Here is a 68,195-nt window from a genome sequence, read left to right on the forward strand (position 1 = left end):
GGTGCTCAATCGGGTCCTCTTTTCCAGTATAAAGTTGCAAGCCAAGCTTTTGCTTTGTCTTTGCTTGAAGGGGGGTGTTGAGGATCCTCCTTGTAAGAGGGCCAGGCCTGGGTTGGTTCCAGTCAGGTATTTCAGCCTGACGTTCAGCCTTCAACTTGTTTACTTCCTCAAGAAGTTGTAGGACAAAGGGGTCCTGAGCGGAGTTATGTGCCACTGGAGCTTTCTTTCGTAAATCTCCATCTCCTCTTGGAATTAGGAAGGTTTGATCAAGGGCATGTGATTTTTCCCTGGACTCGTTGTACTGGCTTCCAGGGTATGTCTGTCGGAACACCTCTGAGTCCCCTGTACCCTCATGTCTCTCTAGGACTTGTTGCCCCTTCCCCAAATTGGTGGCCGGCTCGGGCCGTGGCAGGGGACCGAGTCTCTCAGAAATCCTTGGGTCATTGATCTTTGAGCTTATATGGATGGAATTCTCTCGACGTTGCTTCAGGAAATCCCGACAATCGCGAAAGACGGCTTTCGATCCTTCTGCCCCTTCAGCAAAGAGGTGTCTCCCTCCACTTCTCATGGTTCGGGTCGAAGCAACTGGGTTAAGAGAAGCCTCATGTTGATTATCAAGTCGAGGGGTAATCTGTTCCCTATCAGGGATATCTATGTCGAATGCATGTGACCCTCCATGTTGGAGGGCACCCAGTTGATGGTTGACTTCCACGGGGGCAACAAGCTCGCGTGTCTGAGTTTGCCTAGCTTCGTGGAGTGTCTCGAAGAGCTTCTCATATTGCTCCTGGAGGACCTCATTCCTCATTGCTATCTTGTTGTTCTGAGCTTCCAACTTATCGACTTTAGCTTGAAGAAGAACTCGTTTTCCTTCCTTCTTTCGTTGTTTCGCACTATGTGCAAGGGGGGTGTCATTCTGTGTGCTGTGGCTTCCTTCGCTTCCCATGTTGGAGAGGGATGCCTGATCAAAAGAAAGTGTACGAATGATAGAAACCAGCTTGACACAGCTGAAGAGAGTAGGAATAAGTGTCGTTTCCCACAGACGGCGCCAAATGTTGATGCACAAAATCAGCGAAGACTTTGGTACAACAGAAAGTGTCAGGTTTTATGACCTTCGCTTGGTTGCTTCAGTCACTAGTGAGGATAAGTACGTAAATGAATAGAGACAGAGAAGCAAACACAGGATGTACGTGGTTCACCCAGATTGGCTACGTCCACGGAGTAGAGGAGTTCTTATTAGTAGTGAAGGGCTTACACAAGTACAAAGGATCAAGCTCTCAATTTAGTGAGTTCTTGTGAATGATTTAACACAAAATGGCATTAGGCAATATTGTGGGGGAATGACCCCTATTTATAGAAAAACTTGTAGCTTTGTCACATTGACATGTGTCATGTTGTGATTGGTTCTTGATGTCGACACGTGCTGCGCTCTGATTGGCTTCTAATCTTGACACGTGTCGAGTAGTGATTGGCCTCCTGGTCGGAGGGGAACTCTTCTGGGTCCTTGACAGTATAGCGTTGGCCGGTGCTCGGTAGTTTCGGGATTGGTCAAGTATGGTACAAACAATTAACAACCACATCATTTGGTTTGCAAATTTGGTTTAAAAGATTTGGTTTCCTAGCATTATCCGGTAAATTTTTGTTGTTTCTCCTAAAAAATAAGGGGTTATATTTATAAAAATGCTGTCGTTTTCACACTGACTTTTCATTTTGCTTTTGGAGGAAGTTGATGTCTGTTTCTTCTTACGACTCAAAGTTTCAGTTTTATTCAAAGGACATCAAGTGAGAGAGAAGAACAAAGAGGGGGTGTTAAACAAATCAAAGTGGCAGCAGCTAATACTGTGGTCCCAACTCGGAGGTCACCGGTGATTTAGTCGGCCAGCCATGGCAGATCGTTATTCATGGATGCGGTCACTCAGCATATTTTCGTTTTGTTTTTAAAAAAAAAATTGTTGGAATGGCAATATATTTTTCAGAGTTTAAAAGAAGGTTAAGCTTGGCATATTGTACAAAATTGTGGGTGTCCAGAGAAAAAGAAAAAATAATTTTGGTTTTCAAGAAAATAAGGGTGTTCATAGACATTTTTGGATGTACATGGAACTACTATCTCATGAGACTGTAAATTTTAAACTTTCAATTTTTCACATTGTTGGGTGTCATGCAAGAATCATGGACCCTTTAATTGTGAGTTGAGCATTTTCTTCTGGGGCCTACTAGCATTATTATCCGGTAAATTTTTGCCATGCAGTACGTAGAATTACATACTATTTTCTGTTTCGTTAATTGTAGGGGTCAAGTCAAGTGATACATAATTAATCTTCGACATAAGAAGAAAACCAAAAAACATGAGCTATGCATAAAAGTGGAAAGAAATAAAAAGAAAAAACTGTTAGTTGGGTTGGCTTATACCAATGACTAGAAAAGACAAAGGGAAGATACTGATTAATTTTTTAATCAGTTCTTATTAGGAAGAAAAAGAGATGAAGGAATGTGGGGACAGTGGGGATGAGCATGTGAAAAGGACAGTCTTGAGCTACAACGCCGCCGAAATTCTTTTCCGTGGTTTCTCGTTAAGAAAAGATACTCGTTTGCACAAAGGGCCTGCAATGCCTCCAATAAGACACCTCCACGTGGAGCAGAGGTTCCAAGAAAGGACAAGATCGAAGCATGGGATCAATGGAGGGAGAGCGATAAAGAAAGAGAGAGAGAGATGGATTAAGCTTGTAAAGAACGATGCGAGGAATCATGATCATGTTGATTGGTTGAGGAAAAACGAATATGTAAAGTTAAAGTACAGAGAGATCTAGAGAGAGGAAATATAACAGGTGGGGGTGGCAGCCTCCCCATCTTTATTTGCTTGCTTTTTCCATCGTTGCCTTTTTGTTCTCTTATTAACAAAACCCCAAGCAACCCCCACATTCCAACCCCTCTCTCCCTCTCCCGCTCAAGTTCTCTCTCTCTCTCTCTCTCTCTCTCTCTCTCTCTCAGCTTTGGATCTTCACATCTTCTTCTTCATCCTAGTTTAGCCAAGGTTGGTTTTCGTGTGTATAATCATACGTATGATAGTATTATATGTAACACGTATATACGCGTGTTGTACTAATCATAATTTCTAATATCCTCTAATAACTAGGGTTTTGTGGCTGATTGATTATTGCAGGGTGCAATTCTTGATTTTGGTTGAGGAGGCTTGTCATCCAAGCTAGCTAGCTACTAACAGTTGTGCCCTTTTATTATAATTAAGAGGAAGAAGAAGAAGGTCCATAGTATACATGGCTCCTGTTTCATTGCCTCCTGGTTTTAGGTTCCATCCCACAGATGAGGAATTAGTTGCTTACTACCTCAAAAGAAAGATTAATGGCCGTAAGATCGAATTAGAGGTCATCCCTGAAGTTGATCTCTACAAGTGTGAGCCATGGGACTTACCAGGTATACTCCCTATGAACAGTCTTTATAATTTGTTTTTCTAGTACTGTCTTTCTTTCCCTTTATTTCTCATTGTTTTATTAATTACTTATCTATTTATATATTTATTCTTTCCTTCGTTATTTTGTTTAAGTGTGAGCTTGTTAATTTGTTTAAGCACATCTCTTTTTATCTCTCACACAACCCCTGTTAATTTTTGGTATTGATCTTTTTTAATTCATTCAATCGGATGTTCTAAAATTGAGAGGTGTGTATGTAACAAGAGTGGTGCTGCACCACCCCCTAATGCAATGCTTCGGATGAAATAACATCTTGTTACTCTTTAAAATCGTTAGTTCTCCTACAATCACTTATTTATAAAAAAAAAAATTTATAGCAGTTTTGTGCCAAATAATTAACACAAACATAATTGAATAATTGATTATGGCCGATGTTTTATGTAAAAAAGGAATTCGATCTTTTGCCTTCTTTGGGCACCCTTATCCTTTATTTGTGTTCAACTAAGCTCGTATCGGAATACTTAACAATGAATTAAGTACATGATTTTTTTGGTAACTAATGATGAAATACTTGCTTTACTTTTATGAGTCAAATATGCTGAACTTTTAACCTTTAATTAAATATCCATAGGGTTTTTAATAAAATAAATTTTGAGTGTAAAGAATACTTAAAACCACCGACACACCGGTCCCTCGATCTTTAGGGTTCCTGTTGTGAACACCAAGTTTTGTAGTAAGACAAAGAAAGAACCAAGTCAAAAAAGCTAGCAGGGAAAAAGAAAAGGATTGCTTTTTGTGTGCGATAGGTATGAGTTCCAAGCAATGCTTTCCATGCACTTCTTCCTTCACAACCCTTTAAATTCTTTTATTACATTATTGGTTCTTAATTAATTAAAATTGTGAGTGACGTGTTCCCAAGATTAGATTCTGGGCTACGGAGGCCTTGAAAAGAACAATCATATACAGTCATAGTGTTATGTTAAAGCTTCCACAAAGAATGTTCTTAATTATTGATAATATTATATGTTGATAATTAAGCCATGCAACTGCTTGTATGTTTATCCGGTTGCCACTCCAAATGAACAGATTTGTTTTTCAAATACGTAACAAACATCTATTAGCCAGGTACCGTCATTGAAACTATGTCTTGATTGCAAGAGAGAATCGATCTGCTCCAAATGACAATGTTTTTCTTTGTACTTTCTTATGTGGTTGTAGGTATAGTTATTAGTTTTGTTGTTATTTTTTAGGGGGTAACGGTGGACGGACCACAATTTCATACTATATTTTCCTGACATTTTCCTACCACATTATGTGATTAGCTGATTATGAAATGTGATCCCCTATAGTCATTCCTTTCTCTGGCTTTAATAACTTATTCACTGTAACCAATTTAAACAAACTGAAATATTGCCGCATATAGGAAAGTCATTATTGCCTAGCAAAGATCTGGAGTGGTATTTCTTCAGTCCGCGAGATCGGAAGTACCCTAACGGATCGAGGACTAATCGTGCAACTAAAGCTGGATACTGGAAGGCGACGGGAAAGGATCGGAAGGTAAACTCACAGACGCGTGCTGTAGGCATGAAGAAAACCCTAGTTTATTACGGAGGAAGGGCACCACATGGGAGTCGAACAGATTGGGTTATGCATGAATATCGCCTCGACGAGAGGGAGTGCGAAACTGCACAAGGCTTGCAGGTTCAGGTTCTTTTCTAATTCTTTCTCAAAATTCACAGTTTGAAATTTCATGGAAATAAAAACCCTCATGCAATTAATTACAGATTTTTGAAACATATATATGCATTCGTACAGGACGCATATGCGCTATGCCGTATTTTTAAGAAGACTGCAACGGGGCCAAAGATAGGAGAGCATTATGGTAGCACAAGTACTACTAATTACCAGCTAACCAGTGACCATTCATCTAGCGTTAATGAACTGTATTCTGATGGAGGAAGATGTGAAGATTTCGAGAGCTCAAGTTATCCTATGCAAATGAACAATGCATGCTCTTCATCACCAAACTTTGTTCATACAAACTCACTTGATGACATGGGTAGAAAAAGAGATGGAAAATGGACGCAGTTCTTATCGAAAGAGGCATTTAATTGCTCGTCCTCATTTTCTCATATTTCTACACATGGAAACATTCCCTACCCTCCATCTAAGGTATTATTAATTTTCATTTTAATATATATGAAAAGTTATATAGAGAAATTATTACACAGTTAGATAAAAGTTATGAATTACTAACCTAAAGCGTAAAAAGATACAAATATAATGATTCTGTTTGAGAGTTCAACAAAAGATACACGCTAGTTTTTTTGGACAAATGCATTTCCTTTATTCGTTTATTTTCCTCACACCATTTTCCTATTTGCAGGTTGATATTGCATTAGAATGTGCAAGGCTGCAGCATCGACTCTCACTTCCTCCATTAGAAGTGGAGGATTTCTCTCAAGTTGGACTCACCGACTTCAAAACGATGCAATACTCAAATCCTGCACCTGACACGACAAGTGCTGAAACTGATGCTTTGCAGGAAATTCTCTCAGTTGCACATGTTTCTCAAGAAATGATCAATCAATCCAGTAATCTTGTGGATCAGACATGGGGTGGAAACTATGCACCTCCAGCCAATGACTTTAGCTTTATGGTTGACCGAGATGCTCAGTATAATCAAATTACTGATCACATGAATTCTATGAGATATGTGGATCACAAAACATGGGGAAATTCGTATACACGGTCAATCGAGATTGGAGACCTGGAGGATGGTTTTAGGATGGAGAATACAGCCGAGAATCTAAGATGGATAGGAATGTCAGACAAAGATCTGGAGAAGGTATATTACAATTTAACTTATCAATTTACCATCCATTATACTTGGCGTGCATAAAAATATAAAACCAGCTTCTTGAAAATGCAGTTTGACTAAAATTCAATGATCTCTTGCTAACCCTAATGCTAGATTTCCATTTAAATGCATTACCTTTATTTGTTATTTCTTGATATTAATGTACATTCTCCTCTTTTTTATATTGGATAGAGTTTCACGGAGGAACACAAGATAGTTCCAATAGAAAACATTTCATCTTTTCGTAGGGAAGAACAAGAGCAACAGTATGAGATTCAAGGTATATGCAAGATTTGTATTTCTTATCTTTCAGGTTTACACTTAGGTTATTGCAATTCTTCTTTATTTTCGGCTAACAAAAGATTCAATTGCAGGAGAAACTGGGCATCATAGTGGCATAATCAAGGAACTCAATGATAATGAGGCAAATGGTGATGATTTCTCACTTAGTTTCATCAATGAAGACCCGAACGAGAACTTCCTCCATGATGGAAACATGGATGATTATTCGCCTTCTCCAAGCTTTGAAGTCATCGAAGAAATTCAAGTTAATCACGGCATGTTTGTTTCAACTCGGCAGGTGGCTGAAACATTCTTTCACCAGTTAATGCCTTCACAAACAGTTAAGGTCCATCTAAACCCAGTTTTAGGCCAGAACTTTTTCATAGAGAGAGTTGTTACGCAAAAAAAGTCTGAGGATAGAGGTTCTTTCTTTAAGAGGTCCAAGGAACTTGTGATGGAACAGTTCGACGGAATTGCCAAATCAAAAATGCCATGGGGGAAAATTGCAAGCACTCTTGTTTGTGCAGTTACACTTATATTGATGCACATGATCATCTATCTTGGGCAACATATGGAAGATGAGAAATTGATGGATGCCTTCACCAGAACTACAACTGCAACTAGTGTGGAAGAAAACGGCAGTTCTGAAATTAGCAATAAGAAGAAAGGACTTGGATTAATTAAGTGGAGCAACAAAAAAGAAAAGGTTTGCTTGGTTAATGTAAGAGGTGGGAATAGTTGTAGTGTGTTTCTGAAGAAGATGGGGATTTTCCTCACAGTTTCTTTGGCTCTTGGTACCATGTGGGCTAACCACAATATAATTTCCCCTTGAACTCAATCATTTTATTTCGGTTCTAACAATAGTTTGTCTGTTTGGCAGAGGGGAAAATTCAGCCTAACCCATAGCTATAAGTTCAAATATGTCCTCACAATTTGTATTTTAAATTGACACAAAATCATGTAAGATTTGATATTCATCTATACTAAAAGAGATTTCCTTGTTTCCATTTACTTTCTTAATCATGCTAGAGGGGAGCATAATATCTGACTGTGTAATTAAAATTCATGGCAAATTTTGAATAGTTTATAGTGTCACTTAACAAAATCCAGTGATAAGCTGAGCCCCTACAAATTTTAAGTTTCCCTCGACCTCCTAGTCCCCATACTATTTAAAATTTTGTTGAACACTTTAAACAGAAAAAGAAAGGCAGTTCCCATTTGGGGCATTGGGAAACTAAATATATATTTCGTTGGATTGCTACTTGCTAGAGCACATGAACATTTTCACTATTGGAGATGGTGGAGAGAGTTGTGTAGTACAAATCTGTGCGGAGCACATGATCATGTGGATGAATATGTTGGAAGATAAAAAGGGCATGCATCAAAAGTGGTGAAAAGAAGATGACAAAATATACATATGCAACCAAACAAGAGATAATGGTTCACGGGTCACTTACTATATATCCTGTCCTGTCCCTCCCAATTAACAATTGGGGTGCTACACATCCTGCCAACTCACACTCACGTTCTCAATTCAAGATAGTCATTTGAAGCCACCGCCAATCCACTAGTTTCATAGTAGGTAATAGGTAAGTCATTGTTCATCCCATGACTTTCCCTCTCACGAATTGTGATGTGAGCATATTCTAAACTAGAAGGATTAATAGAACATGGAAAGGATATGAATCATTCAATTCCAGCTTCCTTTTACTTATATTTATAGTTTGTTGTTTTGTAATATTCTCGTTTTAGTTTTTAGTTTTCATTTTTCAGAGATAGAGAGAAAAGATATGAAGAACATCTAAAAATAAGACCCTCTCTGTAAATCCTCAAAGAGGCTTGTGATATGTGCTGGCTCTGGAATAGGGTAGCCTTCCCTCCCCTAAACAGTTTACAAAAATGATGGTACGAATGATTTGGGAGAGGAAGAATGAATGAAACAAATTTGTTATTAGTTATCGTTTTATATAACATTTGATACCCATTTCTTGTAATTCTCTCCTTTCATCATTCATCCACTATTCTTTGTCCCTCCCATTCTGTCGTATATTTTCTATACTTCTCTAACACAAAAATAAAAAAATAAAAACTAATATAATTATGTGGAGTCCACTAACATGAATGGGCACTTCTTGAGAGCAAGTTTGTTATGCTCTAAATGACTGCTAATTCACAAGCAACCTATAGAGACTAGCTAGAGAGCTAAGCTAGTTCATTTGAAGAGAGGTTTGCTTTGTTGTTTCATTTGGTGGCCGGCAGATACATATGGCTTCATCTTCTTCTTCTTATAGTTTTAAGAGCAGTTGGGTGCAAAGGTTCGTCCCCTTCTTCGTTGCGGTCTGGCTTTTCTTTAGCTATGATTGCCATGGAATAATTGGAGCAAATGCAGCCACAGCGCCTGTGAAAGTGAATGGCAATACTTCAAAGGTGGTAGACGCAATTAATTTCCATGTATACTATGGACAGACTTTCAAAGTCATCAAGAATTCCATTGACGGCAAGAGCTACCTTCTCATCCAGGTACCTTTTTCTTCTTCATATAATCCTCTATACATCCCTACTACTACACTACAGAGGGCTGCAGGTTAATTTGTCATTCTTCAGAATACATAAGAATATAATTAATTAAATAGTTTTACTTCTTGGAAATCATACTTAGAAGCTCCCAAATATATTTTAGCTTCCTTATTTGCTTAGCAAAAGAACCATGCTTTGCTGCTTAAAGAAGAGCAAGTGTTTAAATAATAAAAAATAATCAAAAGTGTTTAAATAATTGAAATTAGAAACCATGATTCAACACTGGTTCATTTGTGATAGAGTTTCAGCAGCACTTAGTGCTCTCGTATCGTATTTCTCTACAATACAAACACTCGCATAGTTAAGAATCTACTAACAATATCCTTAATTTATCAAATGCAGAACAATACGAGGATGGCAGCAAGGACAAAATATTGTACCTCGAGGATCAAATCATTTGTTATCCCATTATCAAATTATTCAATCGATGCCGATTATTTTCCAGGTATTATTGATTTCTACGGACTCCGTATTTTTGTGTGTATGGGAAAATTTAAAACAAATTGTGTGTATGGGCACGCCACTTGTACTAAAGCAAGTAAGGATGATGAAATTACTCCCAAAATTAAACTAGCACCTAACCCTTATGTGGGTCGAATTTTTTTTGTTTTTGAACAACGATATTATCTATATTAACGAAGTGGGAGAGTGGGATGTGGGTTGAAAATTAATGCAAGGAAGAGATATCTCCGCGTAAATCATGTTCATGTCCGGCAGGGATGATTCCTTTACCAGGCTAGTGTATTCTCCACGTTACACGTGATGGACTCACGTAAAACGATACATTGGGCCATACAAAGCCCAAAAGTCATGAACTAGTTGAATTCCCAAAAAAGCTTAGCCATGCAAAGCCCAGAAGAGATGAATAAGGCAAGAGGGGTAGCCATCCCTACAATCATGGCTCAGACATAGGCTACGAGCACCAATGTTGTTAAGAGTCGTCCCTGAATGGGACTCCTAATTGGTGCCCCTCATCACGTCTCTCATAGTCAACCGTTGTTGGCTAAATGGGCGGGATTACGGGGGGTTTGAACTAATTATTTGGGGAGCTTCACGCGTTCCCTAATAAATCATCTTCAAGGTCATGTCTACCCCTATGTAAAAACATGACCATTTCCATGAAACCTATAACATGAGATTCATTCTTCCTAAAGTCAAGTCTAACTTAAGCATTGGAGAGCCTTTGGCTCACACCACACCAGTGTGACAACGTTTCATTTGTTTTTTCTTTATTGGTTATAGAGACACCATAGTAGTTATTCGTTCCCCACGGTACCAAGAAACCAGTTTTTCCTGCAAGTCAACAGTAACCATTTTTCTGTTTTGCACATTTTTATATTTTATGATCTTTTGTCTTTAATTCAAGCTAACTTTTAATCCCCTTCTAAATATCTTCTTGTAAAATTGCAGTTTCCTTTTTCGAGGTGAGGATTGCCAGCTCCAATAAGGCGTAATTCTCATACAATTTCTAAATATCTTGTATCAATTTCATTTTTTGTTCTTTTTGCTTTATTTTCTGTACCAATATTAATTTTGTTATGCAGCTCCTAGGATTACTGGGGAGCTTGAAGGGCATTACATCAAACTCTGTGGCTTCTCAATGTGTTTTGAAATTGTATGAAGCTGGAGAAATTGATTTGATTCCCAAAGGTGAGCCAGAACAAGTAGCAAAATTTGCAGCACATTTCATTACCAACATTGACCAACCACAGGCTTGCAATTTTGTCTCTTTTGTTCCTTATGGAGAGGATAACCCTTTGCAGGTAAGCACGTCATGTATGTATGTAACATTACATGTTCAAGTTTTCCTATGATTCATATATGCTATGGTATTACTCTTCATTTTGTTAAATGAGATCCTAATTAAGTACGATTAATTCTCCCACTCGCTCAAATAGAGATGTTAAGAAAAAAAACTTGCAAGAATAATAGTTGAAAAAATAGGCATTGTTATCAAGTTATATAGGAAAGGGTGAGATAATAAAAAAACCAAAAGAAACACTAATGTTAAATAAAGCAAACATTATCAATTTATCATGGTGATTATATATCTTTTCTCAAGCATATATCGTGGAAATTAGTTTGTCCTCAAAATTTTATGTATTTTTTTTGGTTTTTTAAGAGTAATTAAGCGATTTTTCTTTCAATCCAATCAAATTTGTAGCAAATATGAATGAATGGGCGAGCAGGCCAATAAAACTTCCTGCAGGTAAATCCACTTAAGAAAAACTCCAAGGAAGGAAAAAGAGGGCGGGCAGGCCAACATTCCTAAATCAAGGAAAGAAAAGAAAACAGCTAAATGCTAATATCTGATTTTTCTGTGTTCTTGATAGAGAGCAGAGTGGATCAAGTTCTTGGGAGTGTTTGCGAACGTTGAGAGCAGAGCAAATCAAGTATATGATGCAGTAAGTATGATAAATACCGTTCTCTTTACAGTCAATAAGAAACTACTGTATGTACACTGCAAAAATAGTTCATCTCCTTTCAATTTCTTTATATTTTTCATATTCCTTTTAAAATAACAGGTCATTACTTCTTAACTTCTAGAAACCAAGATACTTTCTGTAAGCTCTAAACGTGCAGGAAAACCCTAAGAAGTAAAACAATGAACTTTACTAACTATATATAAGCTTAAGATATATTAGGATAAAAATTAAATTAAATATTAAAATAGCTATTTTGTGACGACTTCATCCTAGTCAAAGACCCCATCATCGTATGCACCAATAAGACCACCAAAAGTCTTTGTGGCACTACACAGAAGTTGTTGATTTTCAAAGTATGTTTTGTATTTTCATCATAATATCATTACAATTGTACAACAATATATAAGGAGATTGACTTTTTGATTTACACCACAAAGGTGGCTTAGGGAAGACAACCGACCAAATGGTTTAGGGAAGACAAGCTCCTTGAATTAAGGAGTTGACACAAAGTTGATTGACACAAAGTTGTGATTGACACAAAGTTGACACAAGGTTGATTGACACAAAGTTGATTGACACAAAGTTTCTTCCAATACGCCCCCTCAAGCTAGATCCAGGAGGTTTATGGATCCAAGCTTGGACAGAAGTCGCTGAAACTGATGAGAAGCCAAAGGCTTTGTGAAGATGTCGGCCAGTTGGTTGAAGCTTCTTGTATAGTGTGTCTGAATCACCTGCGATTGCACCTGTTCCCTAATGTAATGGTTGTCAACTTCAATGTGTTTCGTTCGCTCGTGAAACACTGGGTTTGATGCTATATGCATGGCTGCCTGATTGTCACAAAATAAGGATATAGGAAGAGTTGTAGGAACACCTAAATCACACAGAAGTCCCTTGAGCCAAATCAACTCACACGCAGTTGAAGCCATGGCACGATACTCAACTTCGACACTTGACCTGGCTATAACAGTTTGCTTCTTACTTTTCCATGTGACCAAGTTTCCACCGACAAAGGTATAGTAGCCAGTTGTGGACTTGCGATCGATGGCATTCCCCACCCAATTAGCATCGCAATATCCCATGATTTGTGTGTTGTCATTCTTCTGCATGAGGATTCCACGACCCACAGATCCTTTTAAGTAGCGTAAGATCCTTTTAACAAGGGTCAAATGCTCAAGAGTCGGGGAGTGCATGAATTGGCTCACAAGACTTACAGAATATGTGATGTCGGGTCTAATGATTGTTAGGTAGATTAACTTACCCACCAATCACTGATAATGGTTGATATCCGTGAGTGGCGTGCCCTTCAAGCTAGGTTTGTGCTTGCTGTCGAGATGAGTAATGGCCGGTTTAGCATCGCTTATGTTGGCTTCCTTGAGCAAATCCAAGACATACTTTCTTTGGTTAAGAAACAGCCTCTTGTGCGAGGTTGCCACTTCTATACCAAGGAAGTACTTCAATATCCCAAGGTCTTTAATTGCAAACCTTTGTCTGAGGGACTATTTGAGGTTGAGGATCTTGTCAGCATTATCACCCGTAATTATCAGATCATCAACATAGATCAGCACAACCAATTTTCCCACAGCTCATGTGCGAACAAATAGTGATGAATCGGCATTGCTGTTTATGAAACCAACACTAGTGAGAACTGAGCTTAGTTTGGCATACCAAGCTCATGGAGACTGTTTCAGGCCATAAATGGATTTGTGCAATTTTCACACCAAATTTTGTTCATTGCTTTGAGGATGCCCTGGTGGCAATTTCATATAGACCTCTTCTTTGAGATCTCCGTGCAAGAATGCATTCTTCACATCCATTTGGTATATGGACCATCCCTTGTTTACTGCCATGGACAATAGCACTCTCAAGGTGTTCATTTGGCAACAAGTGCAAACGTTTCTTTGTAATCCACCTCGTATGTTTGAGTGAATCCCCGAGCTACCAATCTTGCTTTATGCCTCTCAATTGATCCATCTGACTTGAATTTGAGTTTATAAATCCATTTGCAACCCACAGCTTTCTTGCCTATGGCAAGTTTGGTGATACGCCAGGTGTTGTGTTGATCTAGAGCTTTAAGTTCTTCTTGCATTGCTTCCTTCCAAACCTCTTGGTTGTTGGCCTCATGGAAATTCTAAGGCTCATTGTAACTTGATATGGTGCTTAGGAATGTAGCATGGGCTGGTGTCACTCTTGTACGACACACATTGGGAGATGGGATGTGTGGGTTTGTAGATGACAAAGTCTTGAAGTCTTGTGGGAGTTTTCCTAACACGCATTGGATTGTGTCGAGGAGCAGGAAGAGTTGTCTCACACTCGTTCACATTTTGGACCGTATTGTGAGGGTCATCTTGATTATCACCATTTTCATGTCGTGTACCATCAGAGTGAGACACTTCATTGCTACTTTCATTGAGAGATGCATCAATGTTGACATGACTGGGATCTTGTTGTTAAGGAGCCTCAAGTTCGATTCTTGGTAGTGGGAACACATCCAAGATGTCATCCTCTTGACTTGTGATTTCATGTGACTTGCTGAAAAAAAGGATTAGTTTCATGGAATCAAACATCTTTGGACACAATCAATCTTCTTAGTTGAGGCTTATAACACTTATATCTTTTTTTTGTCTATGAATAAACAAGAAAAATACATTTAACAGCTCTACGATCCAATTTATCTCGGTGATGAGATTGAATATGCACAAAACATATGCAGCCAAAAACTCAAAGGTGTGAGAGATCAATTTTACTTCCTTTCATGACCTCTAGGGGAGACTTGAAATCCAAGACTCGGCTGGGTAATCTATTGATGATATAAGCAGCTGCCATAACCCCTTGGGACCAAAATTTCTTTGGTACATTCATTTGTAGCATTAGTGCTCTTGTTTTTTCAAGTAAGTCACAGTTTTTGCGTTCGGCTACACCATTTTGTTGAGGTGTGCCAACACAACTTGTTTGATGCATGATGCCATGAGTGCTTAAATATTGTTTCATGATATGGGACATATATTCGGTGCCATTGTCAGACCTTAAGGTTTGAATTTGAGAGGAGAAATGGTTTTTAACAAGGTTATGAAAGTCCTTAAATACTTCCATAACTTCATTCTTAGACTTTAGAAGATACAACCACGTGACTCAAGAGAAATCATCAACAAAGATCACAAAATACTTATAACCATTAAAAGATTCACTAGTTGGTCCCCATACATCTGAATGAACTAGTTTAAAACACTTACTAGCCCTGGACAAGGAAAAGTTAAAAGATAATCTAGTGGCCTTAGACAAGTGGCATGTTTCACATGAAATAGCATCCTTCCCTAAGTTTGGAAATAAAGTTGACAAAATGGGTGGAGAATGGTGAGCTAAACGTTGATGCCACAATTGATTATCTTGAATGAGATTGAACTTGGCTTGGAATCCTCTGGGATTGCTTTTTGATATGTAATAGAGACCTTCTAAATAAAACCCTTCACCAATCGTCTTCTTGGTGGCACAATCCTAAAAGATGACATTGTGAGGAGAAAATATAGCTAAGCAATTCAAGGTATTTGTGATCTTTCCCACAGATAGAAGTTGAAATGGGAAGGAAGGTACATACAAAGCCATTGATTCAATTTCATCTGACATTATTTTTATTTTTTCCTTTCCTAAAACCTTTACACTTTCACCATTTGCAATTGAAACTTGGGAAGGATTAGTGAATTTTTCAAACTTTTGAGACTTAGACACATGGTTAGTCATATGATCTGTGGCACCCGAATCTACAACCCAAAAATCATGCAACATATTTATTTTAAGAGCAGTTTTAAAGGCTTTCATGATACCTTGCATGTTCTCTTGGGGTACGGGTTTCGTGTCTGCCAAGAAACCCGCAAACTTGCCGAGCAATGTCGTCGTGTTCCCTTTTCCTATGCTGTCTGCACGGTCAATTCCAGCCTCTCCTTTCTTGCCTTGAATGTAAGACATAAACTCATTCATGAGTTCAGTTGGATTCGCTGTGAAGTTCTTGAATTGATCAGACCCATTAGAGTTGGAGGCAGACGCATGATTTGCTCGATGTGTAGTACGATTCACCCTTTGTAAACCCTTGTTGTCCTTCATGAAGTCAGGCTTTAATTCTGGGTGTAAAATCCAGCATGTGTCTTTAACATGACCTATATTGTTGCAGTGTTGACACTTCAAGTTCGAATGTTTTCCTTTGTACTTTCTCTCGTTGGTTAGATAGACCCTAGCCTCAGGTACACTGGCCATTATACCCATGTTCATGACTTTCCTCCTTACTTCTTCACGTTGGATTGTTGCACATACACTGGTGAAGGAAGTTCAGTGTTCATGAGTATGTGACATCGTAAATCTTCATACGTTGAATCGAGACTGGACAAGAGGCGAAATATCTTGTCTTCTTCTGCTTTCTTTCGTAGCAATGCTGCATCGGTTGTATGAGGGCGATAAATTTCCAACTCATTCCACATGTTTTTCATGCTTCCTAGGAGTTGCACAAACGGCTTGCCGTCTTGTTGCAGATCGGAGATGTCCTTCTTTAATTGGAAAACCCTTGCAGCATTGTTCTGGCTGTCATACATTTCGTTGACCGCCTCCCATAGCTGGTATGAAGATTCAGAGTAACTGAATATTTCAGTTAATTTCCGTTCCATGGAATTCAGGAGCCATGACATAACTAGCTGATCCTTGTTAAGCCAGGATTCATAGGTTGGTGAGGAAGCATCAGGTATTTTGATGCTTCCATTTATGAACCCTAACTTGGACCTTCCACATAGAGCCAGAGGCACTGCTCTCGACCAAGGCAAGTAATTAAACTCATTCAACACGACTGAGCTTAATCTTTGATTTGGGTTGACATCCACCTCATGCACATTCATGGAGGAAATCACATGTGCACTTTCAGCTTCTAATCCTAACGAATTGTCTTCGGTCATTTTGAAGATTGAACACGCTCGCTCGGATAGTAGTACAGCAGAGGCAGGTTAGATTTCCTGCTCTAATACCACGTTGATTTTCAAAGTATGTTTTGTATTTTCATCATAATATCATTACAATTGTACAACAATATATAAGGAGATTGACTCCTTGATTTACACCACAAAGGTGGCTTAGGGAAGACAACCGACCAAATGGTTTAGGGAAGACAAGCTCCTTGAATTAAGGAGTTGACACAAAGTTGATTGACACAAAGTTGTGATTGACACAAGATTGATTGACACAAAGTTGTGATTGACACAAAGTTGCTTCCAATAGAAGTCATGAGTGATCATTGGTCTGGTGCTTTGGGTGAAACCAATTCCCAAGGTGTGTACAGGGGATACATATTCACCGCAGCATAACTAGCATTTTCAACTTCATGTTGCCAAGTTGCAAAGAACAATCCAAAATAAGGCAACCTATTTCAGGATTCGCCCCGCCTTACAAACTTGCTTCCCATTGTTATTGTCATTATATATTAAAAGTTAATATGATTTGTGTTGCACTAACAAATCATTTTTTTTAATTATGCAGGTTACACAGAATTATCAATGCTTGACCAAACTTGCGAAAAACAGGACATCTTTCAAACCAACAGTAGCATGGATGGAGTACGATAATGTTAGTCGCAAGCACACAAAATTTCAGAGAGCAATAATAATCTCTTTTTGTTCTCCAACACTATTGAAAACCTTGGTTGTTTGGGAAGAAAGAATTAAAGTCTTGCATGAGAAGATTGTTGCATCAAATTATTAATAGGGAATTTGCATACTTCTACGTATAACATTAATTAATTAGAGTTCATTTATGCAGGGTGCATGGTCTTTTGCAAAGGAAACATACAAATTGAAGGTCAGTAATTTTCAGGTTCTTTAAAATTCAATCTTTTTCAAGGACTAATGTTCAATAATCTCATTAAAATATAACCCAACGTGAATAAAAACAAAAATCATTTTATAGATCAAAGATGAATTAATTATTTAAACTGGCATTCGTGTGTTCAACTTTGGAACATGCAGTATGTGGAAGACGCATTTGGTGAAAATGTGGATGATTCTATCAACAAGAATACCTACAACATCTCTAGTCCTGACGATTTGGATGCACTGCATGCCATCCTATGTGTGAGTTCACAGTGTAAATTTTAATCATGAGCGCTCAAGCCCTAACTAGTTACACGTGTCACAATTACTTACCTCAGTTTATTTCTTCATGTAGACCGTGGATGTGGTTATTGATGAAACATACACTTGGGATCCAGTTATGTACAATTCATCAACGTTTCTGCAAAATATAAACGTGGAAGATCATTCTTGTTTTGCTTTCCTCTCTAACCAAAGCATTTGGAGATACGATAAAAGAGTTCAGAACTCAACTGCCCTTGGTGAGTGTTTTTATACATATATTGCATTCTTTTTTATATTTAACGTTGAATTTTTTATTTTTTTAAAGGCAATTAAAATAGGATAACGATTTGGTCTTAAGCAATTGAAATAATAATTTCACTGTGTGCTTTATATTTTAATGAATAATTATTTTCTATACCTTGTTATCGTTGAAATATTATTTTTTTATACTTGAAAAATAGTGCATAATTGGCATCTGTATTTGCATGTAAAGACTGGTACAATGGAGCAATCTCCCAGCCTCAACTGGTCTTAGCAGATCTCATTGAAGTACTGTTCCCTACCGGAAATTATACAACAACATACTTCAGGAATATTGCAAAGGTACGTAGATCATCGTCTGATAAAATCGCATAAAATCGATTTTTTTTTTTTTTGTAAAACTCGTAGATTTAAGCATCTGAACATGCAGGATGACGGGCTTGTGAACATAACTTCTGAAATGTGTGACAGAGATATCTCCTCTGCAATGGAGCCTACATTACCAGCTTGTGCATAACTTGCTGGTTGCATTTTTCTATTTCAATTTGTGGCCGTTGAATTTTCCCTCTACAAGTTTTATGACATTCTTCTGCTCTATTGCTTTAGTCAGTTACTTTTTTAGAAGTTCAAAGGTATAGAAGGGTTAAATTTCTTGAAATATCATTGTTAAATTTCTTATTGTAACATGGCCAAAGGCCCACATAATAATACTAGTATTAGTTTTTCTGCAAGTGCCTTCGCATATGTAAAACGATTCTTTTTTATTTTTTATCACAACGTGCTACGAGCAAGTTACAGTTTTGAGTGCATTAATCTTTGCAATCACTCATATTTGAAAAAATAATAGAAATTGGTTCTTTTGTTTTTTTTTTTTTTTTGCACACCCTCTGAACTCATTTGTTCAACTTACTATTGTAGCAAAACAAAATCTTGTCAATATTATTCTGCAAAAAGAATACTACTATTACTACTTTTTAAATAGGTTTATTTTTAGTTACATTCTTTAAAACTCGATTTTTGATCCAATTTTCTATCTTGAAATTCAAAAGCTGTCATTTTACTCCTTGCAAAACAATTTTGACATAATAGACAAAATCTCATAAGTAAAGCAAATATGGAGACTTAATGTGCAAAGTGACAACTTTTGAGTTTCAGGAGAAAAGTAAAATCAAAGTCGAGTTTCAGTAGGTGTATCTAAAAATAAGCTTTTTAAATATTGACATGAACTTTTGATCATATTATTTTAGTGCAGATGTTGGCATTGTCATATTAGTTAGAACGGATGTCCTTCTCACTATGCACTCGAGTTCGAATCTTCCTCATTACAGTTTAGATTAGTTCAAATCTTCCATCACTATGTACTCCGCAATATATGAAGATCCTCTTATGTTACTGATTCTCATATACTCTACATAATCAACAAGAAATTATTTTGATTTCACCTGCAAGTCTGCAACTCCCGTAAATGTCCAAATAAAAACCTACAAATAGAAACCTCCTAGTAAAACGCAATCCCAAACAAACTTTAGTAATTCGTCCAAAACGAAAAATCTATGCAATGCCATTGCTCGAAATTCATATGATACACAACTGCAATACAATATTTACACAAATTGGTCCTTTTAAAGATCTATAAATAGCAAAATAAAGCAAAAGATCCAAGAAAAACATATAGAAATCTCGATCTGGCCAGCCTAATGGCAAAAAAGATTGTCCCAAAAAAGATCGAAGCGGATACTAAGATGCATGGACGGACTTCTAGTATATGTGTCCTCCTGATGCACTCCTGTTCCAAGACAAGTACGATATATCCCCAAGAGGCCTGCACAAAAAGGGCGAAACAATTTCAAGCACATCTCAGTAGTAGCTTGGGCATAGATACAACACTGCCGATTGTGTTCGATATATAGGGACAGTAATCCACTAAATATTGGTTTCGTAGAGGAATTGATCCATTTTAGCAAAAAGACCAGTGTAAATTTACCGTAATTGTCTAAAATAGAATCAAGTTTTAGTTGATCATTGCAGACTGTATGACCTGTGAAATAATTCACGTACCTTGGCTTGATCAGATAGAGAAGTAGGAATGCTAGAGCCAAGAACAAACACAGCCCACCAACAGTAAGGTATGCCACGCCTAGTAGATAATTCTTTCCGCCAATCCAGCTTGCAGTTGAAAGTACCAACTTCTTATTGCCACGGAAGCTGTAGGTGTTATAATTATTCTCTATTGTCACAGTTACTACAGCATCGGCTTCAAGGTCCACTTCTATTCTCCCGTACAGTTTTCTGAAAGTTGGCAATGCTGCAGTTCGCATCCAAACCATAAGATCTTCTTGTTCACTCAGCTGTTGATCGCAGAACAAGAAAAGGATATTAATTTAAAGCAACAAAATAAGGATGGCAAACAAGGGGAACAAAAGACAGAAAGTAGGTGAGAAGATTTACAGGTATGCTAGAATTCAGTTTTGCTCCTCCAATCAAACCCTCGCTCTGAAAATTCTTAGGATAGACGTCTGAGCCAAATTTGTTCTTTTGGTCACTTTTCCATGTGATGTCCTTTTTGCTGACTCCTAGTTGTTTGTTATTCACTGAAAACTTGTATGTGTCGTTAAACAAACTCCATGCAACGAGACCACACGGAACAATTACACCCTTTGTTGTATAGCGTTCAGGAGCACAGTCATCTGTTTTATTTTCATTGGACTTGCTCCGCAATTGCTTGTCGCTTCTACTTTTAACATATCTGGAAACAATAATAAACATACTACATAAGAAACAGAATCATAGTATTTTAGAAATTCAGAACTAGAGGGATAAGGGGAGAGGGGGTCGGTGGGGGATGACGTTTTATAGTGTGGCCTTTTCAAGTTCCTAATAAAAGTTTTCTAAAATTCCTGTAATAGAAATGCTACACATATAAAATGCTACAGAAATGATGTCCCAAGTAAACTGACAACTTCATTTTTCCATCTAAATAAATTCTACACACAAATGTAGGCATCATCATCTCTACATATACTCTGATTAGACAGAGTAGCACCACGAATCAGGTGGCAGGTGAGTGTTTTAACTTGTCGAACATACCCTCAAGAATAACCTACACTGGACAGAAATGATTTGGTTTTCCTTTTAGTTTCAGATAACAATTACAGTTCATCATTCGCATTTACGGGTATGTATCCACATATTGCAGGAAAATTTGACTACCTATGGAAATTGTCTGTAAGGGGACCTCATGTTTATTTTCAGATGTTTGGTGCACAGTACTGGCAAAGAGAAACAGAGGTTTCATGCCCCTTCCATGAATGTTTTATATCAAACAGCCATGTTCATGTCCATGCCATATATTCCATACGAAAAAAAATGATAGTTGACAAGAAAATTTTTACATACCGGCGATGATTCTGATAGAAGTGATCAAGCTGGTAGTAAATGTAAACAGGAGATTTCATTTGTTTCGGAATCTGAAAAACCACCAGTAAACGCACATTATCAGAAGTATGTCTTATCAGCCAAGAAAAGCAGATAAAGACTTTGCAAAATTAGCCTAAACATGACACTGGCTGAGGATCGTACTTACAGTGAGTCTCCTAATGCATGTCTTGTTAGTTTTACTACTCTGAATATATGCAAGCATATTATCCGCATATTTAAGAGGAATGCAATCTTTGTCATAGTGGTGGACGACTTCCACCACCTGCATGTTAAACAAGGCAAAGTTTAGTTTCATGCTCAAGAATAATCAGCCGCCACTGTCCAAACTTCACGATAAGCACTACATAAAGGATGTGAAGATATAATACACGCTCTGATGCAAATAAGGAAGCAAGTCCAATTGGTATAAAGACAATGCCGATGGCGACAAATATTAAAATGACCTGAAATCCAAAAAGGAAACACATTTAGAAACCAAAACACATAACACTGAAGCAAAATCTGCAACTGAAAAAAAAATAAATAAATAAATAACAAAATGCAGTGTAACCTATACCGACGCTGGTGTTAAAATTGGTTTGCAAGCTGGAAGCTCTTGCTGTGTGAACTTGGAATCTGTAATGCATCATAGCATGCACCAAGCATATTACTTTCGTTAGAATAACGCTTTAACACCATCCCAAAGGGACTGGATTATGCCCAATGAAAATCTAACTGCATCGACTTTTATCTGTTTTTATATGTTTTCATGAATATATAGAAAATATGTTGCTGGATTCCTAGAAGAAAAGGTTGTGGTTTCTTCATAAACCAAATAAATTACCCAAGTGGATAGAACCCTCCTTTTTAACCCATTGCATCCCATCTTCGTACCCTCCCACTTTCCCCTAGTTTAGATGAATTTAGTGCTAGATTATTCTATCGTATGTCAAATAATTACCAAATAAAGCACAATGAAGAAATAAAACATCCACATTCAAGCGTCCAAATAAAAGTTAAGCCGAAAAAAACGATGGGAAAATGAAAAGTAAACCAAATTACATAAACAGAGACATGCATTCATGCTACACAAAGGGAGAATGAAACAAAAGGGAGTTAGAAAACGAACATTTGGGTTTTCTGGATTTCTTTTTGGTAGAGGAGGTTGGATTTGAGGCTCCATCTTTTGCTTCCATCTCCACGATCCCCTCCCTCTACAATGCCACTATTATTCACACAACAAAATTTGATAAATTGAGGAAAATGGAAACAACCCTTTTGAATTCGACCAAAGAAATAAGAACCCTTTTGGAAATTTGGCAACTTTCTTTGTTCTACTGCAAATTTGGAAGCATGGGAGGATCAAAGTTTTTTCTTTTTGTTCGTTAATCTGAAATCCCACTTACCACTTCTTTTTCTTTTTTGATATTTTTGTGCTTTTTTTTGGGTAGTTGATTGGTGATTTGGTGTGGAAGGTTGTTAGGAAAGACAATGGAACGAAGGATCACATGTGTGCAGCGTGTGCATTTTGGTTGGTTTTTGTTTGATTTGGCAGGAGCGCAACAACCGGTCTTGCATCTCCTAAATCCCGACCTAGTCGTCCTACCAGTCGTATGTTTATTCTTAGACACTCTCCCTTTTCTTTTCTTTTTTTCGGTTGACAACGGGACATACGTTTAAAAAAAATAAATTATATAAGAATATAACGATACTATGACACTTTATTTATATCTGCAACTAGGACGACAAAAAAAAGGAGTTTGCTAAAAAAAGATTGGACCCAAACTGCATGACAAATCCAAACGAGCCAAATCATCATCAACAAAATTCTTTTCACGATAAATATGACAAGTTTCATAAGACCAAGTTTGGCGCATAGAGGCACGAAAATTCAATTCTAAATTTTCCAGATGATGATTATCCACTTTTGCATTTAAAATCAATTATACTGTGAGTAGAGAATCTGATTACACCATAATCTTCTTAATTTCTTCCATGCAAATTGCAGCCTAATAATGTGACACGCATTATCTGACCTCGACCATTACACAAAAGCCAAAAACCCATGCTGCCGACTAGTTTATGAGGACTGCATTGAGAGGTTGATCACTCTCTTTTTATCCTTTTTTTTCTTGTCTTTAACTTATCACTTTTAATTTACTTTATATTTATTTTTGGTTGGATTAAACACCAGAATGATTATCAGAGATTTGATTTCCGTTATTTTGATTACCAAGTACCAGATGATTCATATGTTTATTTATCATTTGATTTGATATCAAACACATCTATTTAATCTTCGTCATTGATATCAATCAAAGGGTGAGTGACCATGTACTCTTTAGTCACCTAGTGAACAAAGAAACATTTTTGTTTCATATTTTCTCTTTATTTCTTTGTACTTATGTTATAGTTTCTAATCATAAGATTTAATAAATCAACCATAAACAAATAACAACATATGAGAGGTGGAGGAGAAAATATAATATAGTGAAAATCATAACCCCTATTCCACTAGTAAGACTGTCGGAGCATGACATGCTGAGCATATGATTTGAACAAGGATTATCTCCCTTATTTTTTCCTTCTCTTTTCTCCTCTTGTTTGAACGCTCAAGATTTCATCTTTGGAGAAAGAGGAAAAAAAAACAAAGAGTGAGAGAGAGAGAGAAGAAGAAGAAGAAACTATGAGAGGAAGTGAGGGAGGAGAGGAAAAAAGGGAAGGAGAGAACCCCCGATAGTTATAGAGATTAAGGAGAGAGTGTGCTTAAAAAGTAGAGTAATGTTATTCATACCATATTTTTATACCATATTTTCATACCACCTTAGGTGACATCTGATGTGGACTGCCACATCATTTGAAAATTTTGCAAAAGCCAAGGAAAAGAAGGAGAAAGACTCGTCGTATACCACAATTATCATTTAATTAACTAGTTTTTCTTAATTATTAGTTTATTAAATAATGAACTAAATTTAAAAATCTGATTAATTAAATGATGTGGCTGTCCACAAATGCCACCTAAGGTGGTATGAAAATGTAGTACAAAAACATGGTATGAATAACATTACTCTAAAAAGAAGAGATTGTTAATTATAAGTACTTTTAATATTTAAAATTAAAATTGATCGATGTGAGCAGGACAAATTGGTATTACAATATCTCAATATTTTTAATACATTGATTGAATTGGATTAAATTGTTATGGCAGATGAATTGAAGAACTGAAAATGGTATAATAATTTAGTCAGAAAGTTTAATTAATCACCATGTAGTGTCATTGAGTAAATCTTAGATGTGGATTACACTAGTTAAGTAGGGCAGTGTTATTTCCCTCCATTTTTTTATTTCACCGAGTTCAAATCCTACTCCCTCTAGATTATACTAAACTAGAAAATATCGTCTTGTAAAAAAAAAAAAATATTGAGTTCATCGTGCATAAAATCACAAAGTGTAAATGAACCAACACCGAACTATTATGTTGAAAATATGAATTGAAAGCCTCACGAACTGTAAATTTGGTATAATTTTATTACATAGAAACAAACTTTCATGCTTCAATGGTTATGCAACAATAATTCTTCTTTGCAGATGAATAATAGGGAGTTAATGTATAGGAAACAGAAGAGGCAGTATTGCAGTTGGGTAGCTCAAATGGCAATCCTCGATCAAGCTCCCTTTATTTGACCTTAACTTCCAAACAACCTGAAATTATGCAGTGAAGAACTTTTTTCAGTTTATGCTGGCTTTAAGGAAAACATTGAAAACAAGCCGTTTGTGACGATCTTACTCTTTACCTTTGCAATAGAGACTGTGAGCGCCTTGTGCTGCACATCAATTATTTGTTGTTAGTTTTGGATGAAGAGTACAATGTGATTAGAGAAATACGAGAGGTCATGTTAACAGATGCATTTTAGAACGATAAACATGCATTTAAGACGTGTTCATAAAGTTTCGTTGCTCAGGTTAACATGCCTTGATGTGGTTTGTGGTTGTTCAGGTTCATCACGTGGGACAGGCACATTCTTCACCTGCAACAATACCGATTAAAGTTAGGGTCGAAGTCTCGAGCTTAATAGAATGAGAAATAGATATGTGATGTATCCTATGTATAAGCATAATCTGTAACATACCAGGTTCCTATATTGGAGATTAAAGAACATCTGGATGTATCTTTGCTTTGCCTGTTTCTGCTCTTTGTTCAACTGCCTCCAGAAAGTATAAGTGCTTCCCATGTTCAACACCTTGTTTGCATATATCTTCCAAGTGTAGCTACAAAGTTTTGATAACTTGTTTTAAATTCCATGGGAAATGATGTTGGTTTTTAAGCAAACAAGTACGGATGCAGAGGTTGTGTGTTTACCATTCGTATATGCGCTGCAAGCCTGCTTTGGAAAATCTGTCCCAGTATGCTGCATCAGTCTTGGAGTTCTCAAAGAAATCAGCGATTTTTTTGCTTGCTTCATCACCGTTGTTAGGATCAATATGGAAACCAGAGACCCCATCAACGATGATTTCAGCCGGGCCTCCTTGGTTGATTGCAAAGGTGGGCAATCAACGATGATTTCTTCCGGTCTACTAGAAATCCACTGTTCAAGAAAATGGTTCAGGTTGACGTTAGATTACTTTTGATCAGCATTTGAATTCTAAAAGAATGATTTGCTAGTCCAGGACTTACAGATGTTCACTGCTATCCTCTTTACTAAACAGTAGTTCTTCAATGGCAGGATAGAATGAAGTGAGCCGTTTCTGCTTGTCTGAGTAGGGGAAATATACAGACTGATCTGCCCCAGGAGCGGCAATGTTGAATTTGGGGTCAAATACATTGATGCCAGAAACAACTCTACAGAGCCCCGGGAGTGTAAATGCAGTATGACTTTCGTATTGTCCTGGTCTGTCCTTGCTGCAAAACAACATCCAAGTAATTGCAATGACAAAATCATTTGGTAAGGGTGTCGAATGTATGAATGCTGGTTAATTTTGCTAACCTTCCTGCAATTTCCTGGTATGTGCTTGCAATGACAAAATCTGTAGCATTCATTGAGATTGTGTCAGCAAGAAATTGGCATGAGAAGTGATACTTGGGATCTAACTCCTTCCAGTTGATGTCTGAATCTTCGTACTTGGTCTTCTCCAAAGCATGAGCAATAGTTGCCTAGTTTTCACACGCTACGGATTAGTAAATACAAAGTGGGACAAAAATGTGTTACGGTTGTATCTATAATATAAATTAACAGTGACCTGAGTTATCCCAAGTTTATTAGCCATGAGAGAAGCCACCAAATTGCCATCTGTGTAGTTTCCAATAATAAGATCCGGCTTTCCTTCCATCAGGTTGAGAATTTTGGCCGTAGCATCCTAGTAGTTTGAAACAAATGGAACAATTATTTTAGAGCAGAAAGTACATAAGGAACAAAATCAATAATTGAGCACTCTAAAAGTATGAATTTAAATATCGACGGAAAACATGCCTGTGTAAACAACTCAAGATAGGGATAGATGTCAAAACGAGAAACCCAACGGCGCAGGATACCCTTTTCTGTCCTAAATGGCACCCTAAGGATGTTAGAGTACTTGGTGCCATTGATTGGTTCCAACTCCTGGTTGCACTTAGTTCCCCTTGCTTCGGGTATGAGTCTTGTCACCTATTGTAGCCAACAACTGTAGTTAGATAATGCTAAATAAACCGAACTACCTTTCAACATCAAAGCAAATCGTCCATAGTTGTATATGAAACACACCACAAGAATTTGAGGCTTCACAGTAAGTCCTTGTTGCTTAATTCTCAGAGTCAATTCTTCCTCCATAGCTTTCACTTGATCCAGAATGTAAACCACCTGTTTTGAATAGCAGAGTTCAAAAAATTTCGTCTCAGTAACAAATTCGATTTGCAAGGAGACTTAGCATATCGGATACAGTATTCAAATTTATACCTGCCCGCCTGTGTCTGGTAAGCCAAGAACATCTGCTTGGCCAAAGTAGCCATGGGGAGAGAATATTACGACATTGAATATTGTGGGAAGCCTACTGAAAAACCTATCCATGTTCAACGGGTCTGGAGCTTGAAGTACTTCCAAAAGTATTTTCATGGTCTCCTTTGTTCTTTCTGCAGTGTCTCCCCACCCCTTCTCAAAGCCCCACTCCTTAAAACTGTAAATGACATTCGGTTTCAGATTGCAAGTTACATCACATGATTCACCGGCAGATAGAACATGAGATGAAGAGTCACCTTAGTTCAAAATTTTGGAACGGTGTGTCCTTAGGGAGATCTGAGAGGTACACTTCCGTTACAATCAGTGCCGCCTGAAGCTTCGAAGCCGTGTTGAGGGTCTCATTTAGAATAAGTTGCTGTAAATTTAAAAACACAAACTATGTTTAAGACCTTATCATTAGAATGAAATTTGAATTTCTCTGCATCAAATTTTATTTTTTGTAGAATTAAATTGTTGTGATTCCCATACTTCTCCCTGATGATTTAGTGAAAGTAAGTAATCCGCAAGGGGTTGTGCATTCTCCAGTTTTCCAGCTAGCCTTGAAGTGGTGAACTTGGTAACATAATCGATTCCATTTCCGACCGAGGAAGATAGAGTCAAGTGAGGAGTAGAGAAATCAATTGCTCTAAAATCCACCTCCAATACATGTTCATCATTCGACCTGCAATGAAAAGCATATGGGGGTTAGGCCGGTTGGTGATTAGCGAAGGTAGTGTGCTCATCCTCGTAGATTTGAGTAGTTTAGAATATCGTGTTGTAAAAAAGAAAAACTATGAGAAGGAAAAAACATGTACCATTTCTCATCATATAAAGCTTCTTTGTATTTCAAGAAGTCTCGGACAGTGATGGCCTCAACTGAGAGATCCTCAGAGCTGACCTTAACGAATTCCCAATATCCTGGATTTGGTCTTATTGAAAAGACAACATGTGGAGGAATAACAACAGCTTCCTGCGGATATTAGGTAAATATCTCATTAAGTCAAAAGTAAAACCAATAACTTATCGTTTTAACGAAAATTCTATGATGCTTTGGAGTATCTTGTACCTTTGAGTTTTTAACCATTAAATTTTAGTTATTGTATTTTTAATTAACTAACGGTCTAACAGTTAAAAATTCTTGTTAGTCCCCCAAAATGAAAGAATATATATATATATATATAAAGAAGTGTTTAATTAGAAACCTGAGTTGAACACAATATATAGCCAAGAACACCCCCCAAAACTTGGGTTCTTTCAGCCTTGTCATCTATGACTGTCTCCATTTCACTCATTAAATGGTGAAGCTTCATTATCCTTCTTCCTTTCTCGATGTACATAGCGAAGCACCGCTTCATGTGGTAACGGCTCTGCCTCAGGGCGTCCGGCATGGTTTCAGCTATGGAATCGGAGCGTTTGACGGCCGCTGCAGAAGCCATTTTTGTGTAAAATATATTTCTTTATAAAGAGGCAAAGGTTTCAAATGCTTAATAGATGAAGCAGTTTGAGGTTTGCTCAGCTTATGTTTCTGCATTTATAGGCGGCTTTCGGAATTCATTACGTACGATGTATGCGATGCGGCTGGCTTGTTCATTGTTGCAGATTGCTTTTGATTTCGTCAAGCGCTTTAGAAATCTGAATATTTTTTGCAAAAGAAAAGAATGTGATCTCTGTAAGTGAAGATATTCTTAGACACTCTCCCTTTTCTTTTCTTTTTTTCGGTTGACAACGGGGCATACGTTTTAAAAATATAAATTATATAAGACTTTAACAATACTATGAAACTTTAGCTATATCTGCAACTATGATGACAAAAAAAAAGGAATTTGCTAAAAAAAGAATCGACCCAAACTGCATGACAAACCCAAACAAGCCAAATCATCACCAACAAAATTCTTTTCATGATAAATATGACCAAGTTTTGCGCATATAGGCATGAAAATTCAATACTAAACTTTCTAGATGGTGATTATCCACCTTTACATTTAAAAATAATTATATTGTAAGTGGAGAATTTGATTCCACCATAATCTTTTTAATTCCATTCTTCCATACAAATTGCAGCCTAATAATATAACACATATAATCTGACCGCGACCAAGATTAGCACAAAAGCCAAAAACCCATGATGCCGACTAGTTTATGAGGACTGCATTGAGAGGTTGATCACTCTCTTTTTATCCTTTTTTTCCTGTCTTTAACTTATCACTTTTAATTTACTTTATATTTATTTTGCAGTTGGATTAAACCCCAGAATGATTATCAGACTTGATTTCCGTTATTTTGATTACCAAGTACCAAATGATTCATATGTTTATTTATCATTTAATTTGATATCAAACACATCTATTTAATCTCCGTCATTGATATCAAATCAAGGGGTAAGTGACCATGTACTCCTTAGTCACCTAGTGAACAAAGAAACATTTTTGTTTCGTATTTTCTCTTTATTTCTTTGTACTTTCGTTATAGTTTCTAATCATAAGATTTAATAAATCAACCGTGAACAAATAACAACATATGAGAGGAGGAGGAGAAAAATTAATACAGTGAAAATCATAACCCCTATTCCACTAGTGGGACTGTCAGAGCATGACATGCTTAGCATATGATTTGAACAAAGATTATCTCCTTTCTTTTTTCCTTCTCTTTTCTCTTGTTTGAACACTCAAGATTTCATCTTTGGAGAAAGAGGAAAAAAAAACACAAAGAGAGAAAGAGAGAAGAAGAAAAAATTGTGCGAGAAAGTGAGGGAGGAAAGGAAAAAAGGGAGGGAGAGAATCCCGATAGTTATAGAGATTAAGGAGAGAGAGTGCTTAAAAAGAGGAGATTGTTAATTATACGTACTTTTAATATTTAAAACTAAAATTGATCGATGTGAGCATGACAAATTGGTATTACAATATCCCATACACTGGTTGAATTGGATTAAATTGTTATGGCAGACGAATTGAAGAACTGAAAATAGTATAATATTTTAGTTAGAAAGTTTAATTAATCACCATGTAGTGTCATTGAGTACATCTTAGATGTGGATTACACTAGTTGAGTAGGGCAATGTTACGTTTGTTTATTTCACCAAGTTCAAATCCTACTCCCTTTAAATTAAACTAAATTAGAAAATATCGTCTTGTAAAATAAAATAAAAAAATATTACTGAGTTCATCGTGCATAAAATCACAAAGTATATGAACCAACACCGAACCGTTAGGTTGAAAATATGAATTGAAAGCCTCACAAACTGTAAATTTGCTATAATTTTATTACATAGAAACAAACTTTCATGCTTCAATGGTTATGCAACAATAATTCTTCTTTGCAGATGAATAATAGGGAGTTAATGTATAGGAAACAGAAGAGGCAGTATTGCAGTTGGGTAACTCAAATGGCAATCCTCGATCAAGCTCCCTTTATTTGACCTTAACTTCCAAACAACCTGAAATTATGCAGGGAAGAACTTTTTTCAGTTTATGCTGGCTTTAAGGAAAAGATTGAAAACAAGCCGTTTGTGGCGATCTTACTCTTTACCTTTGCAATAGAGACTGTGAGCGCCTTGTGCTGCACATCAATTATTTGTTGTTAGTTTTGGATGAAGAGTACAATGTGATTAGAGAAATAAGAGAGGTCATGTTAACAGATGCATTTTAGAACGATAAACATGCATTTAAGACGTGTTCATAAAGTTTCGTTGCTCAGGTTAACATGCCTTGATGTGGTTTGTGGTTGTTCAGGTTCATCACGTGGGACAGGCACATTCTTCACCTGCAACAATACCGATTAAAGTTAGGGTCGAAGTCTCGAGCTTAATAGAATGAGAAATAGATATGTGATGTATCCTATGTATAAGCATAATCTGTAACATACCAGGTTCCTATATTGGAGATTAAAGAACATCTGGATGTATCTTTGCTTTGCCTGTTTCTGCTCTTTGTTCAACTGCCTCCAGAAAGTATAAGTGCTTCCCATGTTCAACACCTTGTTTGCATATATCTTCCAAGTGTAGCTACAAAGTTTTGATAACTTGTTTTAAATTCCATGGGAAATGATGTTGGTTTTTAAGCAAACAAGTACGGATGCAGAGGTTGTGTGTTTACCATTCGTATATGCGCTGCAAGCCTGCTTTGGAAAATCTGTCCCAGTATGCTGCATCAGTCTTGGAGTTCTCAAAGAAATCAGCGATTTTTTTGCTTGCTTCATCACCGTTGTTAGGATCAATATGGAAACCAGAGACCCCATCAACGATGATTTCAGCCGGGCCTCCTTGGTTGGTTGCAAAGGTGGGCAATCCACAGTTCATTGCCTCAATGACAGTCAGACCGAAAGCTTCATACAGGGCAGGTTGCACAAAAGCTCCCCTTGTGTCAGCAATGCAACGGTAGAGCTCTCCATTTCGGTTCCTATCAGTCTGTGCTGCTATCCATCTGATCTGACCCCTGAGTTGGTACTTCTCTATCAGTGTATGCATCTTCTTTATTTCAGCGATTTCTTCCCTATCTTTTGATTTTGAAGGGTCAAAGAATCCACCAACTACCACAAGGTTAACCAAATTTCTCAGCCTCTTGTTCTTCCCGTACCACTCAACCAACCCGGTAATGTTTTTAACAATATCCAGCCTTGCCATTGAGAAGATGATAGGTTTCTTCCGGTCTACTAGAAATCCACTGTTCAAGAAAATGGTTCAGGTTGACGTTAGATTACTTTTGACCAGCATTTGAATTCTAAAAGAATGATTTGCTAGTCCAGGACTTACAGATGTTCACTGTTATCCTCTTTACTAAACAGTAGTTCTTCAATGGCAGGATAGAATGAAGTGAGCCGCTTCTGCTTGTCTGAGTAGGGGAAATATACAGACTGATCTGCCCCAGGAGCAGCAATGTTGAATTTGGGGTCAAATACATTGATGCCAGAAACAACTCTACAGAGCCCCGGGAGTGTAAATGCAGTATGACTTTCGTATTGTCCTGGTCTGTCTTTGCTGCAAAACAACATCCAAGTACATTATGGTGTAAACTGTAATGTAATCATTTGGTAAGGGTGTCGAATATATGAATGCTGGTTAATTTTGCTAACCTTCCTGCAATTTCCTGGTATGTGCTTGCAATGACAAAATCTGTAGCATTCATTGAGATTGTGTCAGCAAGAAATTGGCATGAGAAGTGATACTTGGGATCTAACTCCTTCCAGTTGATGTCTGAATCTTCGTACTTGGTCTTCTCCAAAGCATGAGCAATAGTTGCCTAGTTTTCACACGCTACGGATTAGTAAATACAAAGTGGGACAAAAATGTGTTACGGTTGTATCTATAATATAAATTAACAGTGACCTGAGTTATCCCAAGTTTATTAGCCATGAGAGAAGCCACCAAATTGCCATCTGTGTAGTTTCCAATAATAAGATCCGGCTTTCCTTCCATCAGGTTGAGAATTTTGGCCGTAGCATCCTAGTAGTTTGAAACAAATGGAACAATTATTTTAGAGCAGAAAGTACATAAGGAACAAAATCAATAATTGAGCACTCTAAAAGTATGAATTTAAATATCGACGGAAAACATGCCTGTGTAAACAACTCAAGATAGGGATAGATGTCAAAACGAGAAACCCAACGGCGCAGGATACCCTTTTCTGTCCTAAATGGCACCCTAAGGATGTTAGAGTACTTGGTGCCATTGATTGGTTCCAACTCCTGGTTGCACTTAGTTCCCCTTGCTTCGGGTATGAGTCTTGTCACCTATTGTAGCCAACAACTGTAGTTAGATAATGCTAAATAAACCGAACTACCTTTCAACATCAAAGCAAATCGTCCATAGTTGTATATGAAACACACCACAAGAATTTGAGGCTTCACAGTAAGTCCTTGTTGCTTAATTCTCAGAGTCAATTCTTCCTCCATAGCTTTCACTTGATCCAGAATGTAAACCACCTGTTTTGAATAGCAGAGTTCAAAAAATTTCGTCTCAGTAACAAATTCGATTTGCAAGGAGACTTAGCATATCGGATACAGTATTCAAATTTATACCTGCCCGCCTGTGTCTGGTAAGCCAAGAACATCTGCTTGGCCAAAGTAACCATGGGGAGAGAATATTACGACATTGAATATTGTGGGAAGCCTACTGAAAAACCTATCCATGTTCAACGGGTCTGGAGCTTGAAGTACTTCCGAAAGTATTTTCATGGTCTCCTTTGTTCTTTCTGCAGTGTCTCCCCACCCCTTCTCAAAGCCCCACTCCTTAAAACTGTAAATGACATTCGGTTTCAGATTGCAAGTTACATCACATGATTCACCGGCAGATAGAACATGAGATGAAGAGTCACCTTAGTTCAAAATTTTGGAACGGTGTGTCCTTAGGGAGCGCTGAGAGGTACACTTCCGTTACAATCAGTGCCGCCTGAAGCTTTGAAGCCGTGTTGAGGGTCTCATTTAGAATAAGTTGCTGTAAATTCAAAAACGCATAAACTAAGTTTAAGACCTTATCATTAGAATGAAATTTGAATTTCTCTGCATCAAATTTTATTTTTTGTAGAATTAAATTGCTGTGATTCCCATACTTCTTCTTCATGATTTAGTGAAAGTAAGTAATCCACAAGGGGTTGTGCATTCTCCAGTTTTCCAGCTAGCCTTGAAGTGGTGAACTTGGTAACATATTCGATTCCATTTCCGACCGAGGAAGATAGAGTCAATTGAGGAGTAGAGAAATCAATTGCTCTAAAATCCACCTCCAATACATGTTCATCATTTGACCTGCAATGAAAAGCATATGGGGGTTAGGCCGGTTGGTGATTAGCGAAGGTAGTGTGCTCATCATCATCCCTTGCACCCAAAATCAAATCTCGCTCCTCGTAGATTTGAGTAGTTTAGAATATCGTGTTGTAAAATAGAAACACTATAAGAAGGAAAAAACATGTACCATTTCTCATCATATAAAGCTTCTTTGTGTTTCAAGAAGTCTCGGACAGTGATGGCCTCAACTGAGAGATCCTCAGAGCTGACCTTAACAAATTCCCAATATCCTGGATTTGGTCTTATTGAAAAGACAACATGCGGAGGAATAACAACAGCTTCCTGCGGATATTAGGTAAATATCTCATTAAGTCAAAAGCAAAACCAATAATTTATCATTTTAACGAAAATTCTATGATGCTTTGGAGTATCTTATACCCTTGAGTTTTTAACCATTAAATTTTAGTCATTGTATTTTTAATTAACTAACGGTCTAACAGTTAAAAACTAACGGTCTAGCAGTTAAAAATTCTTGTTAGTCCCCCAAAATGAAATAATATATATATATAAAGAAGTATTTAATTAGAAACCTGAGTTGAACACAATATATAGCCAAGAACACCCCCCAAAACTTGGGTTCTTTCAGCCTTGTCATCTATGACTGTCTCCATTTCACTCATCAAATGGTGAAGCTTCATTATCCTTCTTCCTTTCTCGATGTACTTAGCGAAGCACCGCTTCATGTGGTACCGGCTCTGCCTCAGGGCGTCCGGCATGGTATCAGCTATGGAATCGGAGCGTTTGACGGCCGCTGCAGAAGCCATTTTTGTGTAAAATATATTTCTTTATAAAGAGGCAAAGGTTTCAAATGCTTAAAAGATGAAGCAGTTTGAGGTTTGCTCTGCTTATGTTTCTGCATTTATAGGCGGCTTTCGGAATTCATTACGTACGATGTATGTTGTTCATTGTTGCAGATTGCTTTTGGTTTCGTCAAGCGCTTTAGAAATCTGAATATTTTTTGCAAAAGAAAAGAATGTGATCTCTGTAAGTGAAGATATTCTTAGACACTCTCCCTTTTCTTTTCTTTTTTTCGGTTGACAACGGGGCATACGTTTTAAAAATATAAATTATATAAGACTGTAACAATACTCTCAGAATTTAGCTATATTTGCAACTATGACGACAAAAAAAAGGAATTTGCTAAAAAAAGAATGGACCCAAACTGCATGACAAACCCAAACAAGCAAAATCATCGCCAACAAAATTCTTTTTACGATAAATATGACAAGTTTCATATGACCAAGTTTGGTGCATATAGGCATGAAAATTCAATACTAAACTTTCTAGATGGTGATTATCCACTTTTGCATTTAAAAATAATTATATTGTAAGTGGAGAATTTGATTCCACCATAATCTTTTTAATTCCATTCTTCCATGCAAATTGCAGCCTAATAATATAACACATATAATCTGACCTCAACCAAGATTAGCACAAAAGCCAAAAACCCATGATGTCGACTAGTTTATGAGGACTGCATTGAGAGGTTGATCACTCTCTTTTTATCCTTTTTTTCCTGTCTTTAACTTATCACTTTTAATTTACTTTATATTTATTTTGCAGTTGGATTAAACACTAGAATGATTATCAGATTTGATTTCCGTTATTTTGATTACCAAGTACCAGATGAGTCATATGTTTATTTATTATTTGATTTGATATCAAACACATCTATTTAATCTCCGTCATTGATATCAAATCAAGGGGTGAGTGACCATGTACTCCTTAGTTACCTAGTGAACAAAGAAACATTTTTGTTTCGTATTTTCTCTTTATTTCTCTGTACTTATTTTCTCTTTATTTCTTTGTACTTTTGTTATAGTTTCTAATCATAAGATTTAATAAATCAACCGCGAACAAATAACAACATATGAGCGGTGGAAGAGAAAAATTAATACAGTGAAAATCATAACCCCTATTCCACTAGTGGGATTGTCGGAGCATGAAATGCTTTGCATATGATTTGAACAAGGATTATCTCCTTTCTTTTTTCCTTCTCTTTTCTCTTGTTTAAACGCTCAAGATTTCATCTTTGGAGAAAGAGAAAAAAAAACACAAAGAGAGACAGAGAGAGAAGAAGAAAAAAAACTGTGCCAGGAAGTGAGGGAGGAGAGGAAAAAAAGGAGGGAGAGAATCCCCGATAGTTATAGAGATTAAGGAGAGAGAGTGCTTAAAAATGAGATTGTTAATTATACGTACTTTTAATATTTAAAATTAAAATTGATCAATGTGAGCATGACAAATTGGTATTGCAATATCCCATACACTGGTTGAATTGGATTAAATTGTTATGGCAGACGAATTGAAGAACTAAAAATAGTATAATAATTTAGTTAGAAAGTTTAATTAATCACCATGTAGTGTCATTGAGTACATCTTAGATGTGGATTACACTAGTTGAGTAGGGCAATGTTACGTTTTTTTATTTCACCAAGTTCAAATCCTACTCCCTTTAAATTAAACTAAATTAGAAAATATCGTCTTGTAAAATAAATAAATAAAATATTACTGAGTTCATCGTGCATAAAATCACAAAGTGTAAATGAACCAACACCGAACCGTTAGGTTGAAAATATGAATTGAAAGCCTCACAAACTGTAAATTTGGTATAATTTTATTACATAAAAACAAACTTTCATGCTTCAATGGTTATGCAACAATAATTCTTCTTTGCAAATGAATAATAGGGAGTCAATGTATAATTGCAGTTGGGTAGCTCAAATGGCAATCCTCGATCAAGCTCCCTTTATTTGACCTTAACTTCCAAACAACCTGAAATTATGCAGGGAAGATTTTTTTTTTCAGTTTATGCTGGCTTTAGGGAAAAGATTGAAAACAAGCCGTTTATGGCGATCTTACTCCTTACCTTTGCAATCGAGACTGTGAGCGCCTTGAGCTGCACATCAATTATTTGTTGTTAGTTTTGGATGAACAATACAATGTGATTAGAGAAATAAGAGAGGTCATGTTAACGGATGCATTTTAGAACGGTAAGCATGCATTGAAGACGTGTTCATAAAGTTTCGTTGCTTAGGTTAACATGCCTTAATGTGGTCTGTGGTTTGGAAGTTGCCTTTGGCGCAGCTGGTTGCTCAGGTTCATCACTTGAGACAGGTACATTCTTCACCTGCAACAATGCCGATTAAAGTTAGGGTCGAAATCTCGAGCTTAATAGAATGAGAAATAGATACGGGGTGCATCCTATGTATAAGCATAATCTGTAACATACCAAGTTCTTATATTGGAGATTAAAGAACATCTGGATGTATCTTTGCTTTGCCTGTTTCTGCTCTTTGTTCAACTGCCTCCAGAAAGTATAAGTGCTCCCCATGTTCAACACCTTGTTTGCATATATCTTCCAAGTGTAGCTACAAAGTTTTGATAACTTGTTTTAAGTTCCATGGGAAAAGATGTTGGTTTTTAAGCAAACAAGTATGGATGCAGAGGTTGTGTGTTTACCATTCGTATATGCGCTGCAAGCCTGCTTTGGAAAATCTGTCCCAGTATGCTGCATCAGTCTTAGAGTTCTCGAAGAAATCAGCGATTTTGTTGCTTGCTTCATCACCGTTGTTAGGATCAATATGGAAACCAGAGACCCCATCAATGATGATTTCAGCCGGGCCTCCTTGGTTGGTTGCAAAGGTGGGCAATCCACAGTTCATTGCCTCAATGACAGTCAGACCGAAAGCTTCATACAGGGCAGGTTGCACAAAAGCTCCCCTTGTGTCAGCAATGCAACGGTAGAGCTCTCCATTTCGGTTCCTATCAGTCTGTGCTGCTATCCATCTGATCTGACCCCTGAGTTGGTACTTCTCTATCAGTGTATGCATCTTTTTTATTTCAGCGATTTCTTCTCTATCTTTTGACTTTGAAGGGTCAAAGAATCCACCAACTACCACAAGATTAACCAAATTTCTCAGCCTCTTGTTCTTCCCGTACCACTCAACCAACCCGGTAATGTTTTTAACAATATCCAGCCTTGCCATTGAGAAGATGATAGGTTTCTTCCGGTCTACTAGAAATCCACTGTTCAAGAAAATGGTTCAGGTTGACGTTAGATTACTTTTGATCAGCATTTGAATTCTAAAAGAATGATTTGCTAGTCCAGGACTTACAGATGTTCACTGTTATCCTCTTTACTAAACAGTAGTTCTTCAATGGCAGGATAGAATGAAGTGAGCCGTTTCTGCTTGTCTGAGTAGGGGAAATATACAGACTGATCTGCCCCAGGAGCGGCAATGTTGAATTTGGGGTCAAATACATTGATGCCAGAAACAACTCTACAGAGCCCCGGGAGTGTAAATGCAGTATGACTTTCGTATTGTCCTGGTCTGTCTTTGCTGCAAAACAACATCCAAGTACATTATGGTGTAAACTGTAATGTAATCATTTGGTAAGGGTGTCGAATATATGAATGCTGGTTAATTTTGCTAACCTTCCTGCAATTTCCTGGTATGTGCTTGCAATGACAAAATCTGTAGCATTCATTGAGATTGTGTCAGCAAGAAATTGGCATGAGAAGTGATACTTGGGATCTAACTCCTTCCAGTTGATGTCTGAATTTTCGTACTTGGTCTTCTCCAAAGCATGAGCAATAGTTGCCTGGTTTTAACGCGCTACGGGTTAGTAAATACAAAGTGGGAGAAAAATGTGTTACGGTTGTATCTATAAGATAAATTAACAGTGACCTGAGTTATCCCAAGTTTATTAGCCATGAGAGACGCCACCAAATTGCCATCTGTGTAGTTTCCAATAATAAGATCCGGCTTTCCTTCCATCAGGTCGAGGATTTTGGCAGTAGCATCCTAGTAGTTTGAAACAAATGGAACAATTATTTTAGAACAGAAAGTACGTAAGGAACAAATAAATAATTGAGCACTCTAAAAGTATGAAAATAAATATCGACGGAAAACATGCCTGTGTAAACAACTCAAGATAGGGATAGATGTCAAAACGAGAAACCCAACGGCGCAGGATACCCTTTTCTGTCCTAAATGGCACCCTAAGGATGTTAGAGTACTTGGTGCCATAGATTGGTTCCAACTCCTGGTTGCACTTAGTTCCCCTTGCTTCGGGTATGAGTCTTGTCACCTATTGTAGCCAGTGGTTAGATAATGCTAAATAAACCGAACTACCTTCCAACTTCCTAGTAAATCGTCCATAGTTGTATATGAAACATACCACAAGAATTTGAGGCTTCACAGTAAGTCCTTGTTGCTTAATTCTCAGAGTCAATTCTTCCTCCATAGCTTTCACTTGATCCAGAATGTAAACTACCTGTTTTCGATAGCAGATTCAAAAAATTTCGTCTCAGTAACGAATTCCATTTGCAAAGAGACTTAGCATATCGGATGTAGTATTCAAATTAATACCTGCCCGCCTGTGTCTGGTAAGCCAAGAACATCTGCTTGGCCAAAGTAGCCATGGGGAGAGAATATTACAACATTGAATATTATGGGAAGCCTACTGAAAAACCTATCCATGTTCAACGGGTCTGGAGCTTGAAGTACTTCTGAAAGTATTTTCATTGTCTCCTTTGTTCTTTCTGCAGTGTCTCCCCACCCCTTCTCAAAGCCCCACTCCTTAAACCTGTAAATGACGCTCGGTTTTAGATTGCAAGTTACATTACATGACAGCGGCAGATAGAACATGAGAGGAAGAGTCACCTTAGCTCAAAATTTTGGAATGGTGTGTCCTTAGGAAGTGTTGAGAGGTACACTTCTGTTACAATCAGAGCCGCCTGAAGCTTCGAAGCTGTGTTGAGGGTCTCATTTAGAATAAGTTGCTGTAAATTCAAAATCACATAAACTATGTTTCAGACCTTATCATTAGAATGAAATTTGAATTCTCCTCATCAAATTTTATTTTTTGTAGAATTAAATTGCTGTGATTCCCATACTTCTCCTTGATGGTTTAGTGAAAGTAAATAATCCACAAGGGGTTGTGCATTCTCCAGTTTTCCAGCTAGCTTTGAAGTGGTGAACTTGGTAACATATTCGATTCCATTTCCGATCGAGGAAGATAGAGTCAAGTGAGGAGTAGAGAAATCAATTGCTCTAAAATCCACCTCCAATACATGTTCGTCATTTGACCTGCAATGAAAAGCATACGGGGGGTTAGGCCGGTTGGTAGTTAGCAAAGGTAGTGTGTTCATCGTCATCCCTTGCACCCAAAATCAAATCTCGCTCCTCGTAGATTTGAGTAGTTTAGAATATCGTGTTGTGAAAAAGAAAAAAACTTTAAGAAGGGAAAAAACATGTACCATTTCTCATCATATAAGGCTTCTTTGTATTTCAAGAAGTCTCGGACAGTGATAGCCTCAACTGAGAGATCCTCAGAGCTGACCTTAACGAATTCCCAATATCCTGGATTTAGTCTTATTGAAAAGACAACATGTGGAGGAACAACAACAGCTTCCTGTGGATTATATTAAGTAAACATCTCATCAAGTCAAAAGTAAAACCAATAATTATTTGTTTAACGAAAATTCTATGATGCTCTGGAGTATCCTATACCCTAGAGTTTTTAACCATTAAATTTTAGTCATTGTATTTTTAATTAACTAATGGTCTAACAGTTAAAAATTCTAGTTAGTCCCCCAAAATGAAAGAACATATATATATATATATAAAGAAGTGTTTAATTAGAAACCTGAGTTGAACACAATATATAGCCAAGAACACCCCCCAAAACTTGGGTTCTTTCAGCCTTGTCATCGATGACTGTCTCCATTTCACTCATCAAATGGTGAAGCTTCATGATCCTTCTTCCTTGCTCGATGTACTTTGCAAAGCACCGCTTCATGTGGTATCGGCTCTGCCTCAGGGCGTCCGGCATGGTATCAGCTATGGAATCGGAGCGTTTGATGGCCGCTGCAGAAGCCATTTTTGTGTAAAATATATTTGTTTTTAAAGAGGCAAAGGTTTCAAATGCTTAAAAGATGAAGCAGTTTGAGGGTTGCTCAGCTCATTTTTCTGCATTTATAGGCGGCTTTCGGAATTCATTACGTACGATGTATGCGATGCATCTGGCTTGTTCATTGTTGCAGATTGCTTTTGGTTTCGTCAAGCGCTTTAGAAATCTGAACATTTTTTGCAAAAGGAAAGAATGTGATTTCTGTAAGTGAAGATATTCTGGTTTTGAAAAGTAGGTGTTTCTCTCTCACGTAATTTACTGGTATCATTCTTTCCTTCTTTGTTTCTTCTTGCATTGGTTGGCACAAGAAAGAATCTCGAACGATGGTCTCTCCACGATACATAACTAATAAAATTCGTTCGTTTCTGTGTAATATTTGTAAAAGGGCAATACTTTTGGTATTGCGGGCGAGTGCATTTTTGCTCACTATCCTTAAGTGGTGGTAATGTTTATCGTCCTATTTATCACGGTTAAATGAGTTTGAATTTTGAGATTCGTGCCTATCCACTACACGAATCTCGAAATTCAAACTCATCTAACGATCATAAATATGATGGAAAGCATATACCATAGTTTATGTTGGTGAGCAAAAATACTCTCATTACGATAAAACGTCATTTATCCTATTGCGTTTCGCCGCTGCAGTAAAACGTCATTTGCAATGAAAATACTTGGGTATTACAAACGAGCCCATATGCGCAAAACTTGAAACTAAATTTATTGTTTGGGCTTTTCTTTTCAAAGCCACAGCCCGATGAAATGGAGGAGAAAAAAGGGACACAAAATCCAATAGGCCGACACCGACCGCTGATGGAAAGACACAAAAGATCAGCCGTACACCTGGCATTCCCCGCTACAAGCTAAAGGAAATTAGGGTTTCGAAGCAGTTCGCGAGGGCCTATAAATTCCAGTCCTTCCAACAACTTACTCATCTCGTTCCGCCTTCCGCCTTCCGCCATCCGCCTTCCGCCATCCGCCATCCGCCTTCCGCCTGCGTCGTTATATTGTTAGGATGTAGGATTACTTCTACATTAGGGTTAGGGTTAGGGTTTGTGAAAGGGCGTCGAATAAACTGATTACCATCGCCGTCATAACATTGGGCGCTGAGTATGAGCCGACGCCATAGTCATACGGGTTCTGTGAATAGTTGAGGGCCTTCTTGTTGTTTGTTCTCTCGCAGATTCGGACAAAGTTTTCGTCTTTTTATTTATTCTTTGTTTATTTGGGGTGTTTTTCCTAATTTTGTGTTGAAATTAGGGTTTTTGATATGGGGGTGGATTTGGGATTGAAGTGATGCTACTTTCCCCATATGATCGAAGCTGATTCAAACTTGCGCTATTTTTAATTTCCAAGCCAGAACTCTGATCTTTCCCAAATCCCCAAAATCCACTATCTTTTTTATTTTTTCCTTCTAAATTTCTTGTTTGTTTTAGAATTTAGTGTTTGTTTTATGATATTGTTGTTGAAAAAAGAAAAAGAAAAGATGGAAGTGATGATTATTTCCCCAAATGATCGAAGCTGAAATAACTGAGCGAATTACATCTCTGTATTGCACAGAGACCACCAAGCCAGGTGTATCTGATCCATCTTCTTTAATTTTTCTTAAGATTTTGTCCAGTTTTTGTCCAAAACTCGACTAATATCAATCTTGTTTTTGGAGTTTGGGTTGTAACGTTTGACATTGTATTTTGGTTTAGTTATGTTTTCTTAATCTTCCTATGGACCTTTTGATGGGTTTGATTTGGTTGCAATCATGAAGACTGCAATGTGGATGTCAATCATATCGGAAACAATATGTAAAATTTTAGTCTTTCAAAATAAATGGTAGCATTGTAATCACATATTTTTCTAATTTTTAATCGTCGGATGAAATAAATTAAAAAAAATTAATAGGAAAAGAATTAACAAGAGTGAGAATTAAAATGGATTAACAAGCCCATTTTTCCATCCCCATCTTCGCCTTCAACTTTTCGGTCCTCAATAAGATGAGAAACCGAACTCTAGAGCCTTCCCATATCACAGTACTTATTTGACACTGCATCAATAACAGCAAACCTTAAAACAGCGAACCTTTCCTACCTCAGCTTAAATATTTTTATTTAAAATTAAATATGAATAGCACTTGGACGAAAATTGGCCGCACGAGTACGATAAACAGACATTACATTACTTGAGAATCGTTAGGAGTGGATCGGAAAACTGGCTGCATGATGTAGATGAACGGATACTATTTGAGAATCCTCAGGAGAGGATCCCCATTCATAAGGACTAGTTTTCTATGTGACTAATTGTTTGAATTTGATCAACCGCTGCATAAGGTTTCGCCTCATACCCAGTATTTCACCTGAATTCCCCAATGTGGATGTATTCTCTTAACCACATCAAAACAAATAAATGAAAAAAAGAAAGGCAGAAGATTTTCATTTTTGGACCGAGTTGTTTTCATGAAATAGATAACTTACAGTTTCATCACAATAAGAAATGCAATCAACCAGGATCTTCTTATAACTGAACCTCCACTCCACAGCTAATCTCCACCTCTCCCTTGACTGCATACTGCTTCTTTCTCCCTTCTGCGCAACATTAGATTTGAAGGCACAAATCTCATCTCTACAAGTGGATGACAAATGATTGAGCTCCAAAGGGGACTCGAGATTTTGGATTTTGTCAATGGCACTTGATAACAAACGATCATCTTCAAAAGATGTCGGCAGACTCTTCAAAATAGTGTTGCACTTCTTCGATGTCCATGTCATGACATACATCTCATTTTGAATTGAGAGTTGGAGTCCTGAATAAACAAGGTGTCCAACAGACCTTCGCTGGTTCTGTGGGGTCGCCCATAATCGCAAGGCAGACAGTAGAGCAAAAGATGGTTTCCCGCTCTGATGTATATACAATGACTCTTTAGGCCATGAACAGGACGAATATATTTCAGGTTCCAAGGGAATAAAAACTTTGTCATTTGGGTTTCCATTTAAGAGAAAGCCATAGTGCTCAAGAAGCTCCAGATTCGTGTATGTTCCGTAGCTTAAAAGGGCCTGCATACAATAAACAAGTATCGGTTTTAAAATATCCAATTCAAGACCTAAAAATAACGTAATGAAAACAAATGGATCCCAGTAATCCTATACAAGGAAGTCATAACAAAGTTGAAGTAATATGCACTCATAAAGTTATAAAACAAACACTGGAATAATACGGCTATAAACATTTTTATCTTTTTTCACAACAGCACTACATAGAATCAGAAGGACAGCCTAGTTAACTAGCTAATGCAGAACAGCACTACTATCCCAAACCATATCCTGGATATTCCAAAGCACCTGCAGCCAGACTACTACTGCAACGTATAATTGGAAATTAAAAATTAAAAATCTCATCAAAATGAAAACCAAAGCATCCACACCAGATTCTCTATTCAACCATCACCAAAAGCACGACTTCATCTTCCAAGCTTTTCTTCTTTTTACGATTTCCATTTTCACCTTTTCCAACCATTAAACTCTGGTTTTCCATGCCAACTCCAGACCACTAGCAAACTCCGAATTTTATTTTACTTCTTTTCTCTGTGGTTGGGTGAGGGATTTCCAAACTCCAAAGGGATTGAGGCCAAGTTAGTAAGGAATGAAACACAAAACGTGTATAGCGGAGTTTGAAATGCAGTTCATGAGCATTGCAAAGGCATGTATGAGGGATTTGTAAACAAGTCCTTCCAAGTCGTCATTTACAGATTCCTCTCATATACCTTTACTGCTCATGTGGTGCATTTCTAATGCCTCCTATTAACATTTTGTGATCCATTCCTTGCTTGGCCTCAATACCTTGGAACTTCAAAGTCCCATACACAAAACATAGCCTACAGGTTGTCTGATTGCTCAATTTTAGGCTATCTTCTACACCATAACAAATGGCAACACCCACCTTATGGTCTACATCAAATCAATCATAAACTCTTTACCAAGGTGGTTCACCATCTACCACAAATACTGTAAAAGTAAATATCAAGGTTTAGTGAATATCTTGAAGAAACAAAGATAGGTTAACCTAATAAATAACCTCAAATTTGCCAATCAAAGTCAAACTATGTCACAAATGTAAAAATGTAAAGCACTTTAGGAGATTAGTTGAAACTGGAAGAGAAATGTAAATATTTCAATGTAGTAAGATATTGCCCACAAAACTGGTACCTGGAAGCTATCATGCAGCAATAAATGATATCTTTAAAAGGAGACAAAAAGAACAAATTACCTGCTCCCCTTTTTTGTAGCTTTTCTTAGCATAGAAGCAATAGGCGTCAATATCCTTCTCAAACCCTCCGTCAGTTAATCTTCGTGAATCAGAAACGTCCACGTCCAGTGTACCAGAACTATCATCATTCACCAAGTCAAGCGTTGCATGCTCCATACTTTCACAAGCCGAAGGCTCTTCTCCAGGTGCAGAATAATTAAATAAGTCTCCAACAGGACATAAGCACCCAGCTGCATCCCATGGTATATGCAACGTCCTTGAGGATATCTTTAAATAAGATAACAATTTAACAATTTGAAACATTGGAATATTAATTAAAAAGACCAGAAGGTCCAACCATTACAAGACAGTACAAAAAAACAATTCATTAAACCAACAAAACTGTACACTGTGAAACATGTGATTTAATAATGTGGATAACTCAGTCAGTGATATATAAGTGAAACTGATCGATCTAACAAATAAGATGTCACATTGAATATTGTAAATGACGTGAAACATACAGATTTCTTGTTGTGAACTGAGAGAGAACAGAGAAAATAAAATTAAAGAGAGGCCGAGGAAAACAAAGAAACAAAACTAGAATAGAGAAATACACAGTTTGCATTACATTATGGATACACTAATGTCTGTGTTCTCATTTTAGAAAACTCTGAATTCCTAATACAGTTGCTCCTTTGTGCACAAATCAATTTATTTCTGATATGGACAATGTGCCAAGAATGTTAAATGAATTCTGAAACTAGCGTTAGACAATGGAAACTCATATGTATAATGTACATATATACATATATATATATATGTGTGTACAGGCCCTTTATGCAAAGGGATCCCCATTTTTTTCAAAAAATGGGGATTAGGTGTGGGGCTCACTCCACATCGAACTTCAACAATCCGAACCGTCTATTTTGTAAGTCTCGATACATAGATCATCCTTGCAAAAATTCAATTCAATCCAAAACCATTTGTTTATTTAATTATCAAGATAAAATTTCATTGTTTCTTATATAACAAAGTATTTGTTAATTTCTTTGAACCCAATTAGATGTCTTAAACATTTACGATTTGGCTAATATTTTGCATGGATGATCTATGAGGTGCAACTTGAAAAATAGACGGTTCGTATCGTTAAAGTTCGATGTAGTGTGGACCCCATAACTAATACCCATTTTTATAAAAAAAATGGAGATCCCTTCCCTTAAAGATTTCCTGTATATATATGTAAACCCTTACATCAGCTGTGGATATTTTGAATAAGCTAGACTTCCATTTAGCAGACAGTTAGCTACATGAGTTTACTTCCAGAGTATAGAATTCACATCGAGAAACCTAAGCCGAGCATCATAAGGTATTAGATCCTTGGTCAATTACTTTGTGGTTGGATGCGAAAGAAGTAGCTGTTCAATGCTTCTTAGTTTAATGCACCACTAAATTGGGAAACATATGATTTCCTATTGTTCTTGTTTTGGGTTTTAAAAAAAAAAAGCCAAAACTCATCGGGGAATCTGTGATTTATCAATGTGAAAGGTTCCCAAATCATATACAATAATCCAAAATGTAATCTTTGACACCCTATTAACGTCTTTCATCTTTCATTAAAAGAAAAAGGTGGGGAACTTTATGTCTGTGTACTCATTTTTAGAAAACTCTGAAACCCAAATATAGTTGCTCCTTTGTACACAGGCAATGCCGAAACTACAAGATACCTAAAACAAACTTACTGATATAACAGAATGGTTAAACGAAAAATTAATTCATTCAAACAATTATCTCAAACCCTAAGCACCATGATAGTTCTCAAACCCGGGAAAGAGTGTATACTCACAGTTGCGGAAGCCCAAAGCCATGCCTGAAATGTCCGAAGTTGAGGCTTGAGCTTAAGTTGTTCCATGAGCGCATTAGCTTCTTTCCAATCATCCTCAGCCTTCAATGTGGCCTTTTCAGCAGCCCATATAGCATCATCCACCTATAAATATTGCAAAAGAAAAATATTTTAGCTCCTAAATCCCAACAACAAAGGGAAAAACACAGAAAAGTAAGTAAGCAGAATACAACTGAACTTGCAGAGCTTGCTTCTCAAATTCACCAAAAGTTGCTAGAATGTCGTAGCTGTGCGGCAAATTCACCAGGTAAGGGTGCCACCATGAACTCTTCCCTTTCCCCATTTCATATAGTAAACAAACAGCCAATATCTGCATAGTATGAAAACAATAAAGGAATTTAATTTGACCAAAACAAACAATTGGGTTTTTCAATTCAGCAAAAACAAACAATTGGGTTATCAAAAATTCAAAAAATCGAGTAAAAAAAAAACCTGGGTAGGGGAGAGAGAGTGATGAGCATTGAGAGCACGAGAGAGTTTGTCATCCTTCATTGCAAGACTTGTGCTTGTCATCAAAGCGGACTTTGGAACTTTGAGAATCAACTCTCCTTCTGTAAGATCACGAGCAGCACCCAGACCTCTTCTGCAACATTTTTTCTGTGAGTTGTTGTGAGAGCAGAAAGTTGGTGAATTTACAGAGAGGAGAGGAGAGGAGAGAGTGTGGACGTTAGTGCAGAAATTGCATACCCGCCGGAATCAGGAAAGAAGGAGACGGCGAGAGAGTGGCCCAAACACGAAGCTTGGCAACTGGTTGACTCTGATATTCCAATTTCTGATGCCCATTTCAAAAGCCGTTGGAGATTTCCTTCTCCTTGCTCCATCTCCCACCTGCAGAGAACTTTTGGCAAACCTCAACGCTTTCGCTGCAATGGATCGGAATGCGGCTGCGAATGACATGGGCTTTTGGAAAATAAATGGAAAGAAACAATGCAACTTTAACAAAAAAAAATTTCGGTACTGTTTATTTTAGAAAAATCATATTTTTACACTAAAAGTCAATTCTAGTTGTAAGATCTCACATCGCCCAGAGGTGAGAATCCTGTATGACACGCTCCGACCCTGATATTCCCTGAATACCAGAATAGACATGTGTTGGCTGACACCCGAAGGTGACAAAAGACATTAATTGATACAAAAGCTAAGAATAAGAAGTAAATAAGGGTTATGAATTTAAAATACAATGAATTAACAATTTTTAAATACAAATGGGGTTGGGGTGTTTCAATCTACCTCCCTTAAAAGAATTTCGTCCCCGAAATTTAAAATAACATACTACACTGAAAAACTCGAAAATACGAAAAAGGATACACATATATATACGTAACGAAGAAATCAAGTCAGAGCGGTTGCACAAAAGGAAAAATGTCATCCTGTCGCGATCGGGTTGCAATGATTCCATATTCCGTGCCTCCAGGCTCATACTTTCTTTCCCCATCAGTGTAAAAATAGAAAACATACTTTAATAAAATATAAAGTCAAAAACACAGAATAATTTAAGGCAAGATAACGTCAAAATAGATATGTACTAACATATATATCAAAAACTCGAATCAACTTAAAACTGAAAAGAAAATATTTTCTCCAAAACATATGTAACGTCAAAACAATTAACTAGAGTAAATGAAGTTAAAATACTTACACTGAAAACCAAAACTGAAAAATGAGAGTGGGTCTCGCCTAAGCATACGAAATGTCACGCACTTCGAGAACATGAGTCTTTGATTAGAGTCCCAAAAATAACAATTCTGAATCTGCATTAGCTGCTGTAGACAAATCTTCTTGCCCACTTGCTTAACGAACCCAACAAATAAGCTATCGATATACCGGTCGGCCGCCCGTGATATTGATCACACATTTGTTGTCTCGATAAGCAAGGAGTAATTTCTTGAGGATGAATAATTTCACACGTCGTAAATTCGATCCTCCGAATACAAGCGCACACAACTCCTCTAACAACCAATGTGGCCCGTGGAAAACTCTCGTACCATGTCGCAAAAGTGTCGTACCCCAAACCAAACGAAACAAAAACGGTCGTCGTCAGAACTCTAACTAGCACCAAGGATTCTATTCTTCTCAGTTCCTCTAAATGTGACCAGCAGCTTCAAAATTTTGTCAACGAGGAACTCACTTGGTAACCGTACCTTGAGATACCGATGTGATGCCTATGAATTGTAGTAAGATGGTGATCAAACAATTCAGTCTGAAGATACTGATGCAATCTGTTGATCACCCGCACTACAATCTTCACCAAACTTTTACCAAAAGACGGCTCAAATCTCATACCCACGTGGAACTCTTCCTGATAAGTCTGATAAACTTGTGAAAAGGTTCTGTTTCTAATGTTCCTGTCAGAAACAATAAGAGTTGGGCGCACACTTTCGTCGAATCGATTAATCATGAATTCCTCACTAATTGAGCGAGAAATCATGTCGGAAAGGCTGAAAGAACACTCAAGAATTTGAGGGTCAAAACAAGTCCATTACAATCCAGAGTACAAGATATCGAGATTTGAACTAGAAACCATGCCGAGAATAAATGTTTTTTTTTATTTTTTTTTTACACCCTCTGTATAATCTTCCCGCATGATCCAGTTCACATTGAGAAACAAACAAGCGAAGGAAGGTAAAGATGCAGAAATATAAGTCACTGTTTATGATTATTTTGTAAATCATCACAGTATGGTCAACTAGTTTCTTAGTCAAAAAGGAAATAGGTCCAAACTCAGGAATATTTAAGAACTGATAATAAGATTTGACAAGGCCAAAGACAATTTGAAATTCACAACACTTTATGAGAGTTGTTTAAAAGTTCAAAAATTTAAACATAGAACCTCTGAATCAACAGAGTGACAAAGAAGAAAGGTACGAAGCAGCTTGTGTATGCATGCAGTGACACAATTGCCTACCTTAAAGTGATGCTCTTGAGCAAACCAAGGCTCAATGAGTCCAGAGAAGTTTAGAGCAAAGCTCGATCTTCATACAATGATGAATATGGTAGAGTCTCAAACCATCACACTGAAAATTACAAGGCTAAACATTTAGTGGACAAGAGTACTGATCAGTTGGGCTACAAGCAAGAAGCTAAGTCCAACTCTATCGAAAAGTACACGAACAAGGAGCTAGGGTTTTCCGCCAAGTACCAGACTCGGTGAACTTCAAGGAATCTGTTTATCCAAACAAGACTGAATCTTCATTTTCCAAGTCCAATTACAACCACAACAAGAATCGCAACTCCTTTTTGGAAATTGATTGAGCATAATCTGCTACCAAGGAGTTCCCAAGAAAAGAAATAAATGTAAACGAAGTCAACACTCGAAGAATTTGATATAAAGCAGACGGTCAACAGTTAAGGAACTTGACTTCATCGTTAGAGTAAGCAAGAAAGATATCGATAGAACAACCGCCGAGGACTTGTACCAAAGATCCACACGAATTTCCTCAGTGGAAACGAGTTCAAGAATTTTGATTCAAATTCCAACTAACACTTTCTAGATTTCGTCACAACCAACGTTTACTTGTTTTCTCCAACATGCATGTCAAATGTCTTAAGTAGTTTCCACATAGATGTGACCTTGCCTGCCATTCCTAGGTAACGCATGTCACAGAGTGACACCATCGATTCAGATTTCCAGTTGGTCTTGACCAACTCGTACCACGAAGATTTTATGTTTCCCAACATTCTAATGTCGATTCCGCCCGAAATTCCTTGGAAAGCATATTGTAGAGTATCGATCTGATGTTGAAAGTCGTCCAGCAAACCAATTCGTCACCTAGGAGGCATAACCCCGACACGAGTTCTTGTATTTTAATCAGAAGGTGACAATTCAAACAGAGAAAGAATTGCACAATTGCGCTGAAAGACAGCAAATTCGGAAGTCATGACATCCAAATAATGTCATAACCGACACAAAACGAGATTTGAATAGGATCCTAAGTATGCTCTGAACAAACCACGCTCTGATACCAATCTGACACGCCCCAACCCTGATATTCCTCGAATACCAGGATAGACATGTGTTGGCCGACACCCGAGGGTGACGAAAACCATTAATTGATACAAAAGCTAAGAATAAGAAGTAAATAAGGGTTATGAATTTAAAATACAATGAATTAACAATTTTAAATACAAATGGGGTTGGGGTGTTTCACTGTAAGCCTTATATGTATATTCTCATCTCTACTGAGCACGAGGCCTTTTGGAAACTCACTGGCTTTGGGTTCCGTAGGAACTCCGAAGTTAAGCGAGTTCGGACGAGATCAATCCTGGATGGGTGACCCACTGAGAAGTTCTCATGTGAGTTCCCATAAACAAAACCGTGAGGGTGTGATAGGGGCCCAAAGCGACGAGGACGTCGGGCCCCTAAAAGGGGTGGAGTGTAAGATCCCACATCGCCCAGGGGTGAGGATCTTGTAAGCCTTATATGTATATTCTCATCTCTACCTAGCATGAGGCCTTTTGGAAGCTCACTGGCTTCGGGTTCCTACAGAACTCTGAAGTTAAGCCAGTTCGGACGAGAGCAATCCCATGATGGGTGACCCGCTGGGAAGTTCTCGTGTGAGTTCCCATAAACAAAACCGTGAAGGCGTGGTTGGGGCCCAAAGCAGACAATATCGTGCTTCGGTGGAGTCGAGCCCGGATGTGGTGGGGGCTTGGGCCGAGATGTGACACTGGTACTATTCACTTTACTCTTTATTTTGTCCTTATCGTTAAAACTCAAAATTTTCAAATCATTTCATTAGTTTTCCTAAGAATGAATACTGATTTTTTTTTTTCAAAATTAAAATTAATAGCTTTTTTTTGCACTCAAATTTTTCTCTTCTACCATGTAAATCTCTTCATGGCCTATTGAAATTAAGATTTAAAAATTAATCTTAAGAAGAGTGTTTTTTCCTTCCAATCAAGGTTTAGTTTGGTGGTCTTGGGTAATTTTACAATTAATGACATCGAACGAGTTCCGTTACTTTTAGTTGAGTGATTTCCAAGGTATAATATATATTAGTATTAATAATGTAGAAAATGTAAGGTAATTTCCTTATATAAAGGGCTCTGTTTGAATTTTAAAAATAGCAGTCAAATAGTGAACTTTAAAAAATAATTAATCTTAGGAAGAGAGTGTTTTCTTCTTTTAATCAATTGGCTTGATTGTGTCGGGTGACTCCACATTTAACGTCATCGAGCGAGCTTTGTTGCTTTTGGTTGAGTGATTCTCAAGTCATAATATTGGTGTTAATAATCTAGAAAATGTAAGGTAATTTCCTTATATAAAGGGCTCCTTTTGATTTTTTTTTAAAGGCAGTCAAATAGTGAATTAAAAAATAATAATCTTAAGAAGAGAGCATTTTCTCCTTATAATCAATTGGCTTGGTTGTGTCAAGTGACTCCACAATTAACGACGTCAAGCGAGCTTCGTTGCTCTTAGTTGATTGATTCCTAAATTATCTATCTTTTGTTTCTTTGAGACTCTTGTTATGCATCACATTGGTTGGGAGAGAGAGTTCTCTTAATATATAACAGTATAGATTATTATTCTTATTAATTATTGTTGTTGTTGCTGTGTTGATGTAAGGTGTTCATGCAACCACATATACAATAGCCAAATATAGACTTAGCAGGCCAACACATTTAATTAAACAAACCACTAACAAAAAAAAAAAAAAACAAAAAAAAACAAAACAAAACTTAAAACTACAAATTCTCACAAAGAGAGGATACCAAAAGCTTATAAAGAAAAAAGAAAACTCTCACAACGACCCTAGGGGGATGTTACATTTACAAGCCTATTTGTCACCTTCACTATTAATGTCACAATTGCTGCCACTATCGTTAAGCTGATCTACTTAGCGTAGCTGTTATGTATGTAGATTCAATCCATTCCTAGTTCACTAAATCTAAAAACGAATTCAAAATAGAAACTCATCGATATGACAAGATAGTTTAGATTCGAAACAATAAGTAACATGAGCAAAATATGGTTGGAACTTGAAACAAATGAGTAGTAAGTACTAAGAGAGAAGCACATTGTTCATTAACTTAACAATCCAAATTCTCAAATCCGCACTAAGATGTATAAATATAATTATTGTTTGCTCTATGCTAAAATGACATATGTTATCAAGATTAATATCGTAATCAACCAAACCCTAATATTTATTTGCCTACTTTTAATCTCGCCTCCCTCCTTTTTGGCTTTTTCTCTTCCAACTTGTACTACAATTTTGGATTTTTATATATTCTCCACATGCATGAATCATGCAAATTTGAGGCCGCCTTGGCCAATATGTATCTCCAAAAAGGAGTCAAAATAACTTTGATTTCCTAGCACTTTAATACTTCTGTTAGACGTTGATTTTTCTTTTCAGTTTTACACCTAAATTTTGACTTTTATAACACTTTAATACTTTCATTAAACTTTTCATCAAGTTCTCTGACGTGATATAACTTTGGCTCACTAAATCTAAGTCATTATGTCTAGTTAATTCTTAACAAATATGGTAGGTTAAAGTTAGGTCATGTCGTCACTTAATGCAGAACTTACAAAAAGCCCAATAAAGATATTAAATTGTCAAAAAATCAAAGCTTAAGTACGAAACTGAGACGAAATTTTTTCAAAAGTAGCAAAGTACGAAGACCACGTTACTCCACGGTAGTGAAGCAAGAATTACATGAAAAAATAAAAATATGATACATGAGTAAATCAGACACGTGCGGGGGTGCAGAGAGTCGGCCGTTACTTATAATTTAAAAAGAAAATCTTGCAAAAATATCTGTGAATAATTTAACTACAAAAATTAATTAATAACAAACTTTACAATCCTTTCGGCTGATAAGCATTTGCGTCCAAGTTGGACGCTGCTGGATCCGAGCTTGAAGATTCATAAAATATTCCCCCAATTGGCCATTGGCCATCGCAATTGGCGATTTGGGTTTCTTTCGTCGCCTTCATCCCCCCTTGACCGAAAAGGGAATTCAGAATTCATGCCATATTAACATCTGGTTGAAAATTTTACTTGCCATCGTTGCAGAGAAGTGAGAGAGACGATTCTTCTTCTTCTTCTTCTTCTTCTTCTTCTTCTTCTTTCCGTTTCGAATTGTGATATAGAGAGAGGAGAGAGAGAAGAGAGAGAGAGAGAGAGAGCATATGTGACATGATAAATGACATGAGCTGGTTTGAGAAGCTGCGTTGTAGTTGTTCTTCTTCAAATCTCAGCCGCATAATTGCAGGCCTTCTAATATTCATTCTTTGTCATTCTTTCCAATTAGTCTCCAAGATTCCTATACACCCTGAAAATTGAAACCCACAATTCCAAATTCCAAATTTTGTTCGAATTAATCATTCAATTGAAAAATTCAATTCAATTCAATTCTTTTCGTTTCCCAATTTTCTTTTCAATTCCAATGGACCCGAAGGATCCATTCTCTGCTGTATTATTTGATGGTATGCTTTCTGTCTTTGTATAATTTGCATTTGCATTTGAAATCTTGGGCTGTTATTTTTGAAAAAGTTTGTTGCTTTTGGTCTGAAAATTGTGATATTTGTGTTGAGTAGGCTCTGTTTCGTCTCACATTGAGAGGCAACAGAATGCATGCCCTTCTGTTATTGTTATTGGTGGTGGGATATCAGGGATTGCTGCTGCACGTATTCTCCATGATGCATCTTTTAAGGTCACTGATCTGCAACTTTTAGTACTCTCTCTCTCTCTCTCTCTCTCTCTCTCTCTCTCTCTCTCTCTCTCTCTCTCTCTCTCTATGTGAATATGTTTAGACCCCTCAGGAATGATTGAAAAATTGTTGTATCTTGCTTGATTTCAGCAATGTCTTAACTTTATGTCATCATTTTGTCAGGTGCTTTTGCTCGAATCACGGGACAGACTTGGTGGCCGGATTCATACGGACTACTCATTTGGTTGTCCAGTCGATATGGGAGCATCATGGTAACTTCATTGCTTTTAGTTCTGAGTATTTGAGGACCTCCCTTTTTTTGTTGTTTTTTTTTTTTATAGTTTTACATTCTTGTTACCAAATTGGTTGGTTAATATAGCTGTACATGTTAATGAACAAATTTCCTGCTGTTTGATTAGTTTAATTTGGTTCCCGTGGCATTAGTTTATGTTTCATTGTTTAATTTGTATGCTCTATGCTGTATTTGAATCCTTTCTGCTGTTTGATTGAGAATATCTCCTGTTCCATTGCATAGAATCCTATGAACATGAAAAGGGTAAGAAATAAACAATTTACACTTAATGTGGCTTTTCCTAGTTTATGAGCGTTACTCTTGGAAATTAGTTCTACATATTCCTTTAAGCATAGAAGCTCGTTTAGTGTGGACTAAACAAAGATAGAACTTTTCTTTCTCTAGCCACTAACAAGGTTCTAAAAGACGCTAGGCACTAGGCGGGTGCCTAGGCGGACTAGGGCGGATTTAAGTAAATCTATTATATTCTTCCCTTGTCTATTGTATTCATCAGCATGAACTCTGCTTCTTTTATTATAAATTGGGTCTTGGAGTGTGTATGCTTCTCTCAGTGTTGAAAGGAATCCTTTTTACTAAAAGTTAAAATTAGAGGTTTTAAAAGGCCGCTGTCGCTTCCAGTTGTGCATTGCATTTGAAGAACTGAAGAAGATTAACTTAGGTTGAAACTAAAAGTCTAATAGACTAATACTGTCTTCAATTTTATTTCAGGCTACATGGTGTTTGCAACGAGAATCCTTTGGCTCCACTGATACGCCGCCTAGGACTTACTCTATACCGTACGAGTGGCGATGACTCTGTGTTGTATGACCACGATTTGGAAAGGTAATCATATCATTGATTAAGTTACTATTTTTCTGACTGTACTTTAGATTTATGCTCGTAAATGTGTTGCACACAAGTTTTAAGAGCTAGAAGTGTCTTCCTTTTACCTACTTGATAAAGATTTATTTAATCTTAGGATTTAAACCATTGGGAAAGTTCCATTTGATGTCATTAGAACTGATATTAGTACTTTCAGTGTTTCACATAACTCCGTTAAATTCCTATTTTGTTTTTTGCAATTTTCATCTTTGAAGTAGCGGAAAAAAATTGAATTCAGGCCTTATCTTTTGCATTCTTTAAAATTTTATTTTCCACAGAATCACACCATGATATTTTCCTTTGTAATAATTTTAATATTCAGTCTGAACTATTGTTTTACCTTCCAGCTTTGCTCTTTTTGATACGGATGGCCACCAAGTTCCTCAAAAGATGGTAGTTGAAGTTGGTGATACTTTCAAGAAAATTCTCAGAGAGGTAGAATCTTTAAACTGCAATCCGGGTGCTTTGATTTTCTGGTTAATTATGAATCTAGCTCTGATGCAATCTGCAAACAAAATTTTATCGGTTTATTTCTCTAGACTGAGAAAGTAAGGAATGAGCATACCGATGACATGTCCGTTTCTCAAGCAATTTCTGTTGTGATGGATAGGCATCCTGAATTAAGGTATTAGAAACAAAGTAAATTAGGACACATTTTATTGTATTATGCTTCATTGTTTGATCTGTTAGTCTTACTGATTTAACTCCCACCATATGTAGACAAAACGGACTTGCTCACGAAGTGTTACAATGGTACATATGTCGAATGGAAGCCTGGTTTGCCGCAGATGCAGATGTAATATCACTAAAAAACTGGGATCAGGTTAGTTCAATATCTAAACTTTAATAATTGCTCTTTGTGGGCTGGTCTTCTTACAATTGATGTCTCTTTGGTAAGTACCTTGGGAGAGATCTCTTTAATGGGGAATGAATTGTTTGGGCCGGGTAATCATGATGCATTTAAGTCTAGGTACCTTTGAGTTATCTATTCATGACGGCTTACAAGTTGAGGGTACTTGTTATACAGGAGCATGTTCTATCCGGTGGTCATGGACTTATGGTGCAAGGGTATGACCCAATAATAAAGGCTCTTGCAAAAGATATTGATGTACGCTTGAATCACAGGTATGTGTGCATGTACCATAATTGACAAATGCGTTTACTTACGTTGGCATGGGTGTATTGTGAGTTCTGCAAACAAAAAAATTGGCATAATACCCTTGTGGTAGCAACATATATACATTTTGTTGAGGTCACAGACATTAAATAGGATTCTGAACTTTCAATCTTTGCTGTGATGTTCTTAGTTATGTTTTTCTTAATGCCCCTCCTTCCTAGACCTTTCTGCCACCATTGGTTCTCAAATTATAAAATTAGCTTGTTCATTCCTTGACAAGCTTTGTTGCATGGATTAGCTTTATCATTTTGGTGTATAGCTTCCAAGGTTTACATTAGATTTTGAATATATATAGTTTCGTTAGGGCCTACAATTCCAAAGACTCAGGCTTCTTTGAGTTTGGGTTGTACTTCAACTTTGCTCGAATTTACTGGGTGATGACTAGAATATGGTGGCTGGTTTGCTGGTTTTGCCTAATTCCACTCCATCTTCAGTCCTAACAGATACAGATAGGATATAATTTTGAAATATGCAATCTATATTATTACAGTATTGGCTCTCCAAAGAGATATTTGACACTAGAGTCTTCTATGCAAGACAATTTCTTCGAATTTTTTTATTCTACCAATACACCTTACGATCAATACAACTCTTATCTCTAAGAAGAGAGCTGGTATAAGTCTCTTTTAAAACAGTCGAAACAAAAGCCTATGGCATATCAGTATGACTGCCCCGGCCTCAAGGCTCAGATGGTGTCATATGTTGGTTATGGCAGTTTTAAGTCTGGATGGATGAATAATACGAAAGTTTGTATTTTCTTCTCTCTTCACTTCAAGAGAATACGTTGATAGTTTGATTATTGCAATGGTTTATTTAACGACAAATTTAGGTTTCTTCTACTCTATTACCAATCCTTTTGTGAACGTATCCTTTTTGAGATTTAGGGTGCAACTTCTTATAATAACTTATGCTTCTTTAGTTCTCAAATGTAAGATAAGTAAATTAAGAAGTGCACACATTCTTAGGGAAGACTACGTTTTTAATTTTTGCGATTCTTGATAATCAGGGTGACAAAGTTATTAAATGGGTCTAACAAGGTGATGGTCACAATTGAGGACGGAAGAAACTTCATTGCAGATGCTGCTATAATAACAGTACCCCATGGGATTCTTAAAGCCAAGTTGATTGAGTTCGTACCCCAGTTGCCTGAGTGGAAGGTTGCTGCAATTTCTGATCTCGGTGTGGGCAATGAAAACAAAGTTGCCCTACGGTTTGAGAAAATTTTCTGGCCAAATGTAGAGCTCTTGGGCATTGTTGCACCAAATTCTTATGCATGTGGTTATTTTCTCAATCTTCACAAGGCCACAGGCCATCCGGTCCTCGTCTACATGGCTGCTGGAAGATTTGCATATGACCTTGAAAAACTAACTGACGATGCTGCTGTTAATTTTGTGATGTTGCAGCTTAAGAAGATGTTACCTGATGCCACCGAGCCAGTAAGTTCTTCATTTCCAGATATTTCTCAGTTATTGGTCAATCTTTTTATTTTCTCAAGTTTGTACCATATGTAATTGAAAATAGTGACTCAGTCCCAAAACAATCAGCCAGCGGGATAAAATTTCTTCTCAATGCCGGTGTTCAGGAGTCGAATCATATTAAAAAATTTGTGGACATACCTTTTACTGGTCTCTATTTAACAGGTTCAATATCTGTTATCACGATGGGGAACGGACCTGAATTCTCTTGGATGTTACGCGTTGGATTTGGTTGGAAAGCCAGGAGATATATATGAGAGGCTTCGGGCACCTTTGGGTAATCTCTTTTTCGGTGGGGAAGCTGTTAGCATGGACCACCAAGGATCTGTACACGGAGCTTACTCCGCAGGAGTTATGGCTGCTGAGAACTGTCAGCAGCATCTGTTGAAGAAACTCGGTAATTTGGAGAGCCCTCAGCATGCTTACCTTATGGAGGAAGTGCTTGAAGCAGCAACAGTTCCCCTCCAAATCTCAAGGATGTGAACCATTTTCTGATACTTCAGACATGAAAGATGGGATTTACAATTTCAAAGTTGTTGATCTAATTTAATCTTTTGGATTTATCAAGGAAAACCCGAAGACCCGACCTCTGCCTCTACCTTTTCTCCTCTCTCTTGAACTTTTGTTTCATCACCTCACGCCTCAGTGCTGCTTCCCTCTTAACAAATGCATGCATGTCGAGTTCGACCTCCCATGGAAGTGCGAGAACGAACGGTACATTAGTATAAAGTCATAAACGAATGGTACATTAGTATAAAGTTGTTGATATAACTTGAACGATACAGTTGTTGATATGACGTCAATATTCGATATCAATATCGTTATTCACATCGTTCGCATTATTGCGGGTACTCTAGTTGGGCGTTATGACCGTTTGTAATATAATACCAACTTTAACCATGACACACTAGTTTGAAGCCCTGGTTTACGGCTGTTGAGCGATTAGCATACCAAATTCTTTGGTAGGCCTATATATCGTAGTTTTTGCAGTTGAACTATGTATAAAGAAAGAAGTAGATTAAATTTAAAAGGGCTTGGAGATTTTAGCCTGTGAACTAAAGAGAGGCGCGATGACGTCATTTAAAAGCTGCATAGGCTTTCCTTATGTGTAAGCTACAACAATAACTACAATTTTATGTTACATGTCAAAGTCTCAAGAGATCTCTGATCCGTTATGCACATTAACTACTAATAACATCAAGTCTTTCATTGATTTCTAACTTCTTACTAGTTTGACGGATGTTTTTGCTCATTTTGGTGTGATGAATAGTAATTTTACGTGGTGGGATTTTATACCAGATTTTGCTAAGGAGTCTTTATAGAAGAGATTGTGTTGAGCTTCCATTCTTCCGTTCGAGCTCATGAGGAGTAGATTGATGATAAGGAGGTGAATATTGGCAGTGAAATATGAGCAGCGAAATTATGCCAAAAAAAAAAAAGGGGTGTGCTATCCACACATCCCTTTTTACTTCATACACACCCTCTTAATTTGCGGCCGTTGGATCAACTGAATTAAAGAAGATCAAAGGGTAAAAATTAACAAAAGGTGTGTGAGAAGTAAAAAAAGGTTGTGAATAGCACACCCCAAAAAAAAATGTAAGTGATTGAAGCTGAAGAATTCTTGATCCAGAAAATATGGCTTTGGTTTACTTTTGTTTTTTCTTCATATTATTAATAAAATCTAGCAGAGGGGGACAAGCAGTGGATTTTCTGGGTGCAACGGTCCTTTCATCTTTGGAGGAGGGTTGGTGCCTCACACACATTTGTTGGCAAAAAGCTAACCTCGCCTAATCCTTCTCTATACAAATAATAATAAATAAATAAATATTAAAAAAAAATTCACTTTCCTATCTTGAATGACATGTACAATGAAGGGCATATTGGCAAGCGAATGCAAATCTGAACTGATTTGTAGAGAATTACTCTCAGACCAACAATTAGAAAACCACGATTCAACCACCAAAGTTGCATAAAAAATCCTACATTCAGTTTATGCAACTCACTGAAGGTTGAACTGAATATAAAAACACCATGGTTATGAGAAGTAGCCCGACTCTTTATAAACTCAATCAAAATTCATTCTCTCATCAATCTGGAATTCATTCTCAACAATGCTATTATAGTTGGCGTCTAGTTGGGCATCAAACGACCACTATGTGCAAACCAAGACGATCTACTTAATTAATATGAACGAGAAAAACAAATGATAAACAAAGTGCCTATTGTGAGGTATTAATTATAAAAAATGTATATAAAAAAAATTAAAAAATAAAAAACTGCACAAAAAGAATTAATTATTTAAAAACACTGTTTATGTGACGAAAATACCCCTGCATTATTTTGGGCTACTTTTGAACTTTTTTGTTTGAGGGGCATTTTTGTCCAAAACTTTTTGGTGAAGCCGTGACCCCAAATGGAGCCTGCTAGCTTTATATATACAGATACGTGCCATCCGATACTAATAGGGATGTGCTATCCACACACCCCTTTTTATTTCCCACACACCCTTTGTTAATTTTTATCCGTTGATCTTCTTTAATTCATCTGATCTAACGGCCGAAAATTAGAAGGGTGTGTGAGAAATAAAAAGAGGTGTGTGGATATCACACCCCTACTAATAATACGTGTGCATAAAATCCACATTAGAAATTTAATGTGCTTAGTTCTTCAAAGTTCAAAGGAATTTCAAAGGTTTTTGGTAAGGTCAATGTTTGCTCACTCTATTTGATCAATTTGCATATGGATATCATGCATGTCCACAAGATATTGTTTTGTTGATCCTAAAAACTATCAAGCCTATATGACGTGCAGGTCAAGTAATTAAAAAACTAACTATGTCATTCGGTTGTGTGCGGGGCGTGCCAACTCGACGACCGAGCTCGGCCGGTGAGTAAAATGAGTTGATGTTGTGTTGGGCGCTCTTGACTTCTGAATCTCGCAACTACAGCCGAGAAAGAAACACGTCTCGGCCTTCGAGTTCTAAAGCCTAAAGACAAGGCTGCTAGTTATGCGAAGTTTAATATCAAATTCGGCTCTCAATGTACCGAATGTAGTAACCTAGTAATACCTCACTTCGCCGAGAAGGCTGATGAGATGACCTCTGCCAATAAGGACTCGAAAATCCTTCTTGATCGAGACTTGGATAGGTAACCAGTCGGTCTCAGAGCAGTGTTGTTTATCCAAACTGAAGGTACTTTGCGGTCAAATGGTTCTACGGCTATAGTATTGTTTATCCAAACTGAAAATGTTCACCGGTTGCTTTCACAGTGCTATTTATCAAAACTAAAGATGTGTCAGGGGGAAAAAGAAAATAAAAATATCAAGGTTGTTGAGAGGTTTTACGTAGAGTGAGAGTTTGAGCAGGGCAATTTGTGTGTTGAATTGGAGAGAGTCCGAATGATGCAAAATGCCATGTATTTATAGAAAACTTGCTTGATGTGTCGTACTATCGTAGGATCTAACTCGTGGAATACTATCCTGATGCCAAACATATCGAAGCACTGACCTTCTCTCGTACATTGCTAATCTGAATGTATTTGAAATTATCCTTGAGATAATTCTCATGTACATGTGCATTTAATCTTCCACGTGGAAGCCATAGAATGCTCCCTTATTGTTTGTCTCATCAGTGCAAACCCATTGCAGCCAAAAATGTAATCATTATCTTCCATCACCTTGCCATTACCAAAAATGTAATCATTATACTCCATCACATTTATATCTGTGCATTCATTCTTCATTATCTGATTAGTTTGAACTTGATAACGATCATGCCACACTCTGACTCCACATGTATATCCGTGCATTCATTCTTCATTGTCTGATTAGTCTTTGAACTTGATAACAATCATGCCATACTCTGACTCCATTCATGATAGTCATATTATCTTTCTACAAAATTGCAGCAGTTTAAACCACACGACATTGCATCAAATCACCACAACTTTATTACCCAACTATGCTTTAGATAATTTAATATATTATTAAGAGATAATTATTATGATAAAAATCACAATATTATTTCTCAATAATAATTGAAAATCATTTCAACCACTTTATCGTTCAACAGTCTAAAATCCTGCTCATTCAACGGTCCAGATTACTCAAACCGATGGTGTAAAATCGGGTCCAAATATGTTCTTAATCATCTAATTTTTCAAATGGAGCAGATGCCAAACTTGAAGTGGTTAATTTAAACATATAACAATTGATCAGTCAAGGGATGATATGAGCAGACAAAACCTTGTCATTAAAACAAATAAATAAAATAACAACTACAACCAAGTCATTTCGTTTTGACCAAGAACAAAATATCAATTGCCGACTACATGACCCACTCCCCCTCTTTCTTTATCCATGCTTAGAATCGAGAGCACGTAAGGTAAATTTACACATGCAGAATTAAATATATAATAAAAAAAGGAAAAAAATATATATATGATCCCGAGTCAAGTGCGGAAGTCATATCAATAACTCATTCATTCTCTTTAGGCTATCTGTGATCTAATAGTTAAAAACTAAAAGTTATAAAGTTATAAAGTTATATTTACACAAAGTAAAATTTAACTTCAAATGTTATATCATCCTCGATGCACAACAAATAAGAATCAAACATAATGTTTGATGTTAAATACATAATCATATACGACTAAATGCCCAATAATGAAATCAGGAATTTTTTAGTGGGTGGACTAAGTTAAAATAATTAAAATTTCAAGTATAAACTCTTAAAATCCAAACAATAAACAAATAAACTCGCAGCTATTTCAAGAACTTACTAATTGATAAGAGACATCAATAAACTTGCAGACTAAGAGTCAAAGAATATATGTCTATGTCTGGGTGCCTCTTTTGTCTTTGGCAAGAAGTGTAGGCTATTGTTTTTTAGACTTCAAAATGTCTAGTCAGGTCTGTAACTATAACTATGTATTGAATTAACAAACAGCTTTCATAATTTATGAGTGAGTGTATTGAGTGGTGAAAGGTTACAATCTATAGAAAGTCAAACGACAATGAAGTTTTAACTTAATACTATAAATTTGTATTGTTGGTTAAAGTGGTTAGTTTTTTAGCATTTAAAATACTTTTATTGTTTTATATTCTCTAAAAGAAAACTAATTAGGATTCAGATTTTTCATTAGTTGGGTGGGTTAGAATCATAAAAAAAAAAAAACTTTAACGAAAAGCTCCCGGTACTGTTCATTTTAACGAAAAACCACATTTTTACATTAAAAAGTCAATTCTGATACCATTCACTTTACCCTTTATTTTGTCATTATCGTTAAAACTCAAAATTTTCAAACCCTTTTAATTAGTTTTCTTTAAAATAAATCATATGATAGTGGAACTAATTAGTATTTTTAATGTTAAAAACCTCAAACCCTCCCTGTGCTAGAGCCTACCCTAGCCTTGTACATGGCTTAGCCAAAATGCATAATTAAATATTTCTTTGCACATAACTCCAAGTTCATATATGACTCCAACTGTTTAAGCGCGTTGGAGAGAAATTGATCTCTAGACCATTTAATCTGAGATACATGACATTAATATTGATAATGACTCCTTAACCATCAAATTTGAAATAAAAATTTACACCTTTCAATTTTTTATGTGTATTGTAGATAGCCTCAATTCGCAATACTCGTTTTATTTGTCTCTGTAGTCTCTATCAATGTGCACTAAACTCCGCATGCTCTCATATTTATTTGTTTTTTTAATTTAATGTGACCAAAATATTTATTAGTTTAGTTGACATGTTATTCGCACCCTAATGCAAATAATATAAGTATTTGAATAACTGAATTCAACTTGTATATCGTCACCAAAAGCACGAGTATATCACCTCCGCCCTTACTAACAAACACAGATTTATATTTTGTTTGACATTTTAGATATTGGTACTAAACACATTTTAAATGCTTTCATTCTAAAAAATTATTCTTGAATTAAATTGTTCGACGTATTCTCAAATCATAAAAATACAACATCCTATTTGTCATTTCTGTCTACAAAACAGTTCTTCAAAATTCAATTTGCAAAAGGTCCGGACGGGCCCGAAGCTTTTTCATTTTCAGCTTTTAGTACTTAAGGTTTTTTTTCTCACTTTCGTTTACATTGATTTTTTTTACCACTTTCATACATTAGTTAGTCTATCTCTATCATTTAGGGTGCGTTTGTTGTACCAGACTATCTCGGACTGGACTAGCTTTAGGGACTAAGCTGGACTGGCTTAGACTAAACTAAGCTGAATTAACTTAATGAAGCGTTTGGTACAATGTCAAACTAAAAATTAGGATAATTAATAAACTTTAATATTATATTATTTAACCGATATCTATTAATATTTTAATATTAATATATTTATTTATTCTTTTATAATTTCTTCCTCCCTCTTAACCTCTCTTTTTCTCCGCCCATGGTCTTCCTGCCCTTTCCCATTTTTACTCTCTTTTTTCTTCGTCCACTGTCACCCTCCCCACTCTCTCTTTTTCACCATTTTCACTCAAATTACTTTGCTCTGTTCTTCTCTTCTTCAAAATATGAAACTCTGAATTTGTTTTGATATTTAAATTTCAGTTCTTTGAGATTACAATTTCAGTTCTTGGCGTTGGATTAAATCCAAAGCAAATCCAGCTAGGTATTCTTTCTTGAAGCAAAGAGGGGAAATCTGGGTTGTGGGTTCGTCGGGTTTCATAAGAGGGAGAGAAATCAATTTGAAGCAAATAGAAGGTTGGGTTCGCGAGACGAAGGAGATCGGCTAGACGGCAAGATTTGGTGATGGTTTTGCAGGGATGATGGAGATCGACGAGACCGCAGGATTTGATAACTGGATTTGGCAACGCATGGTTGCAGATCGCAAACGATGCAGATATTAGAGAGTCGGGATTAGCAATCCCAATCTTTTCGATGGTCCTAGCTAAGACAAGGTAGCGAAGCCTTTAGTCGGAACGAGTCCGACTTAATCCCATTAAAGACAGTCCCAGATCAAACCAAACACAGACTAATAAGCCAGTCTAGTCTAGTGAAACCTAAGGAGCTCAAACAAACACATCCTTAAAGTCCTCCGCATACCCATGACGTAGCATGTCTTTGTCCCTCCACATATCAAAGTCCCACATATCATTAGTTAACGGAAAATTTGACAAAAACACTAACAGATGTATGAAAACGTCTGAAATCAACTCACAATAATAAAGTAGAAATTACTCCAATATAGATATATATATATATATATATATATATATATATATATATATATTCTTCCGCCGAAGTGCTGTCAATGCATTCTAGGTTTAGTGAATTGGATTTACTACTCTTAGATGTTTGGCACACCATGATTCGACCAAGATTCCTTACATAATGAACTATTTTGGTATAAAGTTGTAGATCGCATTATCAGTTTTGAGTAATGCTACGTAGTTAAATTTGTAGACTATATTTGCAGATTAAATGATGTATTACCAATAAGAAATAAACACATTAATCAATACTTAAATAATAATCCAATTATCAACTTCCACGTTATTTAGTTTACAAAATTTTACTTACACATTTAGTCTCTATAAATTATGCGCATCAAATTAGTTTACAAAATTTTACATACACATTTAGTTACAAAGTTCTACCTACAGCACGTTAATTACCCATCAGTTTTTGTATGTTGCGCATATGGGTTGTGCGTGTCAAGTGCGCATGACCCTGCCACAATTAAAGGAAAGAGATCATCTCTATATCTCTACATAACTTAAAACTAACGGATATAATGGGTCTCATAGAAGATAAGTAAATTTAAAGAAGACAAGCGTGTAAAAACTCAATCATGCATGGCGATGTCCTTGCCTTCCCTCTCGCTTGCTGCCTTCAAAAAAATTTTCATGGTCCCGAGAATACAGATCAGTTCATCAAATATCATAGTGCAAGTGGTTGAAAATTTGTTCAAAAAAAACTTCATTTTAATGCCTAAAATTTTTTCAATGCTATTATTATAAGGAAAACTAATGAAAATAACTTGAAAACTTTGAGTTTTAAGTTTTAACCAAAATAACAAAAATGTGTTGTAAGTGAATAGTATCATGAGTGACTTTTTAGAGTAAAAATATTTTTAACATTAAAAGTTAATAGTACCATGAGTGTTTTGTTAAGACTCCCATCATTATGAACATAATAACACCGTATGTAAGATTAAAAACTAAAAAGTAATCCTTTGACTTGTGTCCACGTCAAAATATGTATTCCATGTCATTTTAATTACTTTTTTATGGATTTATTGTATTTTTAGTTTGACCATACCAAAACGACCATACCTATACAACATAACTAATTGAAATTATAACCAAATTCACCGTACCGAATGAAATGGACCTAAACTACATAACTTAACTAATTGGAATCAACCCAACCGACTGTACCAAAATGATTGGATCTAAACTATATAACTTATGTAAGTGAAATCACAAACTAATTGACCGTACCTAAATGTAAACAAAACCAAAAAAGTGCAAATTCCCCCACATAGGCCTTTCAAGGGCCCCCATCTTCCCTGGTCCATGTTTTAAGTAATGATGGCCTTCCTTGCCCTCCGTAGTTGATTTTTGTTAGTTTGAGAAGGGACGTTTTAGCATTTGGTGCGGCGTCATGGTTTCCTTGTACCTTCTTATTCTCCTTTCTGCTGTTGTGTAGTTTGTTTGTTAGCCTCTTTGTATGGCTTTCGTGTTCCTGTTTGGCATCTTTGCCCGATTTTGAAAAATCTGTTTGCCCAAAAAAAAAAAAAACACATGGTATGCATTGTAAAGTAATCATGTCTTGTTAAGACAAAAATTGGTTAGGAGAGCTATCAAAAGTATCGGTCCTAATCATATTCTCCACATATTATCATTATCAGAGCTTTCGAAATCTTGACAAGGAAACTGGGTATACAATATTCAAAATTTGATTAAATATCAAGAAAAAAAACAAAATTAAAGAGCAGGGTTTTCAAAATTAACTACAAATCAAAGCTTACAAGTGATTCGCTGGTTCCGGCGAAGTCAGCAAATCGATTAAGCTGGACAATAATTTCCTTTTCAATTGTAGCTTCAAACAGATTTTCAGAGAGCACGATTCCAACACGTAACAACAACTAAAATACTGTTTTGTGAGAGTATATAGTTGCTGTTTGAAAAACTTGAAAATTTTCATTGATTACATGTATAATTGAAGCATGCTTTCATGTCGTGTTTTCACCTTGAAAATCTTTGGTTATGTTTATGAAACTTTGGTTACGGTTCTGAAACTTTGATGGTATCGGTTTTTTGTTTTTTTTTTTTTTAATTTGGTTTACGTTTCTGAAACTTTGATGGTGCATGCATAGAAATTATGGTAAAATATGTCGCATTGTTATAAGTGACATGTCATGGTAATAGATAAAAAAACCTTTCAAGTTATATTGTAAAATTCATCTTATTTAAGCCTTTATCTCTCAAGCCTCTTTATTTATTTTAGGTTTTTTTAACCAAAATAGTTCATGAAATTTGCATAACTTCTCACGGTTCTTAAGATTTGAAATCAATAGAAGTAATCCCTGAGTTTGTCCAC

General features: G+C 36.8%; 8 protein-coding genes, 1 non-coding gene and 1 pseudogene across 14 annotated transcripts; 5 read left to right on the forward strand and 5 right to left on the reverse strand.

Moving 5' to 3' along the window:
- Positions 1 to 2,842: 2,842 nt before the first annotated feature.
- LOC103405896 (NAC domain-containing protein 54-like) lies at positions 2,843 to 7,571 on the forward strand. 2 transcript variants are annotated; one of them, XM_008344920.4, is made up of 7 exons: positions 2,843 to 3,028; positions 3,158 to 3,426; positions 4,846 to 5,129; positions 5,238 to 5,594; positions 5,809 to 6,270; positions 6,475 to 6,562; positions 6,657 to 7,571. In XM_008344920.4, the coding sequence occupies exons 2-7, from the start codon at positions 3,270 to 3,272 to the stop codon at positions 7,394 to 7,396; spliced, it is 2,088 nt and encodes a 695-aa protein (XP_008343142.2). In that variant the 5' UTR covers positions 2,843 to 3,028; positions 3,158 to 3,269; the 3' UTR covers positions 7,397 to 7,571. The 2 variants fall into 2 exon arrangements, with proteins under 2 accessions (XP_008343142.2, XP_008343143.2); XM_008344921.4 differs by having other exon boundaries at positions 2,850 to 3,028; positions 4,846 to 5,123.
- Positions 7,572 to 8,056: 485 nt separating this feature from the next.
- On the forward strand, positions 8,057 to 18,660 carry LOC103405898 (uncharacterized). Its single transcript, XM_029097583.2, has 11 exons — positions 8,057 to 9,084; positions 9,484 to 9,586; positions 10,552 to 10,565; positions 10,686 to 10,904; positions 11,475 to 11,546; positions 17,076 to 17,162; positions 17,355 to 17,393; positions 17,561 to 17,665; positions 17,760 to 17,925; positions 18,162 to 18,271; positions 18,360 to 18,660. Exons 1-11 carry the CDS (start codon positions 8,830 to 8,832, stop codon positions 18,444 to 18,446), a joined length of 1,257 nt encoding a protein of 418 aa, XP_028953416.1. The 5' UTR covers positions 8,057 to 8,829; the 3' UTR covers positions 18,447 to 18,660.
- Positions 18,661 to 19,461: 801 nt separating this feature from the next.
- On the reverse strand, positions 19,462 to 23,009 carry LOC103405897 (ALA-interacting subunit 5-like). Of its 2 annotated transcripts, XM_008344922.3 has the most exons (8): positions 22,476 to 23,009; positions 21,924 to 21,982; positions 21,736 to 21,810; positions 21,513 to 21,629; positions 21,326 to 21,396; positions 20,378 to 20,675; positions 19,988 to 20,277; positions 19,462 to 19,751 (listed from the first exon to the last, which is right to left on the reverse strand). In XM_008344922.3, the coding sequence occupies exons 1-8, from the start codon at positions 22,540 to 22,542 to the stop codon at positions 19,688 to 19,690; spliced, it is 1,041 nt and encodes a 346-aa protein (XP_008343144.1). In that variant the 5' UTR covers positions 22,543 to 23,009; the 3' UTR covers positions 19,462 to 19,687. The 2 variants fall into 2 exon arrangements, with proteins under 2 accessions (XP_008343144.1, XP_070672791.1); XM_070816690.1 differs by lacking the exons at positions 21,736 to 21,810; positions 21,924 to 21,982 and having other exon boundaries at positions 22,476 to 22,791.
- A 1,810-nt stretch (positions 23,010 to 24,819) lies between these two features.
- LOC103417454 (sucrose synthase 5-like) lies at positions 24,820 to 28,801 on the reverse strand. Its single transcript, XM_070816760.1, has 15 exons — positions 28,518 to 28,801; positions 28,131 to 28,285; positions 27,805 to 27,997; positions 27,573 to 27,691; positions 27,277 to 27,493; positions 27,085 to 27,180; positions 26,815 to 26,988; positions 26,585 to 26,701; positions 26,332 to 26,498; positions 26,022 to 26,246; positions 25,707 to 25,932; positions 25,477 to 25,615; positions 25,319 to 25,374; positions 25,141 to 25,170; positions 24,820 to 25,048 (listed from the first exon to the last, which is right to left on the reverse strand). Exons 1-11 carry the CDS (start codon positions 28,749 to 28,751, stop codon positions 25,860 to 25,862), a joined length of 1,770 nt encoding a protein of 589 aa, XP_070672861.1. The 5' UTR covers positions 28,752 to 28,801; the 3' UTR covers positions 24,820 to 25,048; positions 25,141 to 25,170; positions 25,319 to 25,374; positions 25,477 to 25,615; positions 25,707 to 25,859.
- Positions 28,802 to 30,519: 1,718 nt separating this feature from the next.
- Positions 30,520 to 34,926, reverse strand: LOC139193564 (sucrose synthase 7-like). The gene is made up of 15 exons (XM_070816761.1): positions 34,620 to 34,926; positions 34,217 to 34,371; positions 33,858 to 34,050; positions 33,624 to 33,742; positions 33,328 to 33,544; positions 33,136 to 33,231; positions 32,866 to 33,039; positions 32,636 to 32,752; positions 32,383 to 32,549; positions 32,063 to 32,287; positions 31,407 to 31,973; positions 31,177 to 31,315; positions 31,019 to 31,074; positions 30,841 to 30,870; positions 30,520 to 30,748 (listed from the first exon to the last, which is right to left on the reverse strand). Exons 1-15 carry the CDS (start codon positions 34,851 to 34,853, stop codon positions 30,733 to 30,735), a joined length of 2,505 nt encoding a protein of 834 aa, XP_070672862.1. The 5' UTR covers positions 34,854 to 34,926; the 3' UTR covers positions 30,520 to 30,732.
- Positions 34,927 to 36,650: 1,724 nt separating this feature from the next.
- On the reverse strand, positions 36,651 to 41,044 carry LOC103426254 (sucrose synthase 5-like). Its single transcript, XM_029097584.2, has 15 exons — positions 40,741 to 41,044; positions 40,352 to 40,506; positions 39,989 to 40,181; positions 39,756 to 39,874; positions 39,462 to 39,678; positions 39,271 to 39,366; positions 39,007 to 39,180; positions 38,778 to 38,894; positions 38,525 to 38,691; positions 38,205 to 38,429; positions 37,549 to 38,115; positions 37,319 to 37,457; positions 37,134 to 37,216; positions 36,956 to 36,985; positions 36,651 to 36,861 (listed from the first exon to the last, which is right to left on the reverse strand). The coding sequence occupies exons 1-15, from the start codon at positions 40,972 to 40,974 to the stop codon at positions 36,846 to 36,848; spliced, it is 2,532 nt and encodes an 843-aa protein (XP_028953417.1). The 5' UTR covers positions 40,975 to 41,044; the 3' UTR covers positions 36,651 to 36,845.
- A 1,244-nt stretch (positions 41,045 to 42,288) lies between these two features.
- Positions 42,289 to 42,374, forward strand: LOC114822830 (small nucleolar RNA Z103; annotated as a pseudogene).
- A 113-nt stretch (positions 42,375 to 42,487) lies between these two features.
- LOC114822828 (small nucleolar RNA Z103) lies at positions 42,488 to 42,591 on the forward strand. The gene has a single exon (XR_003771019.1). It is a non-coding gene; the product is annotated as a small nucleolar RNA Z103 (small nucleolar RNA).
- Positions 42,592 to 42,799: 208 nt separating this feature from the next.
- Positions 42,800 to 48,054, reverse strand: LOC103405899 (protein SET DOMAIN GROUP 40). 4 transcript variants are annotated; one of them, XR_011578022.1, is made up of 8 exons: positions 47,825 to 48,054; positions 47,570 to 47,720; positions 47,316 to 47,447; positions 47,081 to 47,221; positions 45,256 to 45,522; positions 43,467 to 44,045; positions 43,154 to 43,348; positions 42,800 to 43,074 (listed from the first exon to the last, which is right to left on the reverse strand). XR_011578022.1 is itself a non-coding variant. In XM_017324333.3 (7 exons), exons 1-7 carry the CDS (start codon positions 47,956 to 47,958, stop codon positions 42,932 to 42,934), a joined length of 1,512 nt encoding a protein of 503 aa, XP_017179822.2. In that variant the 5' UTR covers positions 47,959 to 48,054; the 3' UTR covers positions 42,800 to 42,931. The 4 variants fall into 4 exon arrangements, 3 of the variants coding, with proteins under 3 accessions (XP_017179822.2, XP_028953142.1, XP_070673231.1); XM_017324333.3 differs by lacking the exon at positions 43,154 to 43,348 and having other exon boundaries at positions 42,800 to 43,039; XM_029097309.2 differs by lacking the exon at positions 43,154 to 43,348 and having other exon boundaries at positions 42,800 to 43,039; positions 47,570 to 47,734; positions 47,825 to 48,017.
- A 5,849-nt stretch (positions 48,055 to 53,903) lies between these two features.
- On the forward strand, positions 53,904 to 59,525 carry LOC103405900 (probable polyamine oxidase 4). The gene is made up of 10 exons (XM_008344928.4): positions 53,904 to 54,572; positions 54,684 to 54,799; positions 54,980 to 55,068; positions 55,818 to 55,931; positions 56,318 to 56,405; positions 56,510 to 56,595; positions 56,691 to 56,793; positions 56,998 to 57,095; positions 58,154 to 58,583; positions 58,788 to 59,525. Exons 1-10 carry the CDS (start codon positions 54,533 to 54,535, stop codon positions 59,103 to 59,105), a joined length of 1,482 nt encoding a protein of 493 aa, XP_008343150.2. The 5' UTR covers positions 53,904 to 54,532; the 3' UTR covers positions 59,106 to 59,525.
- Positions 59,526 to 68,195: the final 8,670 nt, after the last annotated feature.

The sequence above is a fragment of the Malus domestica genome, chromosome 17 (assembly GCF_042453785.1).
Source record: "Malus domestica chromosome 17, GDT2T_hap1".
Classification (NCBI taxonomy): Eukaryota; Viridiplantae; Streptophyta; class Magnoliopsida; order Rosales; family Rosaceae; genus Malus; species Malus domestica.

Bases quoted from the DNA above. Each gene is read 5' to 3' on its own strand.
- LOC103405896 (XM_008344920.4), top strand. From the start codon at position 3,270: ATGGCTCCTGTTTCATTGCCTCCTGGTTTTAGGTTCCATCCCACAGAT. The intron at 5,130-5,237 runs GTTCTTTTCTAA...GCATTCGTACAG, and splicing joins CACAAGGCTTGCAGGTTCAG to GACGCATATGCGCTATGCCG. The intron at 5,595-5,808 runs GTATTATTAATT...TCCTATTTGCAG, and splicing joins TTCCCTACCCTCCATCTAAG to GTTGATATTGCATTAGAATG.
- LOC103405898 (XM_029097583.2), top strand. From the start codon at position 8,830: ATGGCTTCATCTTCTTCTTCTTATAGTTTTAAGAGCAGTTGGGTGCAA. The intron at 17,163-17,354 runs GTTAGTCGCAAG...TCATTTATGCAG, and splicing joins CATGGATGGAGTACGATAAT to GGTGCATGGTCTTTTGCAAA. The intron at 17,666-17,759 runs GTGAGTTCACAG...TTCTTCATGTAG, and splicing joins CACTGCATGCCATCCTATGT to ACCGTGGATGTGGTTATTGA.
- LOC103405897 (XM_008344922.3), bottom strand. From the start codon at position 22,542: ATGGAAGCAAAAGATGGAGCCTCAAATCCAACCTCCTCTACCAAAAAG. The intron at 21,811-21,923 runs GTATAGGTTACA...TTTGGATTTCAG, and splicing joins CAATTTTAACACCAGCGTCG to GTCATTTTAATATTTGTCGC. The intron at 21,630-21,735 runs GTATTATATCTT...TTTAACATGCAG, and splicing joins CCTTATTTGCATCAGAGCGT to GTGGTGGAAGTCGTCCACCA.
- LOC103417454 (XM_070816760.1), bottom strand. From the start codon at position 28,751: ATGGCTTCTGCAGCGGCCGTCAAACGCTCCGATTCCATAGCTGAAACC. The intron at 27,998-28,130 runs GTACATGTTTTT...TTTTCATTGCAG, and splicing joins GCTTTATATGATGAGAAATG to GTCGAATGATGAACATGTAT. The intron at 26,702-26,814 runs GCATGTTTTCCG...TCAAACTACTAG, and splicing joins ATCTTGAGTTGTTTACACAG to GATGCTACGGCCAAAATTCT.
- LOC139193564 (XM_070816761.1), bottom strand. From the start codon at position 34,853: ATGGCTTCTGCAGCGGCCGTCAAACGCTCCGATTCCATAGCTGATACC. The intron at 31,316-31,406 runs GTAAACACACAA...AAAACTTTGTAG, and splicing joins TTGCAGCGCATATACGAATG to CTACACTTGGAAGATATATG. The intron at 31,075-31,176 runs GTATGTTACAGA...GTATTGTTGCAG, and splicing joins ATCTCCAATATAGGAACCTG to GTGAAGAATGTGCCTGTCCC.
- LOC103426254 (XM_029097584.2), bottom strand. From the start codon at position 40,974: ATGGCTTCTGCAGCGGCCATCAAACGCTCCGATTCCATAGCTGATACC. The intron at 38,692-38,777 runs GTCACTGTTAAT...CGTTAAAACCAG, and splicing joins ATAAACTTGGGATAACTCAG to GCAACTATTGCTCATGCTTT. The intron at 37,217-37,318 runs GTATGTTACAGA...GCATTGTTGCAG, and splicing joins ATCTCCAATATAAGAACTTG to GTGAAGAATGTACCTGTCTC.
- LOC103405899 (XM_017324333.3), bottom strand. From the start codon at position 47,958: ATGGAGCAAGGAGAAGGAAATCTCCAACGGCTTTTGAAATGGGCATCA. The intron at 47,721-47,824 runs GTATGCAATTTC...AAAATGTTGCAG, and splicing joins TTCTTTCCTGATTCCGGCGG to AAGAGGTCTGGGTGCTGCTC. The intron at 47,448-47,569 runs GTTTTTTTTTTA...CATACTATGCAG, and splicing joins ACTCTCTCTCCCCTACCCAG to ATATTGGCTGTTTGTTTACT.
- LOC103405900 (XM_008344928.4), top strand. From the start codon at position 54,533: ATGGACCCGAAGGATCCATTCTCTGCTGTATTATTTGATG. The intron at 56,794-56,997 runs GTTAGTTCAATA...CTTGTTATACAG, and splicing joins CACTAAAAAACTGGGATCAG to GAGCATGTTCTATCCGGTGG. The intron at 57,096-58,153 runs GTATGTGTGCAT...CTTGATAATCAG, and splicing joins GATGTACGCTTGAATCACAG to GGTGACAAAGTTATTAAATG.